The sequence below is a fragment of the Felis catus genome, chromosome X (genome assembly GCF_018350175.1).
Source record: "Felis catus isolate Fca126 chromosome X, F.catus_Fca126_mat1.0, whole genome shotgun sequence".
Taxonomy (NCBI): Eukaryota; Metazoa; Chordata; class Mammalia; order Carnivora; family Felidae; genus Felis; species Felis catus.
In genome coordinates, this window is record NC_058386.1 from 51,712,054 (window position 1) to 51,784,142 (window position 72,089).

Sequence of the window (72,089 nt, forward strand, 5' to 3'; positions counted from 1 at the left end):
CAGGACGATGATTTACCTCATAGTGATTCCGATCCCATTGCTGCTTTTCTAACTTGTTCTCAGTTCACACACGAAGACCAAGGAGCTGTCCCATACCAACCAAGGCCCAAGTATTGGAGTTGATGTTCCAGGCCTTTTCTGAGTCAGTGCAGAGCTCTCAGAGTCGGATACCTGAGAGGACAGCTAGCACACCTGTCCCTGAGCTCTTGGTGCATAGCAGGCCACAGTATTGTGAGAATGGGTAGCCACATGAACCTCCGACCTTAATTGACTGAGATACCCTCATTTGGAAAAAAGGCAGACTGTGAATGTGCAGCATGCTTCATGAACTGACCAGCACACAAAAAGCCTTTTGAATAAATGGTGCACCATAGCCTCATTCAAACCTATGATCATCACAAGGAAGCATATTCTTCATGACTCAGAATAACTGCTGCCCCTGTCTACTGACACGATGTGCAGAAGGACAACAGAAGCCAAAGCTTCCTTTTCTTTTTTTAATGTTTTTTAATTCATTTTTAAGAGACAGAGAGAGAGAAAGCATGAGCAGGGGGAGGGGCAGAGATAGAGGGAGACAAAGAATCCAAAGCAGGCTCCAATCTCTGAGCTATCAGCACAGAGCCCGATACAGGGCTCAAACCCACGGACTGCAAGACCATGACCTGATCTGAAGTCGGACGCCCAACTGACTAAACCACCCAAGCTCCCCATTTCCCTCTATTTCTTAAGGGATAATGTGGATCACAGGGCTCCAAGGACATCCTTTGAGGTACTATTTAGCCAACTCAACATATGGTTCTTCTGATGCTTGAGCAAGCCAGCATGCTAATATATTGTGCTGGTCATATTGTTCTAAACATTACCCAAGTCTCATCCTTAATGAAGAACTCTGCCTTTCGGTGTATCAAGTTTCATGACATTGCTTTATTCTCCACCACGGTTCCTCTTGTGATCCCCACAAATTCAGGCACGCAGTCATAGCACTGGCTTGCAAATGTCCAGTGTGGACCAGCCCTTGTGACTTGTGGCCCAGGCTGAGCCAAAGGAGCCCTGGCATTTTGGTTTCAGGACTCCATGGACATCAAGAGCCCTAGGCCATTCGAAGGGATCCAGCCGAGAACTGTTTGTGTGGAGGCTGGGCCAGATGTATCAGGGAGGAGCTGGCCTCCATGCCTAGGGAAAATGAAGTTTAACATGTCCTGTCCACTTTGATCACATTCCCATTGGATGAAAATATTGAACTCCCTTTGGTCCAGGCTGGAGCCATTCCCTTTCCTTTACTGTTATTCATACTCATTCTTTGTTCACCTTTGTGAGCCATGGAGCTGGCACTCACACGAAGGGCACCAAGGGATGGGCTTTGGGTGCCCACTCAGTTCCTCAGTGACAACCATGAGCATGGGATATCCCAAAGGAGAATAGCCCTCCAGTCCCTGAGCCTGGTGATTGGCTGTTTGTAGCAAGGGGTGGGGAAAGGGGACCCTGCTGGCCTCATTTCTCTGCCTGATGGAGGGGCCTTCCTTTTGGAAAGCAGAAAGTTCACACAGGGGCAGGAGGTTTCGGAAACTGGTCAGCCCAGAAAGAGCCCTTTACAGGAAGAGGGCCCCAATGCCCCTTTCCACATTATGGAGGAAGACCTGGAGGCACCTGACGGCCACAGCACTGTCACTGCTCTCTCTATTCAATGGTGGGAAAAGTAAGAAAAGCAAAGTCCAAGTCTCTCTAGGTCCTTCTGAAGGAATAAGGCAGGCCTGATGCTGACAGGACTCCCAGATGCGGACGCTAGGTGGTGATGTTGTCTAAGGCTTCTGGTGTTTCTTCTTCCCACAGCCAGGTTGCCTGGAGCTGGTGCTGGGCTCTGTTTTCTCCATATAAATCCCTTTCCTACCTCTGAAGAGGTCTGGCCCTCCTTATCACCATCACACATTTTTGCTCATTTTTCGAAACAGGGTTCTTCCCACAATCCGTGCAGAGTCAGTGTCTCACAGTCATATCTTCTGCCTTCCACCTGGGAGTCTAACCTAGTCCTTGTGACTGCGGGAGAGATTTTCCCACAGGGTTCCTTCTTCATTAATTCATTGGGTCTCAGAAGTATGTGGCCCTCCATAGGCTCAGGGATTTGTATTTGCCCCAGAAATGATGTTTGTGTGAAGGCTGCACCAGAGAGCTGGCCTCCTTTTGACCAAGGGTCAATGAAGGAAGACATCTTCTTTCCAAGGGGGCCTTAATTCCCACTAGAAATGTCGAACTTTGTCCCCCTCCCTCCTTGGGCCCATTTCCTTCCCCTTGATTTATTTCTGACTTTTTTCCCCCTTAGGAGCCATGCAGCCGGCACCCCTGGGTATTCATCAAACTCCCACTCTGCCCCTGTGCTCAGGGAGAGCTCTCAGGCTCTGATCGAACAAAGGAAAAATGTCCTTTAGTCCCTGAGTGCTTGTTGCTTGGCTTGCTATGGTATGGGAGGTGAAGGGAGCCATCTTTCCTCCCTGAGCTGGATGATTGAGTTGCCTTCATTCCAGGAAGCACAGTTTGCACATGGACCAAGCCGTGGTCAGTACAGGAAGAACCTTTTCCAGGAATAGGGAACAAAGTCCTTGTTCCAGACTCCTGAGCAAGTGCCAGGAGAACCCAATAGCGACACCTCAAATACTGCTGCCTCCATCAACTGATACCAAATGTTGGAGGGACAGACATAGCCATAAATCTCTGGTTCCAAAAGAATGAATGGAGGTTTCTTGCTGAAAGAAACTTCAGGTGTGCCCTTTCACAGGGCTCCCTTTGCCTAAGCACACGGGCATTTCTAATCCCAAATACAAGTAGCATGATAGGAGACTGTGCTGGGTACTTCATTCTCAACATTCTCCAAATATCAAGTGTGATGAAGAACTCTGAGAGTCTATGTCTCCATTTCCAACACCTAGCCTTTTTTGTCTAAACAGTTTCTGCATGGAGTTTATCCAGAATCAGTGTCTTAGAAGAATATCCTCTTATTTCAGCTTGGGGGTTTGGTGTTGTCCTTTGGATAGTGATACAAGTTTTACTTTGGGTCCTCCTCAAGATCGTTTTAAAATTTGTGGCCAAACCCACACCTCGGGTGTGTAAAGATACCCAGGGAGAATGCTTGAGGGTAGTTGAAGCCAGTGGTTTGGGAGGGATCCTGCCTCCTGTGTGGGAGAAGATGAAAGGATGATAGAGATATCTCCTTCTTTGATTTGACCCATGTCCATTGGAATGCAGAACTTGGACTCAACTTCCTATCCCGTTGCTGCTTTTCCCACTTCGTCACAGTCACCCACCAAGACCATGGGGCTGCCCTGTCCAGAACCAAATTCCAAGGACTATAGGCAAGTTTCTGGTCATTTCCTAAGTCAACAGAGGGTTCTCAGAGTCTGATGTCCCAGAGATCAGCTGACCCTCTGTTCTGTAGCTCTTGTTGCTTAACAGGGTATTATAACAAGGATAAATAATTGCTCTTCTTTGGCAGCATGGTTCTCCCTGGGATCTTGTCAGAGTCGGTGTCTCAGAGTCATATCCTTTATTATTAAGTGAGGAGTCTGGTACAATCCTGGTGAATGTGCAAGAGGTTTGGCCACAGGGGCCATGGGAATTGGGCTTCAGAATTTGTGGACATCACCAGGCCTAGGATATTTGCAGGGGCCCTGTGGAGAATGCTTGTGTGTAGGCAAGCTGGACGTTTGAGGAAGGGAACCAGCCTCCTGTCTGAATCAAGATTTAATTAATACAGATATCTCTTTCCTAGATGGGTGCCATTCCTTTCGGAGATGCATAACTTTGGCACTGCTCATACTCATCCCCATGCCATTGCTGCTTTTCTAGCTAGGTCTTCATTCACCTTCCAGGAGCATTAGTGTGTGTTCCATTTACACAGCCATGGTTGTATGAATGGTGCCAGTTTCCAGTCAGTTCCTGAGGAAATTGATGGCTCTCTGGGTCTAATATCCCAGAGGAAACCCAGGCCTTCCATTCCAGAGCACATGGTGTTGCTTACCTGGCTAGAGTATGCATGAGCATGGGTACCCAGTTGGCCTTCTTCCCCTCAATAATGGAGACCCCTTCATTTGGGAAGAACAACAGGTTTTCATGTGGGCAGGATGCTCCAGTATCTTGTCAGCACAGAAAGTACCTTTGGGTGGAATACTGCACCAAGTCCCACTTCCAAATACTTTCCCATCAGCCAGGAGCACGTCCCTACTACAGCTGTATCACTGCTACACCTATGGACCGATGGCATGGGCAGGACACACACCCAGAGCCAGGTCTTTCCTTCTGATGCTCAAGGAAGAATCTGGGCAGTCTTCTTGCTGACAGGACTTTCAGATGGATTTTTCAGACCGATTGCCAAGCCCACAGGTCTTTCTCATTCTTGGGTCATCACTCAGCAATCTGGGGAAGACGGTGCTAGTCACATCACTCTCCACATGATCTCATTCTTATCCCCGATGCAGAACTCTGGCCCTCCCTCTATCCACTGTCACTCCTTTGCTCTATTTTCACTCTGATCCCTCCCTGGGCTCCATCTCATGTGTCTTAGAGTTATAACCTGGGCCCTCAACTGGGGATTCAGGTCCATTCCTTGTGACTGTGGCATATGTTTGTCCAAAAGGCCCCTGGCTCTTCAGCAGGATAGTCTTCGCTGTATGCTGGTTCATCTCTGCATGAGTCTCTAAGTACTCGGATTTTTGGCCAAGTAGGCCTGTATTTTTGTGTTTGTTTTTGTTTTGCCACAGGAACTGATCCTCAGATCCCCTAAGGCTTTCAAGTATCTTGAAAAAACAAGAATAATTGTAAAATGGGAAGTCGTTACAATATGTGAATGACGCTCAGGGCAAAGATCTATTTCTTTTCAACCAGTACAACTTTAATGATATGTTAACAGGCAAGGCAACCCTGCCTTAGTACCTCCCTCTGCATTTCTTCCAAGCATATTGCACACTGGCCAGAATCTTGACTCAATTTATCCTCATTAGTTATTCCTGGCTTTGTTCAACACATTGCATCATGCATATCCCTTTCATGTGAGGGTTTTTGTGTGACAGCACATTAATCCTCCAAATGTGGGATGGGAAAAGTGAACTGGTGAGAAGGCAAAGACCAGGTGCTGCTCTCATGGGTTCCACCCTATCTGCTAGTCCCTGCCTTCTGCCACTGTCCTTGGGGCTCTTGTAAACCTCATCCTGCCAGCCAGAACTGTCACCTTTGCTACTATTGAGTATGCTGAAGGAGGACATCACTGCACTGTCCAATGCCATGGTTGCCACACCATGACCACAGGGTGGCTTTGCTGGGCCGCTGGGGCTGCTATGGCACTGCCTAATGCACAGGGCTGTTCGTGCCTTGGCACCTGACCCAGAAACCTCCTTGTTGCTGTGCCCTGCACCCAGCACTGATGCCTGTGATCCCTCTGGCCCCTCTGCCCCAGCTGGAAGGTAAATCCATGTCCAAGCAAGTGCAAGTGCTGCCATTAGCAGCGGCTGGGCTGCCTTGCTTGGTGCCCACCTGCCATATGCACAGGCTTCTGTGAAAATCTATCCCTGGGCACCAGCTGAGTGAGTGACAGCTCCAGGGCTCCTAAGTTTAAACAAGGACATAGACCTAGAGCCAAGGAAAGGGCATGGCTCTAAGGAGGGCCAAAGGTCAATAATTCCAATGACTACAGGATCGATCTGGAAAGGGGCTATGCAACTTCATGTACCCTCAGCTAAGAAAGGGGACCAGCTCCTTTCCCATATCTCTGACCCAGTAGAAGTGAAAATGTTCCCTTCTGGGACCTCCCAGAACCCTAGGCCTCTGAATACCTCCATGGTTTTGATACCAACCTGCCAGGGGCCCTGTGGCCAAACCTATCGCACAGTCACAAGTACTGGACTAGGATCCCTAGCAGAATGCTGAGGATATTCCGCTGAGAGACTACATGCAATGGACCCCAGAGAGGACCTAATTTGGAATTAGAGCAATAGGGTGAACATGGATCCATGGAGGGCCAGAGTTCTTCATTAGGGATGAGAATGGGATGATGTGGGGAATGAAGTGACTAGTGCCATGTTCTTAGCAAGCTGGCTGTCTGAGAAAGAAGCAATACATGTGGGCTTTGGTGAAGGGAGCCCCCTACAGGCTACACCTGGGGGCCCTGTCAGCAAGGGGGCTGAATTCTTCCCTCAAAAAGAGAGGGAAATCCCTGTCTTTGGGTGTGTTTCTTGCCATTTCCCACTAGTAGACAGGAGCTGCAGGGATTCGACTGTGGCTTATGGTCAAGAGGTTAGAACCCAGCCTGGTGCAGTATTCCTTTCAAAGTCCCTTTGTACCCTAACGAGGACCTGGAGCATGGTGTGCATGCATGAACCATCTTCTCTGCAGGATGAAGGCACCTCTGTCGGCCAGGGGAGGGAGGCCAGCTGGCTACCTATCCCTGCAATTACTCCAGCTGACTAAGCACCAAGCCTTCAGGAACAGAGGGGCCTACTTTCCTATGGGATACCAGACATTGACAGCTGTCCATTGGCTCAGAAACTGACTGGGCACTCTGCACCAATGTTTGCACCCAGGCTGTGTACCTGACACAGCCCCATGGATCCTGGATACTTCTAAACAGAGGACACTATTTTGAGCCTCTTGCTCTAAATGGATCCCAGGTAGCACCTAGTTTGAACAAAGAGCAACAAAATGAAAATAGGGACCTGGAGGACTAAAGTTCTTCCTTACAGAACAGAATGGGCTAAAGTTAGAATTAAGTGCCTACTCCTATCTCCTGGCAGGCTGGCTGTCTGGGGCGTAAAAAACACGAGGGCTGGTGTCAAAGGAAACCTCCATTGGCTACACATGAGAGTGAAATTCTGCAGGAGCTGTGTATTCTTTCTTTAGAAACAGAGGGAAAAGAGGTTTGGGAGGTTTTTCCTGTCCTTCCCATCAGGGAATAGATGCAGCATTGATTCAGAGTCCAGGGCTTCCTGCTCCCAACTGGTGATCTAGTGTTTGCAAACTGGACTTGATGCAATAGTTCTTGAAAGGGCCCTCTCTGTGCTGACCAGGTCCCAAAGCCTAGTGTGCATATGGTAGCCATGTGTGACACAGAATTAAGGCATCTCTGTACTTCACTGCACTTACCAGACCTGGCCAAGTACCAATGACTCAGGTACAAGAAGGCCATCCCTCCTCTGATATAAAGGTGCTGTTTGCTCTCAAGAGCACAGGACCATAGTGGAAGTTTAGCACCAATCTTTGGGCTCTGCTTGTGGGAGTGAAAGCCCAATCATCCCTTAATGTGACCCAAGGCTTAGAAATTAGCAAATTGGTAGGAATGGCTACAAGGGAGGCCAAGGCTCTACATGACGCATGGGAATTGGATTATGCTGCTGGGCACATCTATCTATCTTCTTTTATCCCAGATACATGTGTATGGGCAATCCCTCCCTAAACCTCTGGGACCACCTACACACACATCCATACATACAGAGCTTGGCATCTTCATATGCCCTAGGCCTCTCATTGTGCACAGAGTTCTAATGGCAAGTTACAAGAGGTCCTGTTGCCAGTCTACTCAGAGTCCCCAGGACTCATCCAGAGCTCCAGTTCAAAGTGGAGGATATTGCTCTGGGACATGGACTCTGAATGGATTCCAGCGAGATGCTAGTTTGAAAAAAAAGAGCAAAAGGACGCAAATAAATACACAGAGGTACAATGTGCTTCATTACAAATGAGAGTGGGATGGAGCTGAGAAGGAAGTGCCTAGCACAATCTCCTGAGAAGCTGTTGTCTGTAGTAAGAAACACCTGTGGGCTGGGGAAAAGGGAACCATCCACTGCCTACACCTGTGCGCCCAGTTGTCCTGAGGCCTGCACTTTTCTTTCAAAGAGAAAGAATCCTTCCGACATGGGCTCCTTTGTATGCCCTACCCCTCAGGGCACAGAAAGAGCAGTGGTTCATTGGTAGCTGATCCCTGTTCCCTTTGGTGCTCTAGGTTTGGTAATCAAGTCATGGTTCAGTACTCCCTGTGAGGGATTTTTGGGGGCTGAATAGTCCTGCAGTCTACTCTGCATGCCTGATCCATCTGCCTTAGATAATGAAGATATTTCGATCTTCATTCTCAGCCAGTGGAAGGAGACAAGCTGGCTACCCATCACAGAGATTACCAGGGCCAGCCAAGCAACAAGTGCTCATGAACAGGAGGGTCATTGTTCTCTGGTATAAAGTAACATTGCTCTCACATAGCGCAGACCAAGTGTGGTAGTTCAGCAAAAATCCTGGATGTTGTCTGTGTGGCTGAGAAACCAATTCCTCCTGGTTGTCACCCATGACCTCATTATGAAAACAGAAAATTGATGATAAGGGCTGTATGGAAGAAAATGTCTCTATATAACAGAGGAGATTAGGATAAAGCTGGGAATGAAATGTCTAACATAGTTTCTCCTTCAACCAGAAGTAAGGCCAGCTCCATCCCAAACCCTGGCATTGCCTACACATGGACACTCTGCTGGGCACCCTCAGCGACCCTATATCTCCCATTGTCAACATAGTTCTGAAAGCTAAATAATGAGGGGTCCTGTGGCCCAACCTATGCCAGAAACATAAGGACTTGACCAGATGCCCCAACTTAAAGGAAAGGCTAGTTCTCCAAGACACTGGCTCTGAATGGCAGGGAGAAACTACTTTGTGAAAAAAAAAAAAGGTATTGAAATGGGATCACGGAAGGCCAAAGTGCTTCATTATAGATGAGAATGGGACAAAGATTAAAATGAAGTGTCAGCACAATTTCCTGGCAAGGTTCTCAGAAGTCAGAGACACCTGTGGCCAGAGACAAACAAAACCTCTAAAGGGAAGCCTGCTGAAAGCCCAGTCTGCAAGAGGTCTGCATATTTCCTTCTGGAGAGGGAAAGCTTCTGGCCTTGGCTCTTTTTCCTGCCCTTCCCATCAGGGGATAGAGGTAGCAGGGATTCAGGGGTAGTGGGTCCATGCTCCAGGCTGTTGCTCAAGTGTTTGGAACCTTGGTTCCTGTGACCCATTAGTTTTTGAATGTCCACTTTCTGCACTGCCTAGGTCCTGGAACATATCTTGTATGCGTGGATTATGTGCTTTTCAGCACCTTAGGCCAAGCACTAAATGTTCTCTGACAGCAGGGCAATCTTTCCTTTGAGTTGTCAGAAACGCATTACTCTTGGTTAGCACAGAAGCAGAGTGAGAACTCACCACCAATGCCTGGGAGCTCACTGTGTGATTGACAGCCTCACTGCCCAACCCAGCCTGCAAACCAAGTCTTAGTGAGCAAATCGCGACGGAATGGGAATGACTCTATGGACAGCTTTCATTTTAGATGAGAATGAAATAAAGTTGATAATGAAATGCCTCCCTCTATTTGCCCTTGCCCCTGAAGTAGGACAGCTCCCTCCCAACATTTTCGGACCTAGCTACACACAAATATTCTGTGCTGGGTACTTTCCACTGACCTACATCTAATGTCAATATAGATCTGGAAGGCAAGTTCCCAGGGCTCCTATGGCCCAACCTATTCTGTTGTCACAAGAATTCATCCAGAATCCCCAATTAAAACCAGAAGGAATTGCTCCAGGGCCCTGATTGGCCCATGGAGGATCTATTTTTAAAAAGAGGAAAAGGATGAGACGCCTTTGTGGCTCAGTTGGTTAAGCATCCGATTTTGGCTCAGGTCATGATGTGGTTCACAAGTTCATGCCCCACATGGGGTTCTCTGCTGTCAACGCAGAGCCTGCTTTGGATCCTCCATCCCTCTCTCTCTGCCCCTCCCCTGCTTGTGTGCTCCCTCCCTCTTCTCTCTCTCTCTCCTTCCCTCAAAAATAAAAGAAAGATGAAAAAAGAGTAAAAGGATAGAAATAGATACACCGAGGGACAATGTTACTTGTGAGAGATGAGAATGGGATAGATCTGAGGATGAAATAACTAGTACAATCCCCTGGCAAGCTGACAGTGCCAGGAATAAGAAATATATAGATAAGAAACACGTATGGGCTAGGGTAAAGGAAAATCTCCATCATCTACAGTAGGAGCCCAAAGGCAAGATGGCTGCATTCATACTTCAGAAAGGGAAAGCTTCTGGAGTTCACTATTTTCCCTTCCAATCCTATCAGTGGATAGAGAGTAGCAGTGATTCAAAGGCAGCAGGTTTGTGCTCCAGGCTACTGCTTAAGTGTTTGGAACTGGGCTGTGGTGCAGTAGTTCTTGAATGGTCTCTTTCTGTGCTAAGAAGGTCCTCAATAATACTGCACCTGGGTGAACCAACTGCTCTTCAGAGTGAAAACATCTTTAATGGCCAGGGAGGGAAACAAGTTGGCTAGCCATCATTTCTTAGATCAGCCAGCTGAACACCAAGTACTCCCAGGAAGTCAATCTTTCCTTTGGGATATCAGAAACTTATTGCTCTTGGTTAGCACAGACCAGAGTCAGAGCTAATTAGGAATGGCTGGGAACTCATATGGGTGACAGCCTCATTGCCCTTGCCTGGGACCCCAGACATAATGATCAATACAGTCAGGGAATTGGAATGGCTACATAAAGGGCCAAAGTTTTCATTTCAGCTGAGAATGGGACCAAGCTGAGAATGAAATGTCTAGCTCCACGGACCTCTTGTCCCAGAAGTAAGGATAGGTCACTCCCAATATCGATTACCTTGACCACAAACAAGCATTCCTGCTGGGCCCCTTGAAATGCCCTGGGCTTACCTTTGTCAACATAGTACTGGAAGGCAATTTTTGAGGGACCCCGTGGCCCAACATATCCCAGAGTGACAAGAATATGGCCTGACACTCAAGTTAAAAATAGAAAAAAAAATTGGCTCTGAGACACTGTCCCTGAATGGACAACAGGGAGAATTTTCTTGGAAAAGAGCAACAGGATGGAGAAGGATACAGAAAAGGCCAAAGTTCTGTCTTAACAGAAGAGAATGCAAAATAGCAAAAAAATGAAGAGACCAGCACAATCTCCTGGCAAGACGGTTGCCTCAGGAGTAAGAACAATGTTCTTACTAGTGCACACTAGGACCAAGGGAAACCTGCGCTGTGTCCTTCAGAAAGAGGTGGAAAGTTTCTGGCATTGGATTTTTTTGCCCTGTCCTTTGGGGCCAGTAATGACTCATAGTTACCAGGGTCTGGCTTGTGACTTGCCCTCAGGTATTTGTAAAGTGGCTCTGGGACACTTGTCCTTGAATGGGCCGTTTCCTGCACATAGCTGATCCTGAAGAAGACTGCAAATGTCTTAACTGTGTGCTCTTCAGAATGAAGGCATCTATAACAGACAGTGGTTGGAGTTCTGCTGTCTAATGATGTTTGGGGTTGATGGTGGTGGTGGTCCAGAGCCAACGGCCAAGAAAGAGTTCTTGAAAACATCTTTGGTGCAAAAAAACGTGATTTTATTAAGTCATGGGAACAAGACACATGTGCAGGAAGAACTGCACTGGGGTCCTGATGGGTAACTCATTATTATATACCCTCAGGTTGGCAGGAGGACAGGGATAGAGTACATCTTTAAGAAACTTTGGAAGCAAGGTTTGCAGGACCTTGAGGGGCTAGCTGTTCCTAGGGAAATGCCATTTGTTACTATTTAATAAAAACCTCAGTCATGAGACCCATTAGATGAATATGGGGGGGGGCATAAGCTTGGAGTATGGAGTATGGTTGCCAGCATATATCTTGGGGCAATTGAAATAAAAGAAGTTGATCTACAGGGTCCTCAAATTTGGGGTAACATTAAGCTAAGGTTCTCTTTTGCCCCTAGCAAAGTGTCATCATTGAGGCAGCTGAGGTCCTCGAGGGAGGTCACTCTGCCCATTTCAAGGACGTGTCAATGGGCTACAGGCAGTAAGGAAATTTAATTTTTCCTCTGCCTTAGTTTCCCACATTACCATGGCAAGGGCTTAATCCCCCTTTCTTTGTTCTTGGGTAGTCAAGAGTGTCCAAGGAATCACACTCAGATCCCACCTGGGGTGGGGGGCGTGGCTAGCTTGTGCTTTACCCCTCAGCCTGCCTCATGCTCCCTCATCATATGCCCCCTAAACAATGTCGACCCTTAAATATTTAAGGTTAATGAAGATGGAAGGTCTCATCTTCTGTATCTTCTTTCTGCTGAGGAGGGGCGTAGAGTTGTCCGGGTCAATATTGGTCTGCTGGGGAACATATAGACAAGTTACAAAAGGCAGAAGCCGCTGAATCCAAGGTGGGCCTTCTTAAGTAGCAAGGCCCATATGTTGGCTTGAAGTTATTTTAGTGATGGAGTAATGGCATCAGGCAAAGAGACATGAGAGAAAAACAGCCAACCATAGTTAGAATAAGAGAGAAGCCCCAAGAAAAGTCCTTTGGTAGTTGACAAAAATCCTCCAGTCCAGAAGTTTAGCCAATCACTAAAGGAAAGAGAGGGATTGTTTAAAGCGCCAATTTAAGTATTCATGTCAGTTAGAAATCCAGAAATATTTTTGTGGTAATATGGAATGTATACACAGCATTTTGTTAGAGCAAATTACAAGCCAGTGTCTACCAGTGCTGCCAGTGAGGTTTTTAGATGTCAGGCTTGAAGCATCCTCCTATGGGAGTGGGAACAGGCAGCAGGGATCAGATTGGTCTTTCCAGTTTGTAACTCAAATATCTGTAGTGATCTTCTGAATGACCCATCGTAAGAAGGAACTGTTAGTATAAATTGGGAAAGGAAAGTGTAAAAGAAAGGTACAACCATTATAAGGGAGGTTTGAGGTCTTGCACAGTTTCCTGGGAATAACAAGGCACATGAGTTTGCTCATTGACTTCCTGTAAAGGGGATACAGGTTTCATTTAGTTACAGGAGCCCATGAAGAGTGCCCCTCTCACTTACTGCAGTGAGAGTACATAATATGACCCAGTAAGGGCCCTTTTATTTTGGAGATAATCCCCTGTTGCATGAGACTTTCCATCCTTTGAATAAACCAGGTCTTTGGGGTTTATGTGGGGTAGGTTTCTAGTAACTTTCAGATCAGATTTATGGAAGACATCGTTTGCATACTTAGAGATTTATTAATTAACCCAACCTCAAATTAATAATAAAGCACTATCGTCTTTATCTCTTGATAGGTCTGCAGTGAGAAAAGTTCTTGCCTACAGTTGTTGGGGGAATCCATCCCATTTTCCAGTTGTTTAAATAATATAGCCATGGGGTTCTATTATCCCCACAGGATAACCTGGGCTATTGTGACAGGACCTCTCAAGTTTACCTCAAGTTGTCTATTTTAGGCAAACATTTAAAGACAACTAGGATTTAACATCCATAAATGTGTATTATTTTTCTAAAAACCCTCATTTCCAGAGATAACCAAATCAAGGCTAATTCATTTGTAAAACAAGTCCAGTCTTAAGAAACTTGGCCTAATTCACACAAGCTCAGCAAGAAGAGTCATTGATCATAAGGAAGGATCTTTTAAAGTTTGCCTGGCTGGAACCCTTTATAAGGAATCTCCAGACTGAACTTTTGTAGCCTCTTCATGCCAGAGGCCAAGCCAAGTACTTCCAGTCATACAGGCCTGCAATACCTGTGGAATTGGGTGAGTTCCTCTTCACAAGGTCCCCAATATATCCTGAGGTTCCTGCACCTGCCAGAAAGTGACATTCTTTACTCACCTGGTGAGGCTGCGTGGAACTCTGTAAGCAAGGTATGTGGCCATTTCCAAGGGGCTTTATTGGCTCCATGTTTCATAAAGTCAACCTCAGTTCCTTAAGGCTGTAGGGTCATTTCTGAGTCTATGCATGTCTCTCTCTCAGATAGGACATTCCAGTCAAAGCCTTCAAAAATAACCAGTATTTCCAATGGTGTCCTGTTACAAGGAAAATATTATTGCACTTATGCAAATAACTGCAATGGCCATAAAACAAAGAATACTCACTGAGAGTGTTTGAATTTCAGAGGTTTTAGGTATAAAAATAAATTCAATGCTTCAGTTTACAAGTTAATATTTGATGACATCTCTGTATTTTATAGATATCTGAAGAGAACGGTTCTTTAATCTGGAAGAGCAAACATGAGAGAACCAGAAATATTTCCAACAAGAGTCACAAAACTATAATCTTCCTCAATTCATTTAGTCCCATGTTCCTAATTCTTGTTCAGTTTGAATGCAGCTTTTTAGTTCTCGAAATTCTTACTCATTTTAGTATTAATTTGAAAGACTTCAAATACCTCTGTCCCAAGAGTCCTTTCTTTGTGACTCTCCTAGAAGATGAAATATGTTTTGTGAGAGAATAAAAACAATTATAAATTGTAAAATCTCAGAAATGGACATTTTTAAAGATCTGTTAAGAGTTCATTATGATGCAACTGACAAGGGAATTCAGTTATTTCTGTGGTGAATGACACTTTGATAATCAGAATATCAATGGAGGATCTTATAGCAGAAAAAAATAAAACTTTAGGAATTGCATATATCTCTGAGCAGTTACAGCATTTACCCAAGCAATATAACCCAAGGTTTACCATTATTTGACAATGCTCCTCCAAGTAACTTAACACACCACATAAAAAGGCCTAATTGGACAAAAAGACTTCATTTACTATTGAAGTCTTGGGAAAGTTTGTTCAAACCTCAGGAAGTGATGGAGAACATTCTAAATAAGTTTACAGATCATTACAAATTTTAAACTTTATTTATCCACGATGGTATTAAGAGGTTCCAAAGGCAAATATGTAGCATTATATAGTTGTTAGCAAAACATAGCTTGTTTACCATTGAGAAGTTTTAACTTTAAGTAATCAGACTTGATAAAGATGAAACCTAAAGCTCTGGTTTTCCTGGCAGACAAAAGAGAAAACAACACTTGATCTTAGCCAAAAGGCCGAGAAGCGACTAAAAAAAGAAAACAAAACAAAACAAAACAACACTTTGTTTACATTTTCTTATCAAGAGCAGATCAACAATCCAATAAAACTTTGTCTTTCCAAAGGAATGAAAAACAGATTTTTAATGTTACACCAGTGTAGTTTTAAAACCCATCCATGGCAGACTTCATGCTTACCACACACAAATTTTCTTTCCAAAGATTTCCCTTCGTGTACCTTCTACAACTTTCCTTTGCCTTCAGATTTTGTCCCAAGCCATTTCTCTCCAAACAACCCATCTGATTTAGCCCAAAATTACTTTCTTTTACCCTCAAAGAAAAATATATTCCCATTCCTTATATATTTCTTACATACCTCCTACTTTTCTACAGAGTTGCTTTCTTTATTTCCATCAGTCTTAAGTACACTTAGCAGAATTTTAACTGCTAGAAACCTTCATCTCCAATGAAAACTTGGTGACCAGTTGAGAACTGTTTACACCAGAATTCTTTAGATGACAAATTCATGAATCAGTTAAGCACAAAGCATGTTTTCCAATAGACCCAAATAGCCTTAGTTTCTCTGCAATAAAAGGTTAAAAGCACAAACCTATGTTCAATAATCAAAGCTTTGCACTGCATTCTATTTGGGAAAGACCTAGATGTCCCATAAGTTTCATCTCATTTGTCGTGCAAACTTTAAAGCAAAACTTTAACGTTTCAGGTTACCAAAGACTTTGAAAGCTATCTTAACAATTACTGATGAACACTTTGAGACAGTCGAAATTAAGCATTATTTCAAGTCATTGTTTTGCTAACAAATTGCAACCGAGATAAAGTGAGCTTCTTTGACCTTTAGTAAACCGTGGTAGAATAAAAGTTTCATATTTAATGCTGCTAACTTTAAGGACAGATCCGTCTTAATTAAACCAGCAAACTTAAATTAGTTTAAGCACCAAATTGTTTCTCCTATGACCACTTAAATAACAATCTATTTGTTCCCCGTTATCAGTTTTTACCTGAGATGCCAGTGGGTTCCAGGATTCTGAGGTGGGTGGTCCAAGGGGGTGCTCTCTGCTCCTTGACATTTAGGGTGGGAAGAGAAGCCAATGGTGCCTGAGTCACTGAGGATAGTATAGGAACCATTTATGTATGCAGCACCCAAGATGGTGCAGAAACAGGAGGAGGATGAGGGGAAGGCAGAAGAGGTGAGGTGCCAGCAGAAGGCCAAGAAGGAAAATTTCCTTGTTCTAACCATGTCAGCTGGGACACAGAAAGACACCATGTCTTTTGTTCCACCAAAGTGGAATTAGGTAGTTCATGTCAGGCCAGAGAAGACAGGGAATTTCCCCAAAACAAGTGGACTTTCTGCAGTTGCTTGGCTATTTTCCTTAAAGTCCCTGTCCTGAGGTAGACTAAGCACATTTGACTCCAATTATAGTCCTTAACCCAGGAAAGGAATGAGGGAGAGGTCCTCGCATCTATTAGGCAGAGGAACAGAGAGAAAGAGTCAACATCCCCTTTTCAGGGATGGCCTGTGTTTTCCTTCAGAGTCTGAGTTCTATCAAGAGGAGTTCTGTCTACCCATTTTTCATCCAATATATCAGGAGGGAGCTTACTGGCCTGGTTACTGACCAAACACATTCTGCAAGAGGACCCTGGGTCCACGTAGCCATGAAGACCTGGACCTAGGGTAACTTCCACCCATTTCCCCTGTTTAGTAAGGCCATGCAGTGTTACAAGATCAGTCCTTTCTACATTTTGCAACCCAAATTGTTTCCAGTGGGTTAAAAAGGCATCCCAAGGGAGAATCCTTGGGTATCGAACAGGAGCTGCCATGTTCTACCTAGAGAGAAAAGGAGAGAGAAGGTCCTAGAATCCATCCCGATTCCCTGGTAGCATCCCATGCACAGGGTATTGGTCAGAGGTTCCTGAAGTGTCAAAGCAACCAGAGTCATCCCTCAAACATAATTGCTATAGCCACCAACCAGCTGACTAAGGGCTCCTGAAGGAGGGATGCCAGCACTACCACCCCCATACCGGCTTCCCATTGCATTCTAGACTACAGATGGGTGCCTGGCGTACGGGCCTGGGTCTGCCTCGCTGAGAAGGCAGAGAAGAATCTGCCATTTTTAACCCATGGAAAACACTAGAAAAGTTTGATAAGGAGGAATTCCCCAATTTTAAGTGTTTCGGAACCAGTCTGAAACGCTGGCAGAAAAAACAAGTGGCACTCGGAGATCTTGGTGGATTAGAGATTTATTTAACACCAGCGGGCTCAGAGGAGACAGTTTCTCCAAAGATCTGAGCGCCAAATGCAAGTGGGGAGGGTAATTTATAGTTGTCAGCTTCCATATCTGTGGGAGTTTTCGCGTGCATGGCAAACAGGGCAAAAAGAACCCAGAAGAGGGGTCTCTAAGATAGAGACCAGAGCATGTTTTAGTCCCATCATCCATCTTTGGTGCAGTACTTTATCCATTTCTCCAACATTCCCCCCTTTGATTCCTTTTAAAAAACTTTTAGTAGGCATCATTTTTCAGTTTTACAGGTTGGTACTCTCAGAAGGCTAAGATATGTGCTGTAGTTTGGCAAGCAACAGTGTTTTCAATAAAACGTACCACAGCATTCAGTATACAGGAGCCGATGGATACAAGTAAAATTATGGAGAGGAGGAGCCCCACCAGAGCAGGAAGCCAGGATGCCCAATCCGTAAGATCCCATCCTTTCCATTGATTGAATACTTTCCTGTTGTCTACGTTGAATTCTTTCCTTGAGTTCCTTAACCTTAGTTGTAACTATTCCTGACTGCTTTCAGAAATAGCAACATTCTTCCCCCAGAAAGATGCAAGTCCGTCCTTTCTCTGAAGTGAGGAGGCCGAGGGCTCGCCTATTTTGGGGGGGGGGGGCACTGCAGCCAAAGAGTTTATTTGGCTTTGTAAGTTTACCAGAGAATCTGTGACCCATTCCATGTCTTCATTTAGCTCTTGAGATAGTCTATGGTATAGTGCTATGAAAGAACCTATGCCTCCTATTCTGGCTTCTATTCCTGTTGCAATTCCTGCTTTTATCAGAACAGGTAGCAGGGCTGCCCGTTTAGCCTGGGACTTGGGGCTAATGGCTGTTAGGAACTGATCTTCAGTGTATAAGGATATCTCTGGGGTTAGGAAGATGGAATAACATCTTAGTCCAGTTGGCCTCTAAGCATCGGTAGGACGAATTAGAACACAGATAAAACACCCCAGGGGTTGGACATAAGGTTGTATTCCTCTTTAAGTTTATATTTCTTCTGCATTGAGAGGTACCATTCATACCTTCGGGGACTGTACAGATTAGATTGTCGCCATTTGTGAGATGGACCCCAGTGGCCAGGGGTCCAATTAAGACAGAGGTGTTGGTTTCAAGATTTTTCAAGAACTTCCCAGGTCAAAGGGATGGGAGTGGCTAAGTAATCCCTCTGGCTGAGGGGCAAGCACATCCATCAGGTTTGAGTGTGATTATCTATTTTATGGAGGACTCTTAGAGTAGTGTTGGCCCAATGCTGGAGTGGGGAATTGGTAAGAATCGGATGGAGGGATGAAAAGTTCAAACCCTGGTAGCCTGACAGGGGTCAGGCTTGTGTTATTTTTACGGCTTGTGTTATTACTCTATTCTGGGTATCTTTTATAACTTTTTGAAGGGCCCTGTCTTGCACCCCTCCCCCGTATGAGATCCCCCATTGAGGAAGGTAAGTGTAGCAAGCTCCCTCTCTGGAGGCCCTTGTTGTGACATGGGTTCCTGATATTTTGGGTTATCTCCACAGTCCAATACTTAGTCCTTGGGGCACTGGGTGATTGATAGAGAGTGGGTGTTTTTCCCTTGTAGCAATCTTTGTGGAGGGAGGTGAAGGCGCTGAACGCCTTTGACCCCCTTATTGTCATGTAACAATCATGGGGGCAAAGTGGGCAAGCGGCAGTTGTGAGGATGAGAGAGGTTTTCATAATATACAGGCAATAGTTAATAATCCTCCCATCCAGAGGAGGTATGTGAGACCCGGCATGAACCTTTTGTCCCATGTCCAGCTTGTTGGTACAGTCTCTATCAGCCCAACAGTAAGAAGATCAGGGTTATGACACCAGTAAGGGGCAAGGGCTGGAAGAGTTGCATCCAAACCCCTGGGCTAGGTCCATGTATTGATTCCTCAAGCTTCTGCCATGCACAGGCCATCCAGCTTCCAGAGTGTGGCTGGAGCAGGGATGGAGGTCTCAGGGGCCAGTTTCCCTTTTGAAGGTCAGTTTATGTGGGTTGACTGGATCTGAATCACTTCGCCAGGTTGTGGGTTCTTCTGATTTGGCCTTCTTAACTCTGGATTGATGGACCCATAGGGTGATACCTGAAACTTTAAGGGCTGTAGGAGTTGTTAGAATAACAGGAAGCCCAGTCCAACATGGTCTAAGGTCTTCCAAACTTCAACCCACGCAGTCTCCTGGCTGAAAAGGGTGAATGGGGGTCCTTAAGAAAATTGGGGCCCTCTCTATGGTGTATCTCTGTAACTTATTTAGGACTGCCCCCCAAGGTCTGGAGCTGTTTTCATATTCCCTTGTCTCCAATCTTATGTAGGTCTCCTGGGAGTTTTCCTAAACATGGGGGGTCACCCATATAATAACTCAAAAGGGGAGAATCCTAGTTCCCCAGGAATGCCTTGGGCATGCAGGAGGGGCAGCAATAGTAAATCTGGCCATGGGAGATTAGTCTCTTGGTGGATCTTAGCCAGGGTTTCCTTGAGGATGCAATTATTCTGCTCTACTTTCCCTGAGCTCTGGGGTCGGTAAGCAGTGTGCAGTTTCCAGGTAATGTTGAGGGACTTTGTCAGAGTTTGTATAATGTCTTCCACAAATGCAGGTCCATTATCACTGTGTATGGTTAAGGGTAGGCCAAACCGAGGCACAATCTCCCGTAGAAGAGCTTTGGCCACCTTGTGACTTCATTCCCATCTGGTCAGGAATGCTTCGACCCATCCCGAATATGTGCAGATTGTAACAAGAAGGTACCTGAACCCTATATTTGGTTGTATGTCAGTAAAGTCCACCTCTAAGTCTTCGAAAGGGGCGGCTCCTATCCTTTGCGTGCCAGGCGGGGGCTTTGGGGCACACCAAGCATTGTTTTTGGCACACGTTACACATTGTTCAATGACAGCTTGGCATAATGCCGGCAGCTGGCTGATATAGTAGTTCTTTTTGAGGAGGGCCTCTAGTGCAGTTTTCCCTAGGTGCGTGAGTTGGTGATATTCCTTCACTAGGTGTTTTCCCATAGACAATGGGACAAAGATGTGTCCATTTGGCATCACCCACCATCCCTCTTTGCTTAGTGTGCCCCCTTCTGTTGAGGTCCAACTTCTTTCTTCATTTGTGTACCAGGGCAGGGAGGCTTCCCTTTGGGGCGTAAGAGTCATAGTATAGGTAGGAGTTTCACCTTGGTCAACTCAGGTGATTTCTTTGGGTTATGGGGTCATCTCCTTTATGATGTCCCTTACAGTGTAGCATAGCTACCTTGTCTGACAGCCATACGGCCTCAAGAAACTTTAGTATTTCTTCCTTGTTTTTGATAGTTTTCCCTTCAGCAGTAAGGAGGCCTCATTATTTATAGATGGCCCCGTGTACATGCACAGTAGCACAGGCATACCGAGAATCAGTATAGGTGTTAATTTGTTTACTTTGCTAAGGATGAGGGCTCGGGTTAAGGCGTACAGTTCAGCTTTCATTGTGCCGACTATCCTTCCAGCAATGTCTTGGCTTCCAGAACTTCGGTGGTTGTGGTCACCGCATATCCTGATCTTCAGCTGCCCTCTTGTAAATAGCTGCTCCTATCACTGAACAGGGTGATCTCTGGGCATGTTATAGCCTGGTCTCGGGGGTCCGGGCAGCTGGCATAGACTTCATCCACTACTTCAGAACAGTCATGTTCATGTTCTCCCTCCTCCGTGGGAAGGAAGGTGGCCGGGTTTAGTGTTCTTACTCTTTCAAGAGTGACCCTTGGGTTTTCATAAAGAAGGCCTTGGTATTGTATCAGCTGAGAATTGCAGAAGAAAAGATATCCTTGGGTGCTCATGAGGGACATGACAGCGTGTGGGACCTTAGCATTAAGTGTTTGTCCCAGTGTGAGTTTGTCTGCCTCCTTGATGAGCAGGACTGTGGCTGCCAGCGCTCTGAGGCACGGTGGCCATCCTGAAACCATAAGGTCAAGTTTTTTTGAGAGGTGGGCTACTAGCCGATGCCAAGGCCCCATGCTCTGAGTGAACACTCCAAGGGCTATTTTGTCCTTTTCATGTACAAAGAAGATAAAGGGCCTTTATATGTCAGGCAAACCCAGGGCTGGGGCTCATCCCAGAGCCAACTTTATTTCTGTGAAAGCAGACCTTGTGGCCTCAGTCCATGCGAGGAGCTCTCGGTCTGGCCCTCCCAACAGGTCATAGAGGGGCCTCGCTATGACTGAGAATCCGGGAATCCAAATGCGACAGAACCCTGTGGCCCCTAAAAATTCATGCAAGCCCCATTTTGTTTGGGGCTGTAGCAGTGTGGTGATAACCTTTTTCCTTTCCAGTCTTAGTTCTCTTTTTCCTTTTGTGAGGAGGAAGCCTAAGTATCAGACCTGCTGCTCACAAATCTGTGCCTTTTTCCAAGAGGCCCGATACCCTGAGTAGGATAGAAGCTGCAGGAGGGCCATGGTACCTTTCATACAGTCTTCTTGGGTGTCACTGGCAAGAAGGATGTCATCTACATATCGGAGGAGGACACACCCTGTGGTTTCCCTCAGATAGTCAGTGAGGTCTGCAGCTAGTACTTCCCCCAAAAGAGTGGGCGAGTTCTTGAAACATTGGGGAAGTCATGTCCAGGTCAGCTGCATCTGGCGCCCTGTAACTGGCTCAGTCCATTCAAAAGCAAATTATGGTTGACTTTGAGTAGCTAGGCAGAGGCAGAAGAAAGCACCCTTTGGGTCAAGGCATGTAAACCATCTGGCTGACCCCAGAAATAAGCTGAGGAGAGTATACAGGTTCAGAACCACTGGGTGTAAGGAAACAGTCACTTTGTTAATGGTGCTCAAATCCTGTACTGGTCGGTATCTACCTCCTGGCTTCTTGACTGGCAAGAGCGGGTTATTCCAAGCTGATTGGCACTCAATTAGAATACCTGCTTCTCTGAGCTTGGTCAGGTGCTCTTGTATACCCATTCTAGCCTCAAGTGGGAAGGAGTACTGCCTTTGTCTCTGAGGCTGGACTCCAGGGATCAGGTCAACAATGATGGGGGCCTGACTCCAAGCTAGTCCAGGTGGGTTATCTTCAGCCCATACAGAGAGAAATGTAAGCCTGATTTCTGAGGGGCTACAGGGATATGGCCTGGGCTGGGTGCGGAATAGTCTCCATTCTACTTCCTTTGGCAGGGTAATCACCAAGACCAGGGTTTCCTTCTGCCTTGTGTTCAATTGGAGGCTAGTGTTTCCAGTGGGTTCAAAAGTTATCTGGGCCCCAAGTTTGGAGGGCAGATCCCGGCCCAGGAGAGGAAGACAGCAGTCAAGCAAGTAGAGCAACTCATGCCAGACCTTGTGACTCCCAAGTTCACATTGTTGAGCTTGACAGAAGGGCTGTTACATTGCCCATGTCCCAGTAGCCCTAAGTATGGTCGCTGTCTTTTGGCTGAAGGGTGCCACCGGGGAAGTAAGAATGGATTATTCAGCCTCAGTGTCAACCATGAAAGTTATTGTTCGACCCTGTACCTTCATTTTTACGGTGGGCTCATGGGGACCAAGAGAGAAAGAGCCCGGTCCCCCTTAGTCTGATTCTATCTGGCCAGACCAACGAAGTTCTGGCCTCGTGGTTCCTCCTGATATTGGCTGGGTTTTGAGGGCCCCTTCCAATTAGGATAATCATTCTTCCAGTGTCCCTTCTCTTTGCAGTATGCAAATTGGTCCTTTGCTAAGGGGGCTCTTAGGCTTCCCCCTTTTGGTGGTTGGGGTCTTCCCATCTTTGCAGTGTCTGTTTCTTTTAGTGCTGCTGTGAGAAGGGTGTTCTTTTTGAGTCTTCTCATCACTTCTCTTTTGGCTGCGACTTCTGTGTTCATGAAAACTTTATTGGCAACCTCTATCAGTGGAGTGATATTCATCCCAGCAAAGCCCTCCACCTTTGGAGTTTTCTTCTGATATCTGGGGCAGCCTGTGCCACAAGAGAGGTATTTACCATTTGTTGACTTTCTGGTTCCTCGGGGTCAAACAAGGTGTATACACGGTATGCTTCACATAGTCTTTCATAGTAGTCTCTGGGAGACTCCCTAGGGTGCTGTGTTACTGATATTTTAGTCATGTTCATGGGCTTTTTGGCTCCAGCTCGGGTTCCCCAAAGAAGGGCTTCCTGGTATCATTGGATGTGGGCTTGTCCTTCTGTGCTGAAATCCCATGTTGGGCATTCTTCAGGCATGGCAGCTTGAGCCCAGACAGCAGGGTCCTTAATCCCCAGAGGTGCATGATCTTCTAGGTACTGTTGTGTTTCTCTCATTCTTCTTCTTCTTTCTTCTCTATTAACAGTACGGAGTAACTGTTCACAATATTCCCAAGTCAGTCAGTGGGTCCAGAAGAGGGACTCCATCAAGTCTACCATTGCTTGTGGCTTTTTAGAGTATGATGGAGTGTTGTGTTTCCAATTGAGGAAGTTGGCCACAAGGTTGATAATACATCACGGAATGGCTGGGCTGGACTTTTATGTTCTCATTATGTCTTTCAGGCTCTCTCATCTCCCTTACAGGCATTTGGAGAGGGTTAGGTCTGGGTCTGGGGCACAGTCTGGCTGTTCGCCCCTGTGGGGCAGGGTTCTCTGGGTCCAAGAGGGGCAGTGAGATGGGCGGCGGTGGTGGCAGAGAGACAGGCAGGGGAGGAATTTCAAGCTCAGGGGAAGGGAGTAGGGAGCTTGACGACTCATAAGGAGGCAAAAGACAGTATCTTCTGCATCTCCTTAAGTATCAGAGGAGTGGTGTGTCCCTTCTTTGGCTCTCTTGGTGAGCTTCCAGATAAAGTGGCTAAAACCTTTGCCTGGCTCTTTTGCTAGGGATGAATCACACCCAAGGCAGGGGGTTTCAGGCAATTTCAAGCCAGGAGTCGATGTATGGAAATTGATCAGGTTGGTCTGGGTTCCCAATGACTATTAGCCAAACCCGTTGTACTATGTGAGCATCTAATGTCCGGTCTGGGCACCATACTTCATTGAATATGGGCCATTCTAATTCACAAAAGGTCCTTAGCTTCATAGGTGTCATTTTCACCCCATAATCACCTGAAAATCCCTTTTTAAAATTTTGGAGCATGACCTTTAAAATCGTAGGCTTACTCTGTTTTGATCCCATTGTTAATTCCTTTCTCATGTTCAGTGTTGCAAAGACAGAGAAAGGGAGGGTATCCCCTTGGATGACAGGACCAATCAGATACTCCACCGGTCGCATTGCCAAGGGAAACTTTAGGTGAGGTTTGACCGTAGTGGACTCAGCTTTGTGACTTGCGATCAGAGTCTGATCTGATACCACCCTAATCCTTATACTCTCACCATGACACACGAGAGCCCATTCAGACTCTAGATTTTTGGGGACCTTAAGGGTGCCCGTCCGTGGAGCCACAAACTCGAACTCGACTGGCAAGCTTGGCTGAGCTGCACATTCACACACACACACAAACACACACACACACACACACCAGAGTCTAATACATTTCTTTCCACAAAATTTTCTACCTGTGAGACCATTAAGGCCTCTGGGAATTGATCAGGTCCCCCTTCCACCCTTTTGGGTGGGTCTGACTACTTTGGGTCCCGGGCCTTACAGGTTCCGATGTTGGGTCTAGGTCCTCACCTACCAAGTCTTTTTGAGTCTGGTGGGAACAATGGAGTGGGGCCGGCCCAAGTTGACCAAACACGAGACTGCCGAAATTCAGGCAGGGCGCACCTTCTCCCTTGCGATCCCTCACTACGTCACCGCCTCGCTGTTCTTCCAAACCGGTGGCAACAATGGGCCAGTGCAGTTGGGTTTCCTGGTCAGGGAACCAAATATGTTACTGAACAAGGCTGGAACGCTGGCGGAAAAACCAAGCAGCACTCAGATCTTGGTGGATCAGAGATTTATTTGACACTGGCGGGCTCAGAGGAAACCATTTCTCCAAAGATCTAAGCCCCAAATGCAAGTGGGGAGGGTAATTTATAGTTGTCAGCTTCCATATCTGTGGGGGTTTTCGCGTGCGCAGCAAAGGAAGAAGAACCCAGAGGCAGAGTCTCTAAGCTAGAGACCAGAGTTTGTTTTAGCCCCATCTGCCATCTTTAGCATACTTTATTCATGTCTCCAACAATTTAGCAGTAATTGTTCAGGCATTGAAGAAAAATTAGGATAATAATTTACACATAGATAAATGAGGATTTGCAATGGAATGTCAGTGGGAAATACTCCGTGAATGCCATCCTGGGCCTGCAGTTGTGATGCTCTTGACCCACCTCAAATACAGGTTCATTTTGTATGAATTCCTTTAACCACCACCCATCCTTGCTCTGTGCCCAGCACTATATCTTTATCAGTGACCATGACAAAACGTGACCTGTGCCATATGGAGATGACTTCCAATGAGGAAGACAGAAGTGAAATTGGGGTCCATGGTGTTAGCAGGGATGGACAACAACAATGGGTCATTTAAAATAGAGACCTTCTGGGGTGCTTGGGTGGCTCAGTCCGTTGAGCATCCAACTTCGGCTCAGGTCACGATCTCACGTTTCGTGAATTCAAGCCCCACATCAGGCCCTGTGCTGACAACCTGGAGCCTGGAGCGTGCTTCAGATTCTGTGTCTCCTTCTCTCTGCCCCTCCCCCTATTTTGCTCTCTCTCTCTGTCTCTCACAAATAAATGAACGTTAATTTTTTTAAATAAATAAAATAGAGACCTGCTCTTCAAAAGAAACCTCTTCCAAAAGGAAAACATAGCACATAGGTCTTGTAAAAGGAATGAATTAGAGCTTTTTCAAAAGTATATTTTTATATTGAACAAAAGGTGTGTGATAATGTCACCTGTGTACTTATTCCTAGAACAAAAAAAATTAACTGGAGTGGACCAGTTATCTGTTTGGCAATTTGTCTCACCAAATTATAGCATGTTGGCAGAAATCTTCTAGGCCTCTTTAATTTTTCCAAAGGCTTCTCTAATCCTGTGACAATCAAATCATTCTCTTTGGAAACCTCCATTGTGTCATCTTCTTTATAGACTTGCCCTTCTTTGTTTATGAAGCAGCTTAAGCAAACCATGTTACAGTTGCCAGCAGCGTTCTGTATTATCTGGAAAGACAAAATAAGGAAAATGCAGAAACTAAAAATCCTGGCATTCAAAGACAATCACAGCCTGTACTATTTTTCTAAATTTGACCATGGTTTTCACAGAATGGAATCACAATGTGAATTTGGTTATTTAGTTGGGTAAAATGTTTTGTTTTTGTTTTTATTATGTTTTCATTTTAAATATCTAAATCCTATTCCATATATTTAAATATCCATTCATATTGGTTTTCAAATTTTTTCCTCTTCTCATAGGGAATAAATTTCACCACTGACAGTGCCCTAAATACTACACAGAAATGACAACAAATAACCAAAGGAGTGCTCTCTAACATTTTCCTTCAAAAAATCATGAGAGTGGCTGCACCAGTTTGTATTTCAACCCGCAGTGCAGGAGTGTTCCACTTTCCCCACATCTCACCAACAACTGTTGTTTCTTGTGTTGATTATAACCATTCTACCAGATGTGAGGTGGTATCACATTATGGTTTTGTTTTGCATTCCCTAATGATGAGTGTTTGAGTATCTTTCCATGTGTCTATTAGCCATCTGGAAGTCTTCTTTGGAAAAGTGTCTCTTCATGTCTTCTGTCCATTTCATAACTATGTGGTTTCTTTTTTAGGTGTTGAGTTTGATGAGTCATTTCTAGATTTTGGATCCTAACCCTTTATCACATATGATGCTTGCAAATATCTTCTCCTATTCCATAGGCTGCTTTGAGTTTTGTTGATTGTTTTCTTCACTGCTCAGAAGCTTTTTAATCTTGATGAGAATATTACTCAGCCACCAAAAAGCATGGGTCTTGCCATTTGTAACTTGATCCATAGAACTAGAATGTATTATGTTAAGCAAAATGAGTCCATGTGAGAAAGACAAAGATCACACGACTTCACTCATATGTGGAATTTAACAAATGTGAAGGTGAGGAAGAGAAGACAGGGAGACGCTTAATGATAGAGAACAAATTGCGGGTTGATGGAAGGAGGTGGGTGAGAGATTGGCTGGATGAGTGATGGGTATTAAGGATGGCACTTGTGATGAGCATTGGATGTTATATGTAAGTGATGAATCACTGAATTCTACTTCTGAAACCAACATGTTAACTAACACATAAAACAAAAGAAAAAATCTTAATAGCCCACTCACTTGGTCATGGTCCATTAAAGGGTTTTGATGCTATCATTTTAAATGGCTGTATTATGGTCCTGATGCCAGAGGAAATTGATCCTCTCTGTCTGAGGAGGTGTCCCATTCAGAGATCTTAATGTCAAAGTAGAGATGACACATTCCTACGTGAATTGCTTGTGTAAATCTCCAAACACCGTCTTTGGTTTCTAAAAGCAGACACCTCACTCCCGGAATCAAAGGTGATAGCAGCTGAAATCATGGCAACAATCACCCTCCAGTAAGAGAGTTGAGGCCCCTCTCACTACTGAAACATGAGTGCCTTTATCTCTAATTGCCAACAAGGGGCCTAGTTTCAGGTCTTTGGTGAAATATTTTTGCTGATTTGATGGGTGAGAAATTACATCGAATCCATTTTTCTATGTTCACTTTTCTAATGATGAGTGAGGTCGGACGTTCATCCTTTACAGCCATTTCCAAAATGTATCCACTGTTCTCCATTCAGGGTGAGTCTGCTGAACACACTCTCTTGGACGTCCCCAGGGGACAAAGACAGTGATCCATGTCCAGCCAGTAAACTTCACTCCTTGCGAAACCACTCAGCTGTTAGTGACTACCTCCTAACCAAAAGAACACAGTTGGAGAGATGGGAGGTCAGTTTCAAGATTTCATGACACAAATTCTGCCACGTTCTTCTTAGTCCTGTGTTTGCTCCATCTCTTCCTCTGTCTCTTTACTCCTCTTTCTCCCTCTCTCTATCGTTCCTCTCTCTCTCTCTCTCTCTCTCAGCCTCGCCCTCTGCTCTCTGTCCTCAACTGCTTTATCTGTCTCTCCTCTACCCCTGGAAATGGGGGATTAAGCACTTAAGATTGGGACTACCATACGAGTCCCCTATATAGGAGAGAAAGAAACAAGTTTCCAGGTAAAGAGATTGAAACATTCAGTTCAAACTAAATTCTGATATTGCTCTTGTGAGTGACCTTGGCTTAAATTATCACCCTGTTTAGTCTCCATTGGGACCACAGCTCTGGCTTCATAGAAACTTTGAGGGAGTGCCATGCAGCTATGCTGTGCCAGGATTCCTCTCCCACAAAAATTGGGAGCTATGAAATATTTGTAGTTTTAAGATTCAAGGTATTTGGATAAAGCTGTCAGAGAGGAATGCATAACTGTCTACAGGTCCCATCTCTGGTCTATCCTTTGGCTCCTTCCTTCCTCTCTCCTCCCAGGATCCCACCACCACACTTTCCACCTTTCTAATATTTCTAATGGGCAAACTCAATTCAGTCTCTTATTCTCTACACCAGCAATATCTTCTTCCTGACACACTGCAGACATGTTCAGTGTGGTTCCCTCTTGTCATTCTGGCCTATGCAAATTTTACCTCAGTGAGGCCTGTCATACCCTCCAGTGACTCCCCAGCCTGTCCTAACAGCACACTTGTTCTTTTCACACAGTTCTTGCCCTTTTTCTCACATGTGTTGTCTTTCATACATTTGTTCATCTCCCCTCCAGCCTGTGAAGACCTGGCAGGCAGGGTCCACTCTGTGGAACCTTTGAACATAGACCTACCAGATCCCCTTGCATGAACTGAGTGCTCTGAGCAGTTACTGAATAAATAATAGGACTGTGTATAACTTCATCTAGATTTTGACCAGCTTACTCTGTGGAGATAACCACTAGTAATGGGAGATTCCTGATGTATCTGAGACAGGTGAAAAATAGAACATCCATGGCATGACCTTTCCCTGGTCCAGTTCCTCCAGAAAAACTCAGTGGGCACCACTGACACAGGATTCTGCCTTTTCTTTTATGTCCAGCACTAGCACTGGAGCCACAGGCATGAAGACCCGCAATCAGCATCTTTATGTGGCTGACATGAAGGAAGTGACCCTTTAAGGTTCCAGGGTAAAGCTCCGGATCTACAGGTTCCAGGGCTATGTAAGAGATCTCAGGCATCTGCCATTCCACTTTGTCCATCCCCAGTGTATATTCTTTACTCATGAAGCATCCTAATGTCACCAGGAAAATGAGCCCCGTATTTCCAGATGAAAACCCTGGGTGTCCAACAAGGACGGCTATTGTGATTGAACTGTAGACTCAGTGTAAGGTGTTCTGACATGCCTTTCCCTATCCCAAGTCTTCACCAACTCAAGGCTCCAATCCTCTATTGGCTCTAAAAGGCTTCCAACAAGTATAAAGCATTTCTCTAGTAAATTGGAACGCACTGATCCATTGAGGGAGAGCCAAGGCCAATTGACCCCTTATGATTATATGGAACCCTGGAGAAACCCACTGGCAACAAACACTCTAAAGGAGAACACGGAAGCCTTTTCTGTAGTTATTGTATAACTTATGGGGAGTTAGCTCATCATACTTCCAGATGCCCAAAGAGTAGCACTGCATTACCCTAGTACTTCTCTCTGGAGGCTGGGCCAAGGATGGCCCTGTGTCCAGCAGAAACCTATGAACTTCAGGAATTCCTTGCCCATGTTTGGGCCTTTGAGCGTGGAGTTGAGAAAATGGATGCTGCTGGATGCTGCTGCCCCATGGCAGAGCTGTCTCTCACCTCTTTCTTCTTTCTCTCTTGTCACTTCCCCATGGTCTGCTTTTTCCAGAACATATCATCAGTATGTGTGTGCCAGTGCACATGTGAGGACTGGAGAGTAAAATGACAGCAATGGAGAGCAAGTTTGCATGATTGTTTCCAAAATATTAGACTCTATAATTTCTAAAGCAAATATTATAGGAAGGATTAGAGCCATGGCCTACAAAGGCAGAACCCAGTCTTTTCTTCTAGACTCTTCCCACCTCCTGTTATCTGTGCCAGTACTAGTCTCCTTATCAGTCACTCCACGGAACAATGAGAGCTTGTATACAGAACTACAAAAGCCAGTTCTCCATAGGATGTGATGTCAGGTTCCATTAACACTGGATAGGGTGTCAGGTGGGGAGTGTTCAGCCACACCTGTACACTGAGTGGAACTTTTTGTTTTAGACAGGTCTAAAAACCTGCATAAAACAGGCAAATATTTGGAGCCAATGAGAAAAAATCAGGTTTGCGTCCACCACCAGGTATGCAGGATATCAATAAGCCAACAGTGAGTGGGCTCCCCGCCTTAAGAGGCATGGTAATGCAGCAAAGGCTCTGCTCAAAAAAATGGGTATTGAGCAACCACCCCAACCCACTAGCACTTACTGTTCCCAGAAGAGAAGGCATAGATATCAACCAGGCAGAATCACTGTCTCAGAATCATTGTCTACTTCCACACCGGCCTCTGCTGCCAGGTGTACAGAGATCTGTCCTTCAGAAGGACATAGATCCTTTCCAAAGTGACACAGTTCTCCAATGGTAAAGTCCTTGCTTTGGTTAAGGGTGAGATTTGGGCACCTGAAATAGATGTCAAAGTAAGAGTGGCACAAAAAGAAGATAGATATGTTTCTTCTTCATATAAATGAACCCTGGATGTGGCTACTCTATAACTATGGCTTGCCCACCATGGGAGATCACATAGCATTGATTTATTTCCCTGCTCTAACATGTCAGTATAGTATTTCCTTTTTTAAAATTAAAAAAATCGTAATCTATATTTAATGCATTCTGGTGTGGCTAGAACAGCCAGTCATTTACACAACAATTAATTGGTCCTGAAAAACATTTCTTCATTATAAAATAAATTCAGGTAAACTAGAACAGGTATGTTGACCTATACTTTTTTAAACTGATCAAAGAGTTGAAATGTTTTATTAATTTTCCCTGGAAACACTTTATCCCAAGACATCCCTTGTTCGTATATGTCTGATTTCAATGTTTATTAAGCACAGACCAAAACAAAATTTTTTGTGTTCGAAAGCTAAAATCATCCAAGATAAAACGACTGAGTCAGGATAGCAGGGTCAAAATGGGGGTGTAAAAATAGCAAGGTCAAATCATCTGCTCATTTTCCCCCAGGTTTATGCCAAGTTTTTTATTTAATTGTCATTAATTAACATACAGTGCAATATTGCTTTCAGGATTAGAATTCAGGGATTTGTCACTGACAGAAAACACCCAGTGCTCATCATAACAAGTTCCCACCTCAATTCCCATCACCCGTCTATCCCATCCCCCACCCACCCAGAAAAAGAAATCAATGAATCTATCCCATTGACAATTGCAAAGATACTTTTTAAGATACTTAGAAATTCACCTGACCAAAGAGGTATAAGATATGCACTTGGAAAATTTGTGAAAAAAATGAAAGATGATACAAAGAAATGAGAAAACATTCCATGCTCATGGTTTGGAAGTACATTGTTGCAATGTCTATATTATGCAAAGCAATCTACACCGTTAATGCAATCCTTATTAACATACCAGCATCTTTCACACAGGTACAACCAACAATCCTAAAATTTGTGTGGAATCACAAAAGATCCCAAATAGCTAAAGTAATCCAGAAAAAAAAAAAGCAAAGCTGAATACTTCATTGTGAAACATATTCCAAAGAGCACTAAAAAGACAACAGAACAAGAAAAACAAAAGCCTGATGATTTTTGGTGACTGACTCATGATTCCAAGTACCCTTGTTTTTTTTTTTTGTCTTTATGCTGAGAGTTCATCAGTCATATAAAATAAACTGTTTGCCACTCAAATATTTAGAATAAATGAAGAAAACAATGAAAGCAGAATGTGATATCATGAAGCTTCAATATTTCTTTATAACATTCTCTAATAAGAAGTGTTTCCAAATATTCAAACTCACCATTCCCAGGTTATAGTAGAATTTGACAAAACTCAGCAGCCACAAATGACAGACTGCCTTTCATGTGAATTTAGATATTTTTATACTTATGTCAGATATCAGTTACCTGTTTGGATACCACACAGAATTACTCAAACTCAACCTCTGGAAGGCTTCCCACGTTAGTCCAATATGTTATATTAATGTGTATATAGCCAAAGACATAAAAGAGTGATGTGTCCCTGTGTGTTTAATGCAATCCAAAGAAAGGTATCACACTACAAAGCAATCAGGTTAGATGTGAAAGAGAGTAAAGAATATAAAAAACTCAAATGCACTTCAATGCAGGTGGTGCTGGAAAGAGCCCACTTCACTTCAGGGGCAATAAGAGACTGAGATCAGGGGTCAGAGTCAGGAGTGACTGGTCTGTCCTCAGTGACAGGAAACTCTAGGCAAGTTCCCATTCTGGTGGTGTGCTGCCACACAACAATTAGTTTCTGATGTTGGGGAAGAAAGCTTGTTCTGTTACTGGAACTCAGTGCTTAGCAGGATTGTGTTGGCCCAGATGGTCACTCCCTGCTTTCTACCCACCTCATGGAATGCCTAACTTCCTTCATTCTGAGATACTAAAGGTTTGTCCATTCAAAGTCCATACCTTGAAGAGGTAAGGATAGAAAAAGTAAACCCAATAACTAAAAGACCAGAGCCCATTTCCACAGGCCTGGGTGTGAGCCAGGAGGCAGAAAAACCCCCAAACCACCACTGTCTTATCACCAAAGGAAAGGAATGGAAAAGAGTGACAGCACTTTTGCACACAGGTCTCCTAAGTGTAGCTAAGGAATGTTCCCCTTATATCTGGCCCACTGATGTTGGTGATGACACCAACCTTGCCCAGGGAAAAGTGCTAGTGCCCTCATGTGAAGCTTGATGCCATTTTCCTCTGAGATGAAGATATTTGGTCCTCGGTGCATCCCTTCAGATTCCCTTGCTCTTTCATTAATTAGGATTCCATTAGGAGACATTAACAGACATCATCTGGGAGCATTCTCTGATTTTAATCATGGAGTTTTTACTAGTTACCAGTACCCTGGAATAGGCTTGGCAACAGGAGTCCATGGAAGTCTTCTGCAAGACGAACCTTGGCAAAAGGAGCACAGGGCCTTTGAAACTGTTCAGCAGAGGAGGTTTGCATGTGCACAGGGGCAGATCATGTTGGGAATCATTCGATCTCCATTCTGGAGCAAGGGTTTAGGGTCAAATACATGAGCTACAGGGCTGTCGCTGAGACAGCAACCTGTAATTTCCAGGGAGACTGCACTCACTCCGTGTGTCATCACATAGCAGGTAATTTCATATATCAAAAAGGAAAGGTTGACCTCCTGCCAGTAAGAACTCTGTGTTTGGCAGGATTCTGTCAGCATGGGACCATTGCTCTGCTCTCTGTCCACCCCTTACGGAAAAGCCTGAGCTAACTACCTCCTGAGACACTCAGGGTTCATGCATGTCAAGTCCATTCACCAAGCAGGTTAGGGCACAAAAATACTCAAAGACTGAAATACCAGACCCAGAATCTGCAGACTTGTCAGAAGCAAGATCCTATCTTGTGAGTCACACTGTGTCTTTCCACAGATAGTGCTTTAAATCTGGTGATGGCTTGCATATTTCAGACCTTATTGAAGTTGGGGTGCATGACTTTTGCCCTGGTGTAGCTAGTGGATGTTCCCCTTCTCTTCAGGCCACAGGTCTTTCTTACACTTTGGACACTAAACTTGCCCAGGGAATTGTGCTCTTAACATTATCTATGGCTTCATCCTGTTCTCATCTGAGATTAAGAACTTTAGCCCTCGGTGTACCCTTGTCAATTCCCTTACATTTATCCTCACCATGTGTTCACTGCAAGACATTCGGTGCCAGAGTCTGGAAGCAGATTTCTCCGATTTTAATTGTGGAGTCCTGCCAAGTTCCCATAAGTTTGGAATAGCTTTAGGAACAAGTGCCACTGGGGTGTCTGCCAGATCTACCTTGGGAACAGGAGGTATTTTGTACTTGAATGTGTTAAGCACAGGAAGGTTGCTTGTGGATAGGGGCAGGTGATATTAGGAGACAGTTGGCCTCATTTCTGTGGTAAAAGCTGATGGAGATGTGGCTTTCAGGGCCACAGTGAGAAGAAAATAAAAAAGTCACACAGATTGAGCTGATTAACTCCCAGCGAGCATACAAGGATTGTTTTCTACCCCCAGAACAACTAATTTCTGAAATCAAGGGGAAAATATTTCCATCTTAAAAACTCGGGGCGTTGAAGTATTAGGTTTGTTCAGTGACTATTACTGTGCTCTGTGCACCTGCCATGGACTTCCTGAACATCCTGCTTTCTGAGCCTCTAAGGGTTCCCGTGTACCCACTCTGTTTCCAAAGCAGGTGAATGTGAAAGAAATTCAAAAACTCTAAAACTCAGAACCCAGTCCCACAGATTTGGGCATCAGACCATATTGATACTCTGCCTCCAAATCATACTGCTTTTACCTGATGGCAGAAAAAGCTGCAAAGCTGGCAAGTACCTTGGCCTCCCTACATTGTTTTGTTGGGAAAATTAATAAAGTTTTACACCATAAAATGGCCGATGGGACTAAAAGAAGCCCTGGTCTCTAGCTTGGAGATCCCTTTTCTGGGTTCTTGTTGCCAGGTTTGCTGCATGTGCAAAAAACCCTACAGATATAGAGGTTGACAACTATAAATTACCCTTCCCACTTTCATTCGGCACTCAGATCTTTGGAGAAAGAGTCTCCTCTGAGCCGCCAGTGTTAAATAAATCTCCAATCCACCAAGATCTCCGAGTGCTGCTTGGTTTTTCCACCAGCATTTCGGCATGCTTCAGTAACATATTTGGTTCCTTGACTGGAAAACCCAACCATGCTGCACCATTGTTGCCACCGGTTTGGGAGAACAGTGAGGCGGTGATGGGAACGAAGAATTGCAAGGGAGAAGACATGCCCTGCCTGAATTTTGGCAGTCTCCTACTCGGTCACCTCGAGCCGGCCCCTCTTCGCTGTTCCCGCCAAGACACCAGGAGACTTGGCAGGTGAGGACCGGGACCCAATGTTGGAACCAGTAAGGTTGGGGCCCAATCTAGTCAGACCCACTCGCAAGAGTGGAAGGGGGACATGATCACTCCCCGAAATCTCAGAGGTCTCGCAGGTAGGAATTCTGTGGGAGGGAATGTAATAACTTCTGGTGTGTGTGTGTGTGGATGTGCAGCTTGGCCAAGCTTGCCAGTTGAGTTTGAGTTTTTGGCTCCATGGACAACCTTAAGGTCCCCAAAAGTCTACAGAGTCTGAGTGGGCTCTCCTGTATTTGTGGTGAAAGGTATCTGGTGGAGGGCAGCATCGGATCAGACTCTGAACACAAGTGGCAAAGCTGAGTCCACTATGGCCAAGCCTAACCTAAAGTTTCCCTCAAGAACATGACCAGTGGAGTATCTGATTGGTTCTCTCATCCGAGGGGATACCCTCCCTTTGTCTGTGTCTGCAATACCAAACATGAGAAAGGAATTAATAATGGGATCAAAACAGAGAAAGCCTACAATTTTAGAAGTCACGCTCAAAAATTTTAAAAAGGGATTTTCAGACGATTATGGGGTGAAAATAACACCCGGGAAGTTAAGGACCTTCAGTGAACTAGAACGGCCCATATTCGATGTAGGATGGCCCCTGAAAGGGACATTAGATGCTTAAATAGTGCAGCAAGATTGGCTGATAGTCACTGGGAACCCAGATCACCCTTATCAATTTCTGTACATTGATTACTGGCTTGAAATTGCCCAAAATCCTCCGCCTTGGGTGCAATTCATGTATAGCAAACAGAGCTATGCAAAGGCTTTAGCTTCTTTATCCAGAAACTCACCCAGGGAGCCAAAGAAGCAACCCACCACTCCCCTAGTGTTTGCAAGAAAGCCTGGAGGAAGATCCCATCTTTCTGCCGCCTTATGATTCAATGGGCTCCCTTCCCCCTGCCCCTGAGCTTGAAACTCCTCCTGCATTTGTCTCTCCTCCACCACCGGTGCTGCCACCACTGCCACCGCCACCACCCATCTCTCCTCCCCTCCCAGACCCAGAGAACCATCCCCCACAAGGACCAGTGGCCAGATTGCACCCTCGGCCAGGCACAGGCACTCTCCAGGTGCTAATCTACATCCGCCGGTACCAAGAGGCTCTCCTCCAGGGTATCAGAGCAGGGGCTGAGAAGCCCATGAATATGCCCAGCAACAAGAGGATTCCCCCATGGATTATTATGAGAGGCTATGCGAGGCTTACACCCTGTTTGCTCCAGCTGCACAAAAAGCCACGACAAAAGGACAGGAAAGGTCTAGCCGCCCAAAGGTGGGAGGCCCAGAACCTCCTTAGCAAGGGGTCAGTGAGTCTACTGCAAGGAAAAAGACATTAACAGAATAAATGTCCCAACCATGGAAAGTCCCAGAAACCCAGCCAATATCAGGGGGAACCTCGAGAAGGGGGCCGAGATAGAATCAGACTGAAGGGGACACTGAATCTCCTTGTTCCTCTGCCTAATAGATGTGAGGGATTCTCCCTCATGTCCCAGGTTAACAACTTAATTGGAGCCAAATGTGGTTAGTCTACCTCGGGATGGGGACTTTAAAGAATGTTCCCAAGCAGTTGCTGAAACTCCATTTGTTTCTGGGAAATTCCCAGTCTTCTCTGGCCTGATTGACTCCATATTTCCACTTTGGTGGAAAAACCATGGCGTCTGCTCCTCTGAGTTAAGGTTTTGAATTAGGTTTTCCTTCTCTGTCTTCTACTGGCACCCTGCTTCTTCTGCCTGTCCCTCCCCCTGCTCTTTCTGCACCGATTTGGGTGTGGTATACATAACTGATTCCTATACCCACCTCAGTGCCTCAGGCACCATTGGCTCCTCCTCCCATCCTCAAGGTCAAGAGTAAAGTGCACCCCCTTGGACATCTAGGTTTTTTCCAAATAGGATGGAGTGCTAAAGCGTTGATTACTGAACATAGGTTTGTGTTTGTAACTTCTTATTGCAGAGAAATTAAGGCTATTTGGAGCTATTGGAAAACATGCTTTGTACTTAATTGGTTCATGAATTTACCATCTAAAAAAATTCTGGTGTAAACACCTCTCAGTTGGTTACTAAGTCCTCAATTGGAGACTAAGGTTTCCTAAGAGTTAAAACTCTGCTAGGTGTAGTTAAGATTGATGGAAATAAAGAAAGCAAATTTGTATGTATAAAAATAGGAGGTATTTTAATAAAGATATAAAAAATGGAAATACATTCTTATTGATGGTTAAAAAAAAAGGTAATTTTGTCCTAAATGAGACTGGTTATTTGGGAAAAAATGGCTTTGGGACAAAGTTTGAAGGCAAAGAAAAGTTATAGAAGGTTAATGAAGTGAAATCTTTGGAAAGGAATTTATGTGTGCTCAGGATGAACTAAGGTTGAGATGAATGCAATTTTAAAAGTACACTGGTATAAGGTTGAAACTCTGTTTTTCTCTCAGCTCAAATGACAAAGTTTTGTTGGACTGTTGATAAGACAATGCAAAAAAAGGTTTGTCTTCCAGGAAAAACAAAGTTTTAGGTTTTATCTTTATCAGATTTTTGATTGCTTAGTTAAATCTTCTCAATGTTAAAGGAGCTAGGTTTGGGTAAAAATTATACAATGCTATACATTCACCTTTAGGATCTTTTATTGCCACCTTGGTAAACAAAGTTTTAAGATTTGTAATGATCTGTAATCCTATTTGGGATGTACCTATAACTTCCTAAGGTTTTAACAGTCTTCCCAGGATTTGAATGGTAAATGAAGTCTTTTTGACCAATTTGGCCCTTTTATTTGGGATGCTAAGTTACTTGGAAAGGCACTGTCCTAAAATGTTAAACTTTAGGTTGTATTGCACAGGTAAATGCTGTAGCTTCCCAACTATATATGAAATTCCTAAATTTTTAATGTTTTCCTATAAGGTCATCACTTAATATTCTGATTACTTGAAGTGTTATGTGTCACAGAAATAACCGAGTTTCTTTGTCAATTGCCTCATAAACTCTCATCAGATCTTTAACGATGTCTATTTCTGAGATTTTGTCATTTATAATTGTTCTTATTCTCTCACAAAAAGTGTTTCTTCTTCAAGGAGATTTATAAAAAGGACTTTGGGGACAAATACAGGTATTCAACATCTTTAAGATTAATACTAAAATGGGTAAGAATTTACAGAACTAAGAAACTGCATTCAAATTGAACAAGAAATAGTAACATGGGATTAAATGAACTGAAGAAGATTATAGTTTTGCGATTCTTGTTGAAAATATCGCTGGTTCTCTAATGTTTGATTAAGGAAAATTTCTCTTATCTATGATATACAGAAATGTCATAAAGTATTCATTTGTAAACAGAAGTATTTATCTTTTCTCTCTACATAACTCCCCTGAAATTCAAAAACTTTTAAGTATTCGTTCTTTCATGGCAATTACAATTGTTTGTGTAAATTAAATAAAAATATGTTCATCTTGTAACAGGTCACCATTGGAAATACTGGTTATTTTAACAAGGCTTTGACTGGAATGACATATTTGAAAGTGACATTCATAGACTCAGGTATGACCATACAGCTTTAAGGAACTAAGGTTGACTTTATGAAAGATAGAGCCATAAAGTCCCTTGGAATTATTGGCCTGATACCTTGCTTATAGAGTTCCCAGCATCCTCACAAGGAGAGTAAATATGGTCACTTCCTGGCAGGTGCAAGAACCTCAGGATATCTTGGGGACCTCATGAAGAGGAATTAGCCCAGTTCTACAGGTATTTCAGGTCTTTCTGATGGCAAATATTTGGCTTGGCTTCTGGCCTGGAGAGGCTACTAAAAGTTCAACCTGGAGATTCCTTAAATTCCTTAAATTCCTTAAATAAAAGTTTCCAGCAAAGCAAACTTTAAAAGATCCTCATGATCAATCACTATTCTTGCTGAGCTTATGTAAATAATTAGGCCAGGTTTAAGACTGGACTTGTTCTACAAATGCATTGGTCTCAATTTGGCTACCTATAGAAAGGGTTTTTTAAGAGAGAACAACTATGTTTCAACAATGCACCATTACGGATGTTAAATTCTAGTTATGATTGTCTTTAAATGTTTGTTGTTTGCCTAAACTAGACAACTGGAGGTAAACTTCAGAAAAAAATGTCACAGTATTACATATATAGACAATCTTCTATGCTTGTTATTCTGAGGGGATAATAAGACCCCATGGGCATATGATTATTTAAACAACTGGAAAACAGGATGGATCTCTAAATATGCAAACCATATCTTCCCTAAATCTGATCTGATAGTTACCAGAAACCCACCCCTTTCAAAGACTTGGAGGTAGACTTTACAGCTATACAAACAGAGGATTTAGTTTCAGGTATCGCCCCATGAGTCCATCACTCCAGAGTTACGAAGGCCAACTTAGAGGAACCCTCAACCTGGTGAGGTGATCAAGATCCAGTCAACCCGCTTAAACTGACCCTCAATACTAGCCCTGAGATCTCCAGCCCTGTTCCAGCCACACCCTGGAAGCTGGCTCACCTGCGCATGGCAGAAACTTGAGGAATGAACGTGTGTACTGAGCCCAGGGGTTTGGATGTAACTCTGCCAGCTATTTCCCCTTACTAGTGTCATAGCCCTTATCTTGCTTCTTGTTTTGCACTAATAGAAACTACAGCAACAAACTGGACATGGAACGGATGGCAGACACCCTGGTAAACTTACAAAACCAAACTCCCTTGCAGAAGTGTCCCTCCAACATAGGTGAGCCCTCTGCCTCCTCACTTCAGGAAAAGGGGGGACTTGTATCTTTCTGGGGGAGGAATGTTGCTATTTCATAAACCTGTCAGAAATAGTTACAGCTAAGGTTAAGGAACTCAAGGAAAGAATTCAATGTAGGCAACAGGAAAATATCAGTCAATGGAGAGAATAGGATCTCACACACTGGGCATCCTGGCTCCCTGCCCTGGCAGGGCCCCTCCTTTCTATAATTTTACGTGTGAACATCAGCCCCAGTATACAAAATGCCCTGGTACATTTTATTGAAAACACTGTTGCTCACCAAACTGCAGCACATATCTTAACCCTCCCAGGGTACCAACCCTTATAACTAAAAAGTGATGCCTAATAAGTTTTTTTTAAGGCATCAAAGGGGAGAATTTTGGGAAAATTAATAAAGTTTAACACCATAAGATGGCCAATGGGACTAAAGCTCTTGTCTCTAGCTTGGAGGCCCCTCTTCCGTGTTCTTCTTGCCCTGTTTGCCGCACTTGCGAAAACCCCCACAAATATGACAACTATAAATTACCCTTCCCACTTGCATTCAGTGCTCAGATCTTTGGAGAAACAGTCTCCTCTGAGCCACCGGTGTTAAATAAATTTCCAATCCACCAAAATCTCCGAGTGCTGCTTGGTTTTTCCACCAGCATTCCAGCCTGGTTCCATAACAGTTTTAGTTCAAATGTAGGGCTTTGATGCTACATTAGGACTCCGACGGGTAGGTAAAATGTGTTCCACTTCTCTATAACGCACAGGCTTTCCCTAGTCATAGGACATCAAGCTTCGCTGGGAATTGTGCCAGTCACTTCATTCACAGTTTTGTTCCATTATCATCTGAGACAAACAATTTGGACCAAAGTTCACCCCTTCCATTTCTCTTGATCTTTTTCTAACCAGGGTTTCCTATGAGGGACTGAGAGACTGAGCCTGGAAGTATTCCTCTCCAATTTTAATTGTGAAGTCCTGCTAAGATTCCCTAAATCCAGGATAACTGGAGCAATAGGTTCTCCACGGGCTCACCTGTGAGACGTATCTTGGCAACAGAATGCAAATGGCCTTGGAAAGGGGCAAGTGTTATCGGGAGGGGGCCATCCTCACTTGTATGCAAGGGGAGATGGGGATCAGAGGTCAGAGTCAGGAACCATGTAGCTTTGACTCAGAGAGTGTCTAGCATTCACAACCAGCTGACATATGGTGATTACTAAGGACATATTGCCCCCTTTACTGAGACCTCTGTGCTTGGCAGGCTTCTGTTGGTCTGAGAGTGGTTGGTTACCCTGATCCCACTTGCCCCTGTGAGGTTCCCGAATTCTGAAAAGAACAAAGTTTCAGCATGACCACTGTTCTTCCCCAGACGGTCAGGGCAGAGTCCATTCAAGGACTCTGGGACCAGAACCCAATTCCACAGATATGGCTGAGTCAGAACAAAGAAGCCAACATTTAGATAGAAGATGAGCGCCTCTACCCACTTAATGGAAGAGTAAGGCAAGAGCCAGAAACCTAACTGCCCTATCTAGGTCAGGATGCATTTTCTTGTGACTGGTGCTTCCTTTCATCCCAACCCCCCAGGTGTTTACTTTTAATTCTCGGGGACAGCAACCTTGCCTAGAAAATGGTGCTCATGTCAGCAGTCACAACTTCATTCCATTTTCACCTGAGGTGAACAACTTTGGTCCTCAGTGTTTTTCTTCTGATTTATTGTTGTGGTTGTTATTATTATTAATTACTATTATTATTAATGTGAAGAAAGCCTATTGATATACCATGGGCTTGGGGAAGGCAAAGTCAAGTGTCAAGTTCACAAGGAGACTTTCATATGCTAAGGACTCACAGATTACTGGAGGCCTAGCTATTGTCAACCTACAGTGGTTTTTCCCTCTAGCAAAACATTTACATTAAGGCAGAAGGGAGTTCCTGGAGAAACACTTGACTCTGCCAGGCTCAAGTATTTGTCAATGGGCTGCAGCGAACAAGGAAATAAAGTTGTAATTGTTTTTAAATGTTTATTTTTTGAGAAAGGGGGAGGGAGAGAGAGTGACAGACAGAGAGAGAGAGAGAGATATCTTGCACCTGGACAGGGGCAGAGAAAGAGGGAGACGCAGAATCTGAAGTAGGCTCCAGACTCTGCGCTGTCAACACAGAGCCCCTATGGACCTGGAACCCAGAAACCTTGAGATCATGACCTGAGTTAAAGTCCGAGGCTTAGGAGACTCAGCCACCCAAGAACCCCAGGTATTTCAGTTTTATATGCAATTTCCTTCTTGTCTTTTTTCCTCACATCACTATTAAGGTCAGTGTGATGTTGGGGCTCCAGGAAACTTAGTCTATAGGTTTCTGAAGATTAGTCTCCTGACGTTTCCTTGTTATTTACTAAGACACTTGTCAATTTATGGAGGCTCTATCATTTTAACCATTTGTTTTCTGTCATTTCCTTTGCCCTTGGGCAGCCAGGAGTGCCTGAGGAATGTCACACATATCCCACCTGGGGGTGGTCAGGTAATGTTAACTTGTGTTTGTCCCTCAGCTTTCCTTCTCCTCCCTCCTGAAGCAGATGGATGATTCCCATTTACCCAGCCCACGTGTGTTTGTTCCTTCAGAAAACAGCAAGCTTGGCAGTGTATTGTGCTATTCTCTTTATTCCCAAAATGATCCCATTCTCATCTGAAATGAAGATCTTTGGCTTTCTGTGTATCCAGTCCCATTTTCTTGGTCTTTTTGTAAGTACCCACTTTGGGGAATTCAAAGCCAGACCTAAGAGCAATGTCCCCTCATTTTATTTGGGGAGCCTGGCCAAGTCATCCTGACTTTGGCATAGGTTGGGCAAAACCCCCTTGGGACTTGCCTTTTTGAAATATTTTGACAAGAAAAAGAAATAGGCACTTGAAGGTACCAGACAAAATGTTGGTGTTAGACAAGGCCAGAGAATTAGGAGGAAGCATCCTGAATTTCGGGGAGAAGAGCAACAGAGTCTGTCAGTTTCTTCTCAGTTTTATCCTATTCTCTGCTAAATGAAGACCTTTGACCCATCATATGTCCATTCTGATCCCCTAGCTGTTTTTCTAAAGAGGTCTTGAGTCACATTGAAATGTGGTAGGGCTTTCACTCACACAGCAAATGCCCAGGGTTTGGTGGCCAGCTCCCACTCCATTCCTATACTAGTCTAGAGCAAACAGTTTCTGAGATACCCAAAGAATGATGAACTACCTGTGACTGACCTTGTGGGGCTTGGCATTGATGGTTACCTATAATGCCCCCGATTTCGAATCCGAGAGACCACCAAGGAGCCGATACCGATGCAAACGCACGAGGGTTTATTTGCAAGCTCGAGCTTGGGCCCAAGTATACCCCACACAGCGTAGCAGGGACTTGGACCCCTAGGTTAAAAGGCGTAGCAGTTTTATAGGGGCCAGTGGCCAATGAGATTGTAACACACACAGAAGGTTGCATAGTCATGTCAGTCCACACGCAGGTGGCCAATTGAATTAAAATTTACCCTATAGTAACTGTTTGAACTAGTCTATCACTCTGGTCAGAATTGGCGTGCAAGTTTGGTGGGCAAAAGGCGGGGTTTACATTCTTTGGCGGTTAGGGGTTCTGTATTCCTATATAAGCCGGTTTCCAGTAAGGGTGTGCTCAGCGTCTTGACTAGGGTGGGGGAGTATCTTAAGCAATAAGTAGGCCATGTGGGGGTTATACATGAGATGGTGGGTGTAGCACAAAATGGAGTTAGTCTTGCTCTGCTTGTCCAAGGGTAGGGGATTGTTGTTAAATTCCTTGGGTCCCACATACCTGAAAGAGCGGACCTACGCCAGCCGACTCCATCTTGTTCTGAGTCCTCCACCTTGAGTGACTATGTCCCCGACTTGGCCCCTTTCCGGGAAAATCGCAACAACCTCAGACCACGCCTCCTCCCCTTGAGTAACCTCCCGCTCACCCGTTCAAACTTCACGATCAAAACACGCCTGGCGACCTGCGTATCAGGACTCCAACCCTTCCCCAGCCAATCGGCCAAGGCCATGACCCTTCCCAGCCAATCGGCTGAGGCCACAGCCATTACCTCACCAACTGCCCCTAGACTCCTAAAAAACCTTTGTGCTTTTGAAACTTGCTCTCTCTCTCTCTCTCCGGTATCTCACCGCTGCGTTGGTGCAGGTAGGGGACTGAGCTCGAGCTAGCTCGAATAAAGGCTCTTTGCTTTTGCATCAGACTCGGCTCCCTGGTGGTCTTTGGGGATCACGAATTCTGGGCATAACAAGGCCCAGGTTGCCTCCTTACCCTGACTGCTTGAGATGCCTTCATATGGAAAGTAAATGGTTCCCAGATGGGCATTTAGTTTCCAGAACTGGCCAGGGCATTGCCTGTTCAAGGAATACTTCCACAGAGCCTGATTCCAAACACACAAGTGTCAAAACACATTACACCAAAACCACTGGTGACTATCAACTATAGGTCAGGGTAAGAAATCCACTCAGTTCAAGAAGCTTCTCATCCCTTTCTGAAGTCCCAAAAGAAGAATTCTTGCAAAACTTGTTGCCAGGGTAGCCAATGGAGGAATCCTTTGCCCCAGCCAAGAGGTGTTTCTCATTCCCAAGACAGCCAGCTTCCCAAAAGATTGTTCTGGTCACTTCATTCTCAGATTTAGTCCATTCTCATTTGATAAGGAGATACACTCCATGTATCCATTTCTATCATTTTTCTATCATGTTGCCCTTTTTCAAACTGTCTTCCCTGTGAAACATTCACAGTCAGTGTCCAAAAGAGATCTCTGCTTTTAACTAGACAGTCGTGTTGAGCTCAACTTCCTCAGCTATAGGTTACACAACAGGGCCCCTTGAGACGTGGCTTTCCTCACTCTATTGACAAAGGGAGGCCTAAGGCATTGCAAGGTGCCCAAAATAGAATTTCTGCCCACAGGCCAAGTCAGGAGCAGCTGGGAGGAAGCTGGCCTCCCTTGTGGGGCCAGAAGGAGCTTAACTACTCATTTCACTCTCAACATTATCCTGTCCTCATCTGTAGTGAAGAACTTGGGCCATTGATGTCTCCATTTCCATCCCCTGGAACTTTTTCTACCTAGGCATTCACTGTGGGGAATCAGGGCCAGAATGCAAGAGCCATGTCCTCTCTCGTCAACTGAGGAAGCAGGCCACGTCCTCCCAAATTGGAGAAAAGTTGGGCAGCATGGGCCCACACACAGGGCTTGCCTTTCAGCATTACCATTGGCCACAAAATACATAGGGCATTTGAAGGAGCCCAGCACAGAATGTTTGCAGGTAGGTAGGGACAGAGGAGTGGGATGGAACCAGCCTCACTTCTGAAGAGAGGGGCACCACATTCTAAATTATATCCTATATCTCTCCTCAAATGAACTCTGGCCCCCCATGGGACCCATCCCCTTCCAGATTTCCTAAGTTTAGGGTCACAATCAGGAGAAATGGGGTCGTCAATCACATAAAAAGCACTCAGGGATTAATGGTAATCTCCCCGACACTGCCTGAGCTAACCACAAGCAATCAGTTTCTGACATCCCAAAGAGAAAATCACTCTCCTTTGACTGAAAGTGCGGTGCTTGACAGGCTGCAGGTGGCATGGGGATGTTTACCCTGATTGTGTCCCTCACTGGGCTCATTGAGCTGCCTTCATTCTGAAAAGCTGAGGGCTCTCAGATGGGCACTTTGCTCGCAGACATGGGTCAGTGCAGAAAGAGCCCAAAGACTCGTGCACCAGAGACTGGTTCTCAACACTTGGCCTGCAGGGAAACTGACCTTAAGTCACTGAAGGAATATTGCATCTCTACTTGATGGAAAGGACAGGAGAAAAGGCAATGGCCAGAAGAATTCCTGGCTTACCAACCTTCTGGTTGAACATTTCGTGCAGTAGGGGCATCAGGTGTAGTCAGTGGACATATTCCAAACCATTGGTGTGTCTTACCCTTAAGATTATGGTAGTCACTTTATTCTTTGCTTTGTCCTATTCTCCTCTGTATGAAAGAAGTTTGGGCCTCTGTGTATCCATGTCCATGTTTGGTCCTTTTTTCAAACTAGGTTTCCTCTGGTCTGAATTTGGGGCCAGATTTAAGACAAATTCAGTCTCATTTTAACTGAGGACTTGGGTAATGTTCCCTGGACTCTGGGATACTTTGGGCTATAGGGTCTTTCAGCACGTGTGTTTTAGAACCATGCGTACATCAGGAAACCTAGTACATTTGAGGGACCCAGCATGGGATGTTTACATGTAAGCAGGCCCAGAAAAGTTAAGAGAAAACCAGTCCTGCTTCTGCAAACGAGAAAACACTGAGCCAAACAGTACATTTTCAGTTGTGTCCCATTATCATTTGAATTCCAGATGAAAGTTTCCTCTGGACTGGGCTTCCAGGCAAAACCAGTGGTGCTTGCCCTTTCCACAGTGCATAAGTGCTTCCTATTCTGAAGACAGCCAGCTTCAATAGATTATACTAGTGTCTCTATCCTCTGCTTAATCCCTTTCTCATGGGAAAGGAGGAACTTTGGCCCTCCATGCATCCATTCTTATTCCATCACTGGTTTTCTTTCTTATTTTGAAACCTATTTGTAAACATGTCTCATTTTTGAGTGAGAGAGAGAGAGAATTTTTGGGGTAGGGACAAAAAGAGGAAGACAGAAGGTCTGAAGCAGTCTCCACGCTGTGAGCACAAAGCCTGATGAGCGGCTTGATATCACAACCATGAGATCATGACCAGAACTGAAATCAAGAGTCAGCCACTTAACCGACTAATCCACCCAGGTGAAACAAGGTTATTCTCACGATCTGTTCAGAGTCAATGTCTCAAGAGACTTATCCTCGGCCTTCCACCTGGGATTATGGTCCAGTACTTGTGACTGGGGGAGAGGTTTTGCCACGGGGCTCTATCTTTGTTAATTCACCGGGTTTCAAAAGTATGTGGTCATTCAGAGGCCCAGGTAATTTGAAGCAGACCAGCAGAGTATGTTTGGTGTGTGTGGGCTGAGCCAGAGACTTGGGTAGGGAGCTTGCTTCCTTCTGGACCAAGGGCAAATGATGCAAAACATCTTCTGAAATGTCGATATTTGGCCTATCTGGCATGCAGTTCCTTCCCCTTGCTGTATTTCTGACAATTTATATATTTTCTTTCATAGTGACCATGGATCCATCACTCACTCAGCTGGCATCCCTGGGATGGCCAGAAACTCTCATTATGCTCCTGTGTTCAGTGAAAGTTATCAGGCTCTGCTCTACCAAAGAAAACAAGGTCTTTAGTCTCTAGGTGCTTGGTGCTTGGCCTGCTGTACTATGGAGGGTGAAGGGGAGCCAGCTTGCCTCCCCGAAATGGATGATTCAGTTGCCTTCATTCTGAGAAGCACACAGTTTGCACATGGGCAGTATGAATGAGGAGGGGTCAGCATTGGAAGAGCCCTTGCCAGGAATTAGGGAACCAAGTCCTTGTTGCAGATTTCTGAGTAAGAGCCCTCAGAGCTACAACTCAAGCACTGCTACCTCCCTCAACTGATGGGAAATGTGGCAGGGATAGAACAAACCAGAAATCACTGGCTCCCAAAGAAAGAATGCAGGCTTCATGCTGACAGAGCTCTCAGGTATAGTTGTTCAGGGGGCTCCGGTGGCTAAACCCACAGGTGTTTCTTATTCCAGATACAACCCAGTTGATAGGAGACTGCACTGGGTACTTCATTCTTAACATTCTCCAAGTCTCATGCGTGATGAACAACTCTGGCAGTGTGTGTCTCCACCACCACCCCTTTGCCCTTTTGATGAAAGAGGGTTTGCATGGAGACTATTCCAAACAGAGTCTTAGAGTAATATCCTCTTTTTTCAGTTTGCAGGTTTCATGGTGTCCTTTTGACGGTAACGCAGATATTGCATTGGGTACTTCTCAGTTTGGTTTCAGATTGATGTGGCCTCCCCCAAACCTAAGTTGTGTAAAGGTGCCCAGGGAGAATGCTTGTGGGTATACTAAGCCACAGGTTAGTGGTGGATCCCACCTCCTTTGTGGGACAAAAGGAAGGGAAAGTAGAGGTCTCCTTCCTCTATTTCACCCATTCCCATTTGAATGGATAGCTTTGACTCACCTTGTAGTCATTCCTCTCCCATTGCTGATTTTTCTAATTTGGTCTCACTTCACACACTGAGACCATGTGACACTCCCTTACACAACTGAGTTACAATTATTGTGAGTTTTCAGTCAGTTCCTGAGTCAGTGGAGGGTTCTGTGTGTCTGATGTCCCAGAGGGCAATTGATTCTCATGTCCTTGAGCTCTTGTTGCTTAGTAGGCTTTTATTACTATAGTAAATAATTTCTTTTCTTTGGAAACAAGAGTCTCCCTGGAATTGTTTCAGAGCCCTTGTGTCAGAGTCATGTAATTTCCTTTTAAGCTGGGAGTCTGGTGCAATCCTGGTGAGTGTGCAATATGTTTGGCCACAGGCATCCTGCAGTTGGGTTCCAGAATTTGTGGACATCACCAGGCCTAGAGTATCTGTAGGTGGCCGGTGGAGAATCCTTTTGTGTAAGATAGGCCAGAGGTTTTAGGAATAGACCTGGCCTCCTGTCTGGATCGAGAGTTAAGAAAGATATATTTTTCGTTGATGGATGCCAGCTCTTTGGAGATGCAGATCTTGGCACTGCTTGTACTCATGCACATCCCAAGGCTGCTTTTCTCGCTAGGTTTTTGTTCATGTTCCAGGAGCCATGGCTGTATGAATGGTGCCAGTTTCCCAATCAGTTCCTGAAGGTATATGGGTCTATTATCCCAGATGAAACTTGGCCCTTCTCTCCCTGAGCACATTGTGTTGCTTATCTGGCTAGCATATGTATGAGCATGGGTATCCAGTTGGCCTCACTCCCCTCACTAATGGAGATCCATTAATTTTGAAGTACAGCAGGTTTTCACGTGGGCAGGATGGTCCAGGATCTGCTCAGCACAGAAAGTACCTTTGGATGGAATCCTGCACAAGACCTGCTTCCAAACACTTCCATCATCGGGGAGCACAGCCCTCCTACAGCTCTATCACTGCTGCCTTTATGTACTGATGGCAAGGACAGGACACCTATGCAGAACCAGGTCTTTCCCTCTGATTCTGAAAGAAGAATCTGGGCAGGTTTCTTGCTGACGAGGCCTACAGGTGTAACTTATATATGCAACCATTTTCAAAAACCCACAGGTGTTTATTCTTCCTGAGTCAGTGAGCTGGGGAAGACTGTGCCAGTCACGTCACTTCATTATCCCTTATACAGAACTGTGGCCCTCCCTCTATCTATTTTCATCCTTTTGTTCTATTTTAACTTCTACAGTCATATCGTGGGCCCTGACCTGGGGATTCTGGTCTAGCATTGTGACTGTGGCAGATGTTTGGCCTAAGGTCCCCTGGCTCTTCAGCAGGATAGTTTTCCCTGTATAATGGTTCATCTCTGCATGAATCTCACAGAACTGTGTTTTTGTTTTGCCATGGAAGGTCCTCAGAGCCTCTGGGGTTTCAAGCATCTTGAAAAGACAAAATAACTATAAATGGGCATCTGTTACACTATCTGAATGCCCAGGGCAACATCTATTTGTTTTAAACCAGTGCAACCCCAATGATATGTGGATAGACAAGGCAACCAAGCTCTAGTACCACCCTCTGCATTTCTTCCAGGTATATTGCACACTGGCCAGCATCTTGACTTACAACATCCTCATTATAGAATATCCCTGGCTTTCTTCACCACATCATATCATGCTTATCCATTTCATATGAGGGTACACATGTGAGAGCACGTTAATCTTCCAAAAATGTGCTGGGAGAAGTGAACTGGTAAGGAGGCAAAGACCAGGTGCTGCCCTCCCAAAGACCAGGGTACCACCCTATCTGCCAGTCCCTGCCTTCTTCCATGGTCTTTGGGGCTGTTGAGGGTCTAGTCCTGCTAGCAATAACTGCCACTGTGGTACTGTTGAGTGTCATGAAGGAGGACAGCACTGCACAGGCTAATGCCAGGTTTGCCACACCATGACCACAAGTGGTTTTGCTGGGCCACTGAGGCTGCTATGGCACTGCTTGGCTTGGGCCCCACCTCCAACATGGACAGGCTTGTCTGAAAATCTATTGCTAGGCACGGGTTGAGTGAGTGACAGCTCTATGGTTCCTAAGTCTAAACATGGTAATAGTTACACAAAGAACCATGGGAAAAGAGTGTCCATAAGGAGGGCAAAAGTTCCAAATATCCAATGAGAATGGGAACAATTTGGAAAGGGGCTGTGTAACTTCATGTCCCCTCAGCCAAGAAAGGAGTCTAACTCCCTTCCCAGCCGTCTGGCCGAGCCTAAGTGCAAATGTTCTAACCTGGGCCCTTCCAATGCTCTAGGTCTCTGAATGCCTGCATGGTTTTGACATCGTCTTGCCAGGATCCTGTGGCCAAACCTATCATATAGTCACAAGGATGAGATGAGGATGTCCAGCTGAATTCCAGGGATATTCCTATGAGAGACTACATGGAATGGACCTCAGAGAGGACCTAGTGTGAATACAGAGCAAAAAGGTGAAAATGGATCCAAGGAGGGCCAGAGTTTTTCACTAGGAATGAGGAATGATCTTGTGGAGAATGAAGTGACTAGTGCCAACTCCTTGCAAGCTGGCTCTCTCAGGAATAGGCAGGACATGTGTGGACTTTGGTGAAGGGAGCCCCCTACAGGCTACACCCGGGAGCCCTATCAACAAAGGGTCTGCATTCTTCCTTCAGAAAAAGAGGGAAAGCCCTGGATTTGGGCCTGTTTCTTGCCCTTTCTCATTCGAGGATGGGCGGCAGTGCTAAAGCTGTGGCTGTTTGTGGCTCCTGGCTGATGGTCAAGTGGTTAGAACCTGGCCTGGATCCAATATTAACTTTGAAGTCCCTTTGGGCACTAACCACAGCCTGAATCAAAGTACACATGCATGAACCATCTACTCTTCAGGATGAAGGCACCTCTGTCAGCCAGGGGAGGGAGGCCATCTGGTTACCCATCCCTGCTATGACTCTAGCTGACTAAGCACCAAGCCCCCAGGGACAGAGGGACCTGCTTACCTCTGGGATACCAGACACTGAGAGATGTCAATTGGCTCAGGAACTTACTGGGAACTCCACACCAATGGTTGGACCTGGTCTGTGTACCTGACACAGATCCATGGATCCTGGAAAGTTCTAGTGTAAAAAGGGTACATTCTTCTGAGCCTCTTGCTTTGAATGGCTCCCAGGTAGAACCTAGTTTTTTTTTTAATAAAGCAATACAATGCAAATAGGCAACCTGAAGATCAAAGGTCTTCATTACAGAAGAAAATGGGCTAAAGTTAGAATTAAGTGCCTGCTTCTATCTCCTGGGGTGTAAGAAAGACCTGAGGGCTAATATAAAAGGAAAACTCCATTGACAACACCCAAGAGTGAAATTCTGCAGGAGTTATGTATTGTTCATTAACAAACAGGAAAAGCTGAGTTTGGTGGTTTTTCCTGTGCTTCCCATAATGAAATAGAATCAGCATTGATTTGGAGGTAAGGGGTTCCTGCACCTAGCTGGTGATCAGGTGTTTGAAGCCTGGAACTGATGCAGCAGTTCTTGAAAGGGCCCTTTTGGTTCTGACCAGGTCCTGAAGCATAGTGTGCATATGGGAATCATGTCCGACTCAGAATGAAGGCATTTCTATCCTTCACTGCACTTACCAGAGCTGGCCAAGCACCAAGAACTCAGGGACAAGAAGGCCATCCTTCCTTTGATTTGAAGTTACTGTTTGCTCTCACATAGTAAAGTCCCATAGTGGGAGTTTAGCACCCATCTGTGGACTCTGCAGTGTGAAGTGAGTGGAAGCCCAATCATCCATGAATGTATCCAAGGACTTAGAAAATAGCAAATTGGTAGGAATGGCTAGAAAGGAGGCCATTATCTACATTACAGATGGGAATGTGTAATACTGGGCATGTATATCTACCTTCATTTCTCTGTACTGCATGTGTAAGGCCAGTCCCTCCCCAAACCTCTGGGACCTCCTACACCCATCCACCCATACTCAACTTGGCACCTTCATATGCCCTATTCCTCTCATTGTCAACAGAGTTCTCATGGGAGGTTACAAGAGGTCCTGTTGCTAGTCTATGCCAGAGTCACTATGACTCAGCCAGACTCCTCAGTTTAAAGTGGACGATATTACTCTGAGACACTGATTCTGAATGGACTCCAGCAAGATCCTAGTTTGAAAAAAAGAGCAAAAGGAGGGAAATACACAGAGGTCCAAAGTGCTTCATTAAAAAGGAGATCAGAATGAAGCTGGCAAGGAGGTGCATAACATAATCTCTGGAGAAGCTGTTGTCTATAGTAAGAAACATCTGTGAGCAGGGGCAAAGGGAAACATCCATTGCCTACACCTGGGTGCTCATTTCACAAAAGGCTTGCACTTTTATTTCAGAATGAGAAGGATCCTGACCTTCTCTCCTTTGTATGCTCTTACCCTCAAGGAAGTGATTCACTAGTAATTGTGCTGCCGAGAGTACTGTGGTTTTTTTTTTAACCAAATCATGGTGCAGTATTCCTTCTAAGGCTTTTTTGGGGGCTGAATAGCTTGCAGTCTACTCTGCATGCCTGATCCATCTGCCTTAGAGGATGAAGACATTTCAATCAGCCAGGGGAGGGAGGCAACCTGGCCTCTCCTCACAGAGACTACCTGGGCCAAACAACACGTGCTCATGGACAGAAGGGTGATTCTTCTTTGGGACAAAGGAACTGATTGCTCTCACATAGCACAGGACCAGAGTGGTATTTCATCACAAATTCTGGATGTTGGTTATGTGGCTGGCAGACCAATTCCACCTGGTTGTGACCCATGACCTAGTTGGGAAAATGGAAAATGGATGGGAAGGGTTATTGGGAGGCCAAGCTTCTACATTACAGAGGAGATTAGGATAAAGTGGGGAATGAAATGTCTAACATGGTCTCTCCTTTAATCAGATGTAAGGCCAGCTCCCTCCCAAACCCTGGCATTGCCTACACATGGACACTCTGCTGGGCACCTTCAATGGCCCTATGCTTCCCATTGTCCACACACTTCCAAAAGGCACACAATGATGGATCCTGTGTCCCAAGTATGCCAGAGACATCAGGACGTGTCCAGATTCCCCAACTTAAAGGAAAGGATATTTCCCTGAGACACTGGCTCTGAATGGCACCCAGGGAGAAACGACTCTGCAAACAGAAAAAAAGGTATTCATTGAAATGGAAATGTGGAAGGCCAAAGTGCTTCATTATTGATGAGAATGGGACACAGATTAATATGAAGTGTCTAGAAGGACAATTTCCTGGCAAGGTCCTGCCTAAGGAGTAGGAAACACCTGTGTCCAGAGACAGATGAAACCTCTAAAGGGAAGCCTCCTGAAAGCCCAGTCTGCAAGAGGTCTGCATATTTCCTCCTGAAGAGGGGGAAAGCCTCTGGCCTTGACTGTTTTTCCTGCCCTTCTCATCAGGGTGTAGAGGCAGCAGGGATTCAGGGGTAGTGGGTCCATGGTCCAGGCTGTTAAAGTGTTTGGAACTGTTCCTGTGGCACATGAGGTTTTGAAGGACCAATGTCTGCACTGTCTAGATCCTGGAACATACCTCATATGCGTGGATTATGTGCTCTTCAGAATCTGAAGCCAGGCACTAAGTGCTCTTTGACAGCAGGGCAATCTTTCCTTTGGGTTGTCAGAAACGCATTACTCTTGGTTAGCACAGAAGCAGAGTGAGAACTCACCACCAATTCTTGGGAGCTCACTGTGTGGTTGACAGCCTCATTGGCCCACTCAGCCTGCAAACCAAGTCCTAGTTTGCAAATAGCTATGGGACGGGAATGGCTCTATGGACAGCCAAATTTTCATTTTAGATGAGAATGGAAGAGAGCTGAAAGGGAAATGTCTCCCTCCATTTGCCCTTGCCCCAGAAGTGAGGTCAGCTGCCTCCCAACACCTTTGGCCCTAACTACACAAAAATATTCTATGCTGGGTACTTTCCACTGACCTACATCTAATGTCAATATAGATCTGGAAGGCATGTTGCAGAGCTCCCATAGCCCAACCTACTCTGCCGTCACAAGAACTCATCCAGATTCCACAATTAAAATCAGAGGTAATTGCTCTGAACCATGGGATCTGATTGACCCATCGCAGATTCTAGTTTTAAAACGATTAAAAAGGGGCTCCTGGATTACTCAGTCGCTTAAGCCTCTGACTCTTGGTTTCGGCTCAGGTCATGATCTCGCATTTTGTGAGTTCGAGTCCCATGTCAGATTTGTGCTGACAGCTCGGAGCTTGGATCCTGCTTCTTCAGATTCTTTGTCTCCCTCTCTCTCAGCCCTTACCCTGCACGAACTTTCTGTCTCTCTCTCTCTCTCTCTCTCTCTCAAAATTAAATAAATATTTTCAAAATTTAAGAGAGAAAAAGAATGGGGCTGCCGGGTGGCTCAGTTGGTAAAGCATCTATCACTAAGGTCATGACCTCATGGCTTGCAAGATCCACCTCCACATCAGTTTCTCTCCTGTCAGAACGGAGTCTGCTTGGGATCATCTGCCCTTTCTCTCTACCCTTCCCCACCTACACACACACACTCTCTCTCACTCTCTCTCTCAAAAATAAAAATGAACACAAAAAGGAGGAAAAGTATGGAAATAGATACACAGAGGGACAGTGTTCTTATGAGAGATGAGAATGGGATAAGTCTGAGGATGCAATGACTAGTACAATCTCCTGGCAAGCTGTCTTGGGAATAAAAAACATTCCTTTGTCTAGGGCAAAGGAAAACCTACAGTGTTTACAGAAGGAGACCTCATGGCAAGATGCCTATATCTTGAGAAAGAGAAGGAAAGCTTTGGGAGTTCATTGTTTTCCCTTTCCATCCTATCAGTGGATAGAGGCAACAGTGATTCAAGGGTAGGGGGTATGTGCTCAAGTAAGCTAACTGAAAGCATTCAGTTTCTGATACACAAAAGGATACACTGACTCCCTTTCACTGATGACTTTGTGCTTGAAAGCCTGGAGTTGGCATGGTAATAGCAGAACTACAACCACTGGTTGCTACAGATGCCTTCATTCTGAAGAGCAGACAGTTCACCCATTTGCAGTATTCTTCAGGACCTGCAGAATGTGCAGAAACAGCCCATTCAAGGATCAGTGCAACAGAGCCACTTTCCAAATACTTGAGGGTCAGCCTCAATTCAAAAACTTCTAACTGTAGCATGACTGCCTCAGAGGACAGGAGGAAAAAAAAAATCCAGTACCAGAAACTTTATGTCTCCTTCTGTAGGAACAGTGCAGGAGGTTTCCCTTTGTCTTAACCCACACAGTGTCTTACTCCTGAGACAACCATCTTGCCAGGATATTGTGCTAGTCGCTTCACTTTCTGCTATATATGATTCTCTTCTGTTAAAGAACTTTGATCTTCTGTGTATTCTCCCCCTCCCTGTTGCTTTTTCTAGCTCACTTCTCCCTGTTTTCCATTCAGGCACAGTATCTCAGAGCCATTTCTTCTACTTTTAACTAGAAAATCTGGACAAGTTCTTGTCGCTCTAGGATACACTGGGCCACAGGGTCCCTCAAAAATTGCCTTTCAGTATTATGTTGACAAAGGTAAGCCCAGGGCATTTCAAGGTGCCTAGCATGAATGCGTGTGTGTAGTCAGAATCAGAGATATCCAGAGGAAGCTATCCTCCCTTCTGGGAAAAGAGGAACATGGAGCTAGACAATTCATTCTCAGATTTATCCCATTCTCAGCTGAAATGAAAACCTTTGGCCCTGTGTGTAACCATTCCAAGTCCCTGGCTGTATTGATCATATGTCGTGGATCCCAGTGAAGGCTAATGAGTCTTTCCCCCACGTAGTAAGTGCCCAGCCATTCCTAATGAGCTCTGACTCTAGTATATGCTAACCAAGAGCAGTCAGTTTCTGATATCCCAAAGGAAAGACTGCCTTCCTGGGAATACTTGGTGTTTGGCTGGCTGATAAAAGAAATAATCGTTAGCCAACTTGTCTCCCTCCCTGGGTGTTAAAAATGCTTTTACTCTGAAGAGCAGTTTGTTCAACCATGGGAAATATTCTTGAGGACCTGCTTAGCACTGAAAGAGACCATTCAAGAACTACTGCAACACATCCCATTTCTAAATACTTGAGCACATACCCCCTACCCTTGAATCACTGTTGCCTCTATCCACTGATAGGATGGAAAGGGAAAACAATGAACTCCCAAAGCTTTCCTTCTCTTTCTCAAGATATAGGCATCTTGCCATGAGGTCTCCTTCTGTAAACACTGTAGGTTTTCCTTTGCCCTAGACAAAGGAATGTTTTTTATTCCCAAGACAGCTTGCCAGGAGATTGTACTAGTCATTGCATCCTCAGACTTATCCCATTCTCATCTCTCATAAGAACACTGTCCCTCTGTGTATCTATTTCCATACTTTTCCTCCTTTTTGTGTTCATTTTTATTTTTGAGAGAGAGAGTGAGAGAGAGTGTGTGTGTGTAGGTGGGGAAGGGTAGAGAGAAAGGGCAGATGATCCCAAGCAGACTCCGTTCTGACAGGAGAGAAACTGATGTGGAGGTGGATCTTGCAAGCCATGAGGTCATGACCTTAGTGATAGATGCTTTACCAACTGAGCCACCCGGCAGCCCCATTCTTTTTCTCTCTTAAATTTTGAAAATATTTATTTAATTTTGAGAGAGAGAGAGAGAGAGAGAGAGACAGAAAGTTCGTGCAGGGTAAGGGCTGAGAGAGAGGGAGACAAAGAATCTGAAGAAGCAGGATCCAAGCTCCGAGCTGTCAGCACAAATCTGACATGGGACTCGAACTCACAAAATGCGAGATCATGACCTGAGCCGAAACCAAGAGTCAGAGGCTTAAGCGACTGAGTAATCCAGGAGCCCCTTTTTAATCGTTTTAAAACTAGAATCTGCGATGGGTCAATCAGATCCCATGGTTCAGAGCAATTACCTCTGATTTTAATTGTGGAATCTGGATGAGTTCTTGTGACGGCAGAGTAGGTTGGGCTATGGGAGCTCTGCAACATGCCTTCCAGATCTATATTGACATTAGATGTAGGTCAGTGGAAAGTACCCAGCATAGAATATTTTTGTGTAGTTAGGGCCAAAGGTGTTGGGAGGCAGCTGACCTCACTTCTGGGGCAAGGGCAAATGGAGGGAGACATTTCCCTTTCAGCTCTCTTCCATTCTCATCTAAAATGAAAATTTGGCTGTCCATAGAGCCATTCCCGTCCCATAGCTATTTGCAAACTAGGACTTGGTTTGCAGGCTGAGTGGGCCAATGAGGCTGTCAACCACACAGTGAGCTCCCAAGAATTGGTGGTGAGTTCTCACTCTGCTTCTGTGCTAACCAAGAGTAATGCGTTTCTGACAACCCAAAGGAAAGATTGCCCTGCTGTCAAAGAGCACTTAGTGCCTGGCTTCAGATTCTGAAGAGCACATAATCCACGCATATGAGGTATGTTCCAGGATCTAGACAGTGCAGACATTGGTCCTTCAAAACCTCATGTGCCACAGGAACAGTTCCAAACACTTTAACAGCCTGGACCATGGACCCACTACCCCTGAATCCCTGCTGCCTCTACACCCTGATGAGAAGGGCAGGAAAAACAGTCAAGGCCAGAGGCTTTCCCCCTCTTCAGGAGGAAATATGCAGACCTCTTGCAGACTGGGCTTTCAGGAGGCTTCCCTTTAGAGGTTTCATCTGTCTCTGGACACAGGTGTTTCCTACTCCTTAGGCAGGACCTTGCCAGGAAATTGTCCTTCTAGACACTTCATATTAATCTGTGTCCCATTCTCATCAATAATGAAGCACTTTGGCCTTCCACATTTCCATTTCAATGAATACCTTTTTTTCTGTTTGCAGAGTCGTTTCTCCCTGGGTGCCATTCAGAGCCAGTGTCTCAGGGAAATATCCTTTCCTTTAAGTTGGGGAATCTGGACACGTCCTGATGTCTCTGGCATACTTGGGACACAGGATCCATCATTGTGTGCCTTTTGGAAGTGTGTGGACAATGGGAAGCATAGGGCCATTGAAGGTGCCCAGCAGAGTGTCCATGTGTAGGCAATGCCAGGGTTTGGGAGGGAGCTGGCCTTACATCTGATTAAAGGAGAGACCATGTTAGACATTTCATTCCCCACTTTATCCTAATCTCCTCTGTAATGTAGAAGCTTGGCCTCCCAATAACCCTTCCCATCCATTTTCCATTTTCCCAACTAGGTCATGGGTCACAACCAGGTGGAATTGGTCTGCCAGCCACATAACCAACATCCAGAATTTGTGATGAAATACCACTCTGGTCCTGTGCTATGTGAGAGCAATCAGTTCCTTTGTCCCAAAGAAGAATCACCCTTCTGTCCATGAGCACGTGTTGTTTGGCCCAGGTAGTCTCTGTGAGGAGAGGCCAGGTTGCCTCCCTCCCCTGGCTGATTGAAATGTCTTCATCCTCTAAGGCAGATGGATCAGGCATGCAGAGTAGACTGCAAGCTATTCAGCCCCCAAAAAAGCCTTAGAAGGAATACTGCACCATGATTTGGTTAAAAAAAAAACCACAGTACTCTCGGCAGCACAATTACTAGTGAATCACTTCCTTGAGGGTAAGAGCATACAAAGGAGAGAAGGTCAGGATCCTTCTCATTCTGAAATAAAAGTGCAAGCCTTTTGTGAAATGAGCACCCAGGTGTAGGCAATGGATGTTTCCCTTTGCCCCTGCTCACAGATGTTTCTTACTATAGACAACAGCTTCTCCAGAGATTATGTTATGCACCTCCTTGCCAGCTTCATTCTGATCTCCTTTTTAATGAAGCACTTTGGACCTCTGTGTATTTCCCTCCTTTTGCTCTTTTTTTCAAACTAGGATCTTGCTGGAGTCCATTCAGAATCAGTGTCTCAGAGTAATATCGTCCACTTTAAACTGAGGAGTCTGGCTGAGTCATAGTGACTCTGGCATAGACTAGCAACAGGACCTCTTGTAACCTCCCATGAGAACTCTGTTGACAATGAGAGGAATAGGGCATATGAAGGTGCCAAGTTGAGTATGGGTGGATGGGTGTAGGAGGTCCCAGAGGTTTGGGGAGGGACTGGCCTTACACATGCAGTACAGAGAAATGAAGGTAGATATACATGCCCAGTATTACACATTCCCATCTGTAATGTAGATAATGGCCTCCTTTCTAGCCATTCCTACCAATTTGCTATTTTCTAAGTCCTTGGATACATTCATGGATGATTGGGCTTCCACTCACTTCACACTGCAGAGTCCACAGATGGGTGCTAAACTCCCACTATGGGACTTTACTATGTGAGAGCAAACAGTAACTTCAAATCAAAGGAAGGATGGCCTTCTTGTCCCTGAGTTCTTGGTGCTTGGCCAGCTCTGGTAAGTGCAGTGAAGGATAGAAATGCCTTCATTCTGAGTCGGACATGATTCCCATATGCACACTATGCTTCAGGACCTGGTCAGAACCAAAAGGGCCCTTTCAAGAACTGCTGCATCAGTTCCAGGCTTCAAACACCTGATCACCAGCTAGGTGCAGGAACCCCTTACCTCCAAATCAATGCTGATTCTATTTCATTATGGGAAGCACAGGAAAAACCACCAAACTCAGCTTTTCCTGTTTGTTAATGAACAATACATAACTCCTGCAGAATTTCACTCTTGGGTGTTGTCAATGGAGTTTTCCTTTTATATTAGCCCTCAGGTCTTTCTTACACCCCAGGAGATAGAAGCAGGCACTTAATTCTAACTTTAGCCCATTTTCTTCTGTAATGAAGACCTTTGATCTTCAGGTTGCCTATTTGCATTGTATTGCTTTATTAAAAAAAAAACTAGGTTCTACCTGGGAGCCATTCAAAGCAAGAGGCTCAGAAGAATGTACCCTTTTTACACTAGAACTTTCCAGGATCCATGGATCTGTGTCAGGTACACAGACCAGGTCCAACCATTGGTGTGGAGTTCCCAGTAAGTTCCTGAGCCAATTGACATCTCTCAGTGTCTGGTATCCCAGAGGTAAGCAGGTCCCTCTGTCCCTGGGGGCTTGGTGCTTAGTCAGCTAGAGTCATAGCAGGGATGGGTAACCAGATGGCCTCCCTCCCCTGGCTGACAGAGGTGCCTTCATCCTGAAGAGTAGATGGTTCATGCATGTGTACTTTGATTCAGGCTGTGGTTAGTGCCCAAAGGGACTTCAAAGTTAATATTGGATCCAGGCCAGGTTCTAACCACTTGACCATCAGCCAGGAGCCACAAACAGCCACAGCTTTAGCACTGCCGCCCATCCTCGAATGAGAAAGGGCAAGAAACAGGCCCAAATCCAGGGCTTTCCCTCTTTTTCTGAAGGAAGAATGCAGACCCTTTGTTGATAGGGCTCCCGGGTGTAGCCTGTAGGGGGCTCCCTTCACCAAAGTCCACACATGTCCTGCCTATTCCTGAGAGAGCCAGCTTGCAAGGAGTTGGCACTAGTCACTTCATTCTCCACAAGATCATTCCTCATTCCTAGTGAAAAACTCTGGCCCTCCTTGGATCCATTTTCACCTTTTTGCTCTGTATTCACACTAGGTCCTCTCTGAGGTCCATTCCATGTAGTCTCTCATAGGAATATCCCTGGAATTCAGCTGGACATCCTCATCTCATCCTTGTGACTATATGATAGGTTTGGCCACAGGATCCTGGCAAGACGATGTCAAAACCATGCAGGCATTCAGAGACCTAGAGCATTGGAAGGGCCCAGGTTAGAACATTTGCACTTAGGCTCGGCCAGACGGCTGGGAAGGGAGTTAGACTCCTTTCTTGGCTGAGGGGACATGAAGTTACACAGCCCCTTTCCAAATTGTTCCCATTCTCATTGGATATTTGGAACTTTTGCCCTCCTTATGGACACTCTTTTCCCATGGTTCTTTGTGTAACTATTACCATGTTTAGACTTAGGAACCATAGAGCTGTCACTCACTCAACCCGTGCCTAGCAATAGATTTTCAGACAAGCCTGTCCATGTTGGAGGTGGGGCCCAAGCCAAGCAGTGCCATAGCAGCCTCAGTGGCCCAGCAAAACCACTTGTGGTCATGGTGTGGCAAACCTGGCATTAGCCTGTGCAGTGCTGTCCTCCTTCATGACACTCAACAGTACCACAGTGGCAGTTATTGCTAGCAGGACTAGACCCTCAACAGCCCCAAAGACCATGGAAGAAGGCAGGGACTGGCAGATAGGGTGGTACCCTGGTCTTTGGGAGGGCAGCACCTGGTCTTTGCCTCCTTACCAGTTCACTTCTCCCAGCACATTTTTGGAAGATTAACGTGCTCTCACATGTGTACCCTCATATGAAATGGATAAGCATGATATGATGTGGTGAAGAAAGCCAGGGATATTCTATAATGAGGATGTTGTAAGTCAAGATGCTGGCCAGTGTGCAATATACCTGGAAGAAATGCAGAGGGTGGTACTAGAGCTTGGTTGCCTTGTCTATCCACATATCATTGGGGTTGCACTGGTTTAAAACAAATAGATGTTGCCCTGGGCATTCAGATAGTGTAACAGATGCCCATTTATAGTTATTTTGTCTTTTCAAGATGCTTGAAACCCCAGAGGCTCTGAGGACCTTCCATGGCAAAACAAAAACACAGTTCTGTGAGATTCATGCAGAGATGAACCATTATACAGGGAAAACTATCCTGCTGAAGAGCCAGGGGACCTTAGGCCAAACATCTGCCACAGTCACAATGCTAGACCAGAATCCCCAGGTCAGGGCCCACGATATGACTGTAGAAGTTAAAATAGAACAAAAGGATGAAAATAGATAGAGGGAGGGCCACAGTTCTGTATAAGGGATAATGAAGTGACGTGACTGGCACAGTCTTCCCCAGCTCACTGACTCAGGAAGAATAAACACCTGTGGGTTTTTGAAAATGGTTGCATATATAAGTTACACCTGTAGGCCTCGTCAGCAAGAAACCTGCCCAGATTCTTCTTTCAGAATCAGAGGGAAAGACCTGGTTCTGCATAGGTGTCCTGTCCTTGCCATCAGTACATAAAGGCAGCAGTGATAGAGCTGTAGGAGGGCTGTGCTCCCCGATGATGGAAGTGTTTGGAAGCAGGTCTTGTGCAGGATTCCATCCAAAGGTACTTTCTGTGCTGAGCAGATCCTGGACCATCCTGCCCACGTGAAAACCTGCTGTACTTCAAAATTAATGGATCTCCATTAGTGAGGGGAGTGAGGCCAACTGGATACCCATGCTCATACATATGCTAGCCAGATAAGCAACACAATGTGCTCAGGGAGAGAAGGGCCAAGTTTCATCTGGGATAATAGACCCATATACCTTCAGGAACTGATTGGGAAACTGGCACCATTCATACAGCCATGGCTCCTGGAACATGAACAAAAACCTAGCGAGAAAAGCAGCCTTGGGATGTGCATGAGTACAAGCAGTGCCAAGATCTGCATCTCCAAAGAGCTGGCATCCATCAACGAAAAATATATCTTTCTTAACTCTCGATCCAGACAGGAGGCCAGGTCTATTCCTAAAACCTCTGGCCTATCTTACACAAAAGGATTCTCCACCGGCCACCTACAGATACTCTAGGCCTGGTGATGTCCACAAATTCTGGAACCCAACTGCAGGATGCCTGTGGCCAAACATATTGCACACTCACCAGGATTGCACCAGACTCCCAGCTTAAAAGGAAATTACATGACTCTGACACAAGGGCTCTGAAACAATTCCAGGGAGACTCTTGTTTCCAAAGAAAAGAAATTATTTACTATAGTAATAAAAGCCTACTAAGCAACAAGAGCTCAAGGACATGAGAATCAATTGCCCTCTGGGACATCAGACACACAGAACCCTCCACTGACTCAGGAACTGACTGAAAACTCACAATAATTGTAACTCAGTTGTGTAAGGGAGTGTCACATGGTCTCAGTGTGTGAAGTGAGACCAAATTAGAAAAATCAGCAATGGGAGAGGAATGACTACAAGGTGAGTCAAAGCTATCCATTCAAATGGGAATGGGTGAAATAGAGGAAGGAGACCTCTACTTTCCCTTCCTTTTGTCCCACAAAGGAGGTGGGATCCACCACTAACCTGTGGCTTAGTATACCCACAAGCATTCTCCCTGGGCACCTTTACACAACTTAGGTTTGGGGGAGGCCACATCAATCTGAAACCAAACTGAGAAGTACCCAATGCAATATCTGCGTTACCGTCAAAAGGACACCATGAAACCTGCAAACTGAAAAAAGAGGATATTACTCTAAGACTCTGTTTGGAATAGTCTCCATGCAAACCCTCTTTCATCAAAAGGGCAAAGGGGTGGTGGTGGAGACACACACTGCCAGAGTTGTTCATCACGCATGAGACTTGGAGAATGTTAAGAATGAAGTACCCAGTGCAGTCTCCTATCAACTGGGTTGTATCTGGAATAAGAAACACCTGTGGGTTTAGCCACCGGAGCCCCCTGAGAGCTCTGTCAGCATGAAGCCTGCATTCTTTCTTTGGGAGCCAGTGATTTCTGGTTTGTTCTATCCCTGCCACATTTCCCATCAGTTGAGGGAGGTAGCAGTGCTTGAGTTGTAGCTCTGAGGGCTCTTACTCAGAAATCTGCAACAAGGACTTGGTTCCCTAATTCCTGGCAAGGGCTCTTCCAATGCTGACCCCTCCTCATTCATACTGCCCATGTGCAAACTGTGTGCTTCTCAGAATGAAGGCAACTGAATCATCCATTTCGGGGAGGCAAGCTGGCTCCCCTTCACCCTCCATAGTACAGCAGGCCAAGCACCAAGCACCTAGAGACTAAAGACCTTGTTTTCTTTGGTAGAGCAGAGCCTGATAACTTTCACTGAACACAGGAGCATAATGAGAGTTTCTGGCCATCCCAGGGATGCCAGCTGAGTGAGTGATGGATCCATGGTCACTATGAAAGAAAATATATAAATTGTCAGAAATACAGCAAGGGGAAGGAACTGCATGCCAGATAGGCCAAATATCGACATTTCAGAAGATGTTTTGCATCATTTGCCCTTGGTCCAGAAGGAAGCAAGCTCCCTACCCAAGTCTCTGGCTCAGCCCACACACACCAAACATACTCTGCTGGTCTGCTTCAAATTACCTGGGCCTCTGAATGACCACATACTTTTGAAACCCGGTGAATTAACAAAGATAGAGCCCCGTGGCAAAACCTCTCCCCCAGTCACAAGTACTGGACCATAATCCCAGGTGGAAGGCCGAGGATAAGTCTCTTGAGACATTGACTCTGAACAGATCGTGAGAATAACCTTGTTTCTACAAGAGAGCAAAGATGTGTCAAGGTGGATAAGGAGGGCCAGAGTTCTGTATACTTCGGATGAGGAAATTTATTGGGAATGGAGTGCCCAGCACCAGCTACTGGCAATCTGGCCCTAAGAAGAAACACCAGAGGGATTAGGCAAAGGCGCCCTCTAGTGTCTCCATCCGGGAGCCCTGTCAGCTACAGGCCTGCCTTCCTCCTTCAGAAGGACCTAGAGAGCCCTGGGACTTGTCTGATTTTCTTGCTTTTCCCATCACTGAATGGAGTAGGCAGTGAAAGTGCTGTAGCTGGGAGCGTCCCCCATCTGTGGCCCCAAAGTGTGAAGAGGGATTCCTGTGAGGGCTCTTTATGTGCTGACCAGCTTCTGGAGCCTACTGTTCCTGTGTGAACTATCTACTTTTCTGAAGGAAAATACCTCAGTCAGAGCAAGGAGGCAATCTGTCTCCACTCCCCCCACCCCTTGCAACAAACAGCCAAGCACCAAGCTCAGGAGTAGGTAGGCTATTCTTCTTTAGGATATCCTAAGCTCATAGTTGTTACTAAGCACGGGACCCAGTGGGAAGTCCACTCCCATCCCTGGGCACCTGCTGAGTTAATGCCAGCTCCATGGCTCCTAAGGTTGAATGAAGAGGCAGTCAGAAGCACAAGAATGACTTAAACCAGGACCAAAGGGCGATCAATATTTCCATCCAATGGGAATGCGATCAGAGTGGAATGGAGATGCTTATCTTCATTTCCCCTAGGCCCAGCAAGGAGGCAAGCTCCCACTGATATCTCTGACCCGTCCTCCCCACAAACAATTCTCGGCTGGTCCCCTGATGCCCAGAGCTCTGGATGTCCATGTGGTCTGAAACCAAGAGCCTATGTTCCTTTGGCTCCACCTGTACAACAGTCATAAGTGCTGGTCCCCATTGGACATCTGCAAGCCAGAGAGAGCACTCTGAGAGACTGAATATGTAGGAACCCCAAGACAAACCCTCATGGATGATAAAGCAATGTCATGAAACTGGAAACACTGAGGGCCAGAGTTCTTCATGTTTAGAAGAACCTGACTAGCACAATGTATTTAGAAGCTGGCTTGCTGAGGACTCACAAAAAATTTTGTGGGCATTCGCTGCAGGAGTGCTCCAAACGATGCTCATTGGAGCCCGTGAACAAAAGGCCCACTTTCTCCCTTAAGAAACAGGGGAACTATGGCTTCTGGTGTGCTTCTGCCCATCGTATCCATCAAGAGAGGCATCAGAGTTTCTGAGTTATGAAGAAGGTGCTTCCATGTGACAATCAAGAGGCAGGAATGAGGTCTTGGTGTAGTGTATATTCAAAAGGCTTTTGGGGTGCTGATCAGGTCATGGAACATGCTGAACATGCACAGACTGTTTTTCTTAAGGAGGGTAGCTCCATCCATTGGGGGGGGGGCGGTCCATATGACTACACATTCGCATGATACTGTAGCCAGCCCAGCACCAAGAACTCAGGGACAGGGTGCTAGGTGTCCTCTGGAGTATCAGACTCTGAGAGCACTGAATTGGCTCAGGAAAGCCATGGAAACACACATCCACACCAGGGACCCTGTTTGTTGTAAGGGACAGACACAGGGTCTCTGTGTGTGTACTGAGATTTAGCTGGGAAAGCAGAAATGGGAGGGTAATGACAACAAGGTGAGTCAAAGCTGTGTATTCAAACTGGATGGGGGACACCAAGGAAGGAGACAACTAACTTCTCTTCCCCACCATATCCCACATAGGAGGCGAGATCCACCCCCAACCTCGGGCTTAGCCTACCCGGAAGCATTCTCCCTGTGCACCTGCACACACCCTGGGTTCTGGGAGGGCCACATCATTCTGAAACAAAATTCAGAAGGGACCAAAGCAACACCTCTATCACCATGACAAAAGCACCATCATGCCCCCAAGCTGAAAGAAGATAATATTACTCTGAGACCCTGTCTTGGAATAGTTTCCATGCAAACCATCTCTCATCAAAATTGTGAAGGTATGGCAATGGAGACACACATTGCCAGAGTTTTTCATCACACAGGATTTGTAGAAAGTTGAGAAGTACCAAGTTCAGTCTCATATCACCCAGGTTATATCCATAATAGGAAATGTCTGTGGGCTTAGGCCAAGGGAGTTCTATGAGGGACTACACCTGGGAACCCTGTCAACAAGAAGCCTGCCTTCTTTCTTAAGGAGTCAGGGATTTCTGGCTTGGTGTATCCCTGCCACTCTTGCAATCAGTTGATGGAGGCAGCTGTGTTTGAGCTGTAGCTATTGGGTTCTGAGGGCTCTTGCTCAGGAATCTGCAACAAGGACTTGGTTCCCTAATTCCCTAATTCCGCCTGTTCCTATTGCCCATGTGCAAACTGTCCGCTTCTCAGAATCAAGGCAACTCAATCATCCAGGTCAGTGAGGCAAGCTGGCTCCCCTTCACCCTCCATAGCACAGCAGGCCAAGCACCAAGCACCCAGGGACTCAAGGCCTTCTTTCTTTTGGTAGAGCAGAGCCTGATAGCCATCACTGACCACAGGAGCAGAGTGGAGTTTACAGCCTACATAGGGATGCCATCTGAGTGATGGCTCCATGGCTCCTATGGGAGAAAACAGTAAATTGTCAGGAATACAGCAAGGGATGGATATGGGTGCCAGGTGGGCCAAAGCTCAATATTTCCAGTGGGAATGGAGATCCACTTGGAATGAAGATGTCTTGCTTCATTTGCCCTCATTCTAGAAGGAGGCCAGTTCCCTGCCCAAATGTCTGGCACAGCCTACACACCAAATATCCACTGCTGAATCCCTTCAAATGCCCTGGGCCTATGAATGCTGCTTACTTCTGAAACCCAGTGAATTAAGGAAGAATGAGCCCTCTGGCAAAACTTGTCCCCAGTCACAGGACTGGACCATGCTCCCAGGAGGAAGGCAGAGGATAGGACTCTTAAGACACTTATTCTGAATGGATTGCAGGAAGAACCATGTTTCTACAAGAGATCAAAGATGTGTCAAGTTGAATAAGGAGGGCCAGAGCTCTTCAGAGCTTGTAAGAGGAATTGTATGGAGATGGGAATGGCCAGGCCCTGTTTCTGGAAACCTGGGTGTAAGAAGAAGACCAGAGGACTTAGGCAAAAACACCATCTAAGGTCTCCATCTGAGAGCCTGTCAGCACCAGGCCTGCCTTACTCCTTCAGAAGGGCCTAGAGAACCCTGGGACTTGGTGTTCTTTCCATGCTTTTCCCATCATTGAATGGAGTGAGCAGTGACAGTGCTATAGCTGAGAGGTGCCCCTAGCTGTGGTTCCAAAGTGTGGAGAAGGGCATTGGTTTCATCTTCCTGTAAAAGAGTCTTTCTGTATGACCAACTTCTGGAGCCTACTGCTCCTGTATGAATTGTATGCTTTTCAGAAGGAAGGCACCTCAATCAGGCAGAACATGGAGGCAAGCTGGCTCCCCTCACCCCACCCCTTGCTACAAACAGCCAAGTACCAAGCTCAGGAAAAGGAGGGCTATTCTTTTTTGGGATATCTGATCCTCATGGATGTTACTGAGCACGGGACCCAGGGAGAAACTGATGCCCATCCCTGTTTGCCTGCTGAGTGTGCCAGCTCAATGGATCCTAAGGGTGAATGAAGAGGCATTCAGAAACACAAGAAGGGAGATGGAATGGCTATAGCCATGACAAAAGTGTGTTCAATATTTCCATCCAAAGGGAATATGATCAGTGTGGAATTGAGATGTTTATCTTCATTTCCCCTAGGCCCAGCAAGGAAGCCAGATGCCCACTCTTACATCTGGCCCAGCCTCCACACACACTTCTCTCCTGGGCTCTCCCGATGCCCTAGGTCGCCAGATGTCCATGTAGTCCTGAAACCAAAATGCCAGAGCCCCTTTGTCTCTATCCCATAGTCACAAAGGCTGCCCCCCCATTGGACATCTGCAACTCAGAGATCGTATTCTCTGAAAGACCGATTTTGTATGGACCCTGAGATGATCCTGGATGGATAATAAAGCAATGTCATGAAACTGGATACACCGAGGCCACAGTTCTACATGAAGGATGAGAATTGGATAATGTTTAGAAGAACCTGACCGGTACAATATATTCACAAGCTGGCTGGCTCAGGAATCACAAGAACCATTTGGGGGCTTTGGGTATAGGAATGTTCCAAAGGATGCCCGTTTTAGCCCTGTGAGCAGGAGACCTACATTCTCCCTTAAGAAATAGAGGGAAACACTGGCTTCTAGTTCATTTCTGCCCATCATATCCATCGAGAGGGTCAGCAGTGTATCTGAGATGTGAACAATTTGCTTCCATGCGACATTCAAGACAGGGGAAAGAGATCTTGGTGAACTATTTATTCAAAGGGCTTTTTGTGCACTGATCAGGTCGTGGTGCATGCTGCACTTGCCAGACTTCGATTAAGTTCTTTCGATTGAGGGTGGCTCCATCCATTAGGGGTGGGGGTCCAGGTGGCTACCCATTCCCACAATACTATAACACCACCAAAGACTCAGGCACAGGGGGAATAGATGTCCTCTAGGACATCAGACTCTGAGAGCCATGCATCAGGTAAGGAAAGGCTTGTGAACTCACCTTCAAATTGGGGATCTCAGTTGCTATAGCGGACAGACACAAGGTCTCCATGTGTGAACTAAGACCAAGTTAGGAAAACAGCAATTGGAGAGGAATGACTCCAGAGAGAGTAAAGCTATGCGTTCAAATGGGCACGGGAGAAACCGAGGAAACAGACCCCAACTTTACCTTCCCCTTGAACCACACGTGAGGTGGGATCCACCTGCAACCTCAGGTTTGGCCTACCCACGAGCATTCTTCCTGGGCACCTTCACACACCTTGGGTATAGGCAAACCAAATTGGGAATGGTCCAATACAAAAAAATACATTCTCAAAAACACAGCAAGGCAAAGGAAGTTTGCTCCACGTGGGCCAAACTCACCATTTCAAGTGAGAATGGGGATCAACTTCAAAAGAAGATCTTTCACTTCATTTACCCTCAACCCAGCCAGAAGGAGGCGGGCATACATGCCAAACATCCTCTGCTAGGTCTTCTAAAATGCCCCGGGCCCAGGATGGTCACATACTTCTGAAACCCAGTGATTTAATGAAGAAAGGGACCTGTGGCAAAACATCTCCCACAGTCACAAGGACTGGACCAGACTCTCAGGTGGAAGGCAAAAGGTAGGACTGTTGAGACACTGATTCTGAACAGATTGTGAGACTAACCTTGTTTCTACAAGAGAGTAATGATGCATCAAGGTGGATCAGGAGGGTCAGAGCTCTTCGGAGCTTGGAAGGGGAATTCCATGGAGAAGGCAGTGCCCAGCACCAGCACCTGGCAATCTGGGTATAAGAAGAATAAGCTTATGCCAAAATTCCATCTAGTGTCTCCATCTGGGAGCCCTGTCAGCACCAGGCCTGCCTTCTTCCTTCAGAAGAACCTAGGAGCTATGAGAATTGGTCTGCTTTTTTGCATTTTGCATCATTGGATGGAGTGAGCAGTGACAGTGCTATGGCTGGGAGGTTCCCCCAGCTGTGGTTCCAAAGTATGGAGAGGGACATTAGTGCCCCCTTCTTATAAAGGATTCTTTCTGTGCTGACCAGCTTCTGGAGCCCATTGCTCCTGTGTGAAATGTCTGCTTTTCAAAAAAGGAAGTCACGTCAATCAGACAGAACAAAGAAGCAAGCTGGCTCCACTCCCCCCCCCCCACACACACACCGCATCACCTGGTACAAACAGACAAGCACCAAGCTCAGGAATAGGAGGACTATTCTCGTTTGGGATGGCTATCAGATGCTATTTGTTGTAAGTGAGCAAGGGACAAGTCCAAACCCAACACATATCCCTGGGTGCCTGCTGAATGAGGCCAACTCCATGGCTCCTAAAGGTGAATGAAGAGGAAGTCAGAATCACAGGAAGGGAGAGGATACGGCTGCAGCCAGGACCAAAGAGCTTTCAATATTTCCAACCAGTGGGAATGTGATCAATGTGGAATGGAGATGTTTATCTTCATTTCCACCAGGCCCAGCAAGGGAGACAATTCCCTGCTAATATGTCTGGCCCAGCAACCCCACACACAGCTCTCAGCCTGACCCCTTCCATTTCTCTAGGACTCTGCTTGTCCATGTAGACCTGAAACCAAAATGCCAAGGCCACATTGGCTCCACCTGTCTGACGGTCACAAAGGCTATTCCCTATTGGACATCTTCAAGCTGGAGATAGTACTCTGAAAGACTGAAATCGTGTGGATCCCAAGACGAAACTTGATGGATGATAAAGCAATGTCATGAAACTGGATACATTGAGGACCAGACTTTTTCATGTTTGGGAGGACCTGACTAGCACAATGTATTAGCAAGCTGGCAAGCTCAGGAATCAAAAGGACATTTTGTGGGCTTTGGCTCTAGGAGTCCTGCAAAGGATGCCCATTGGAACCCTGTAAGAGGCCCACATTCTCCTTTAAGAAATAGGAATATTGGCTTCTGGTGAGCTTCTACCCAGAATATCCTTCGAGAGGGGCAGCAGGAGCTCCGAGATATGAAGAATGTGCTTCCATGTGATGATCAACAAGTGTGAATGAGGCCTTTGTGAACTATTTATTCACAAGGCGTTTTGTGCACTAATCAGGTCGAGGACCATGCTGCACATGTACAGTTTGTTCTGTGAATTGAGGGTAGCTCCATCCATTAGAAGTGGGGTCAAGGTGGCTACCCATTCCCATGATACTATAACCTACGCACCACCAAGGGCTCAGGGATGGGGGATAGCTGTCTTCTTGGACATCAGACTCTGAGAGCCATGCATCAGGTCAGGAAAGGTTTGGAAACTCACACTCAAACAAGTGACCTCGGTTGCTGTAGAGGACAGACATAAGGTCTCCATATGTGAATTGAGAACATGTTAGGAAATCAGCAATGGGAGAGTAATGACTCCAAGGGAAGTCAAAGCTGGGCATTCAAATGGGCACAGGGGAAACCGAGGAAGGAGACCCCAACTTTCCCTTCTCTTTGACCCACACAGGAGGCGGGATCCACCCCCAAACTTGGACTTAGTTTACCAATGAGCATTCTCCCTGGGCACCTTCACACACCTTGGGTATGGGGAGGGCCACAACATTCTGAAACCAAATTGAGAAGTGACCAATTCCATACATCTATCTCCATCAGAATCATACCACTAAACACCCAAGCTTGAAACAAGAGGATATTACTCAGAGACAGTGTCCTAGAATAGTGTCCATGAAAACCCTCTTTCATCAAAAAAAGCTCAGGAGTGGCAATGGAGACATACACTGCCAGAGTTCTGCACCACACATGAGATTTGGAGAAAGTTGTGAATGAAGTACCCAGCACAGTCTCCCATCAACCAGGTCATACCCAGAATAAGAAAGGCCTGTGGGATTAGACCAAGGAGGCCCTCTGTAGGACTACACCTGGGAGCTCTGTCAGCAAAAAGCCTGCTTTTTTAGAATTCAGTGATTTCTGGTTTGTTATATCCCTGCCACGTTTCCAATCAGCTGATTGAGGCAGCAGTGTTTGAGTTGTAGCTACAGGGTTCTGAGGGTTCTTGTTCAGGAATCTGCAACAAGGACTTGGGTCCCTAATTTCTGGCAAGGGCTCTTCCAATGCTGACCCCTCCTGGTTCATACTGCCCATGTGCAAACTTCTGCCCTACTCAGAATGAAGGTACCTCAGTCATCCAGGTCATTGAGGCAAGCTGGCTCCCCTTCACCCTGCATAGTACAGCAGGCCAAGCAGCAAGCACTGAGGTACTCAAGGCCTCCTTTCCTTTGGTTGAGCAGAGCCTGATAGATCTCACTGAGCACAGGAGCAAAGTGGGAGATTGTTGCCTAGCCAGGTTTGCCAGCTGAGTGATGGCTCCACGGCACCTAAGGGAGAAAAAAATACACTGTGAGACACGAAGCAAGGGGAAAGGGCGCCATGTGGACCAAAGCTCAACAGTTATGGTGAGAGTAGGTATCCACTTGGAAAGATG